Source organism: Pleurodeles waltl, chromosome 5 (genome assembly GCF_031143425.1).
Source record: "Pleurodeles waltl isolate 20211129_DDA chromosome 5, aPleWal1.hap1.20221129, whole genome shotgun sequence".
Classification (NCBI taxonomy): Eukaryota; Metazoa; Chordata; class Amphibia; order Caudata; family Salamandridae; genus Pleurodeles; species Pleurodeles waltl.
The window spans coordinates 1,075,865,851-1,075,937,939 of NC_090444.1; positions in this window are offsets into that span (position 1 = coordinate 1,075,865,851).

Here is a 72,089-nt window from a genome sequence, read left to right on the forward strand (position 1 = left end):
CAGGGAATCACTTAGAGCAAAGAGAAACTGTAGTAGTTTGCAGGGTTTTGAGAGGGAACAAGAGACTATGGTTCAAAGGTTCAGATCTAGGGGATACTCAAACAGAATCATCAAGAATGCTTGCCGCAAGGTAGAGGAAGTTCAGAGGGCATCCTTGCTAGTCTAAAAATAGAAGGGGACTGATACGAATTCCCCGAGATTTGTTACTACTTTTAATGCATATTCGTTGGAGGTTAAAAAGATTATGAATAAATATTGGCATTTGATCAAGGCTGACAAGGTGATTGGCCAGTCAGTCAGTTCTCTTCCAATGATAACTTATAAGAAAAGCAGTTCCTTTGGAGATATTTTGGTACACAGTTACACATGTAAAAGGACAGGAACCTTTTTGGATAAACAACAAGGTTTCTATAGATGTGCCAAATGCAAAGCATGTAGACATAGTATAAATCGTAAAGATTATGTGCTACCTACCCGGAAAAAAGAGAGCATTAAGAAATTTCTGAGTTGCACCTCAGATTTTGCTATCTATGTTATTGAGTGCCCATGTGGGCTACAGTATGTGGGGAGTACAATTTTTCCCCTCAAAAAACGAATTCTTGAACATTGGAGAGCAATTGTAAAAAAGGATTCGACATACCCGGTAGCTCGCCCTTGCAATATGGCACATGGAGGGATGGTAGAAAAAATTACATTTTTTGGAATTGATAGAGTGTTGGGCACTCCGATGGGGGGCGATAGAGAAAGGCAATTAAGAAAGTTGGAATCTGAATACATCATTCGACTTAACAGATGACATCCTTGGGGACTGAACAAGGATGAGGAACTTTTTGTTCACATTGGTTAGGTAGGTAGAAGATATATGGCAGAGTTTAGTTTGTTTGGGGCTCTCTTTAAGATTATCTTCAATTTTAATTTGACAGTATTGTCCAAGTGGCCATCCAATTAGCTAAATTAGCAATGCTGTGGGCAGGTTGGTATTAAATTGTTGGCGGAATAGATGAGAAATATGGAGGGACAGCAGATAGTAAGAATGGAAGGAAGGAAGGAAGACAAGAATAATTAGTTGGATATAAAGAGACAAAGGAAGAAAGTTAGGAAAATGAAGGAGAGAGAATAAGAATGGTAAAAGGGAGAGCAAGAGAGAGAAAAAGAAAGAAGGAGGAGAGAATTCCTGTGGGAAAGCACACCATGCCCCTGTGGCCTTTTCGTTCCGGAACCTCCTCGCCATCCTCTTGTACCCGCCATTCCCAACCAAAATGTGATGGTATCTCTCTGCCCTTTTGTGGAATGCATGTCGTTCCTCAGGTGTCATATTGGTAGCTGAAAAAAATGAGGAGAATAAAACATTAAATACAGCATTGGGAGGAGGTAGAACAGACATAAAATGTACACTGCATCCTCAGATGACACATGCAGTCCACAACACATTCCTCAACAATGATTTACTCCTAATCTATGACTATTTCCTACCAGCCATCTAAGGTATCATGTACATGTCACTGGGATGACGGCTATCCATTGTTGACCATCAAAGCCCAGAGGTGAGTGGACTAATGCGTTCTTGCTCAACATTTCTGTTAACAAACTTGTAAGGAACACGTGGCTCAACAAGTCTAGATTTCCTGTGTCCTTGTCAATATGGGGGCTTTGTATGCAATCTACCACTTTGACACCCCTGGTGCTACATCAAGGCTTGCCCCGGCATCAAGGATGCAAACTGGGGGTCATCTGTTAGGGAGGCTGGAAACTACCCACTGGCTATTCTAAGGTTTGGTAAAGTTTAATTCATGTGACCGTTGCTTATGATGTGCCCACATGTACAAATAATGCAATGTCCCCATAAGGTTTGGCCAAACCCTGACCAGCACATCAAAGTTGTCTACAGATAATGGCCCTCATTACAACATTGGCGGTATTGACCGCCTACCGTCATGGCGATGGCCGCCAACATACCGCCACCGTGGCTATCAGCAGGCAACGCGTATTATGACCGCCGACGGTATTCCACCTGAAATCTGGCGGAACACCGCCAACGGTCATGGCGGCGGTAAGGCGGTGCTGCTGACAGCAGCACCGCCACGCCAGCAAAACACCGCCGACCGTATCATGAGCAATGATACGGCCTGGCGGTGTTTTGCTGGCGGACGCTGCTGCTGACAGCAGTGCCGCGGACCGTCTCCAGCCAGAGGACCCCCTGCAAGCAGGTAAGTCGGGTTCTCCGAGCGGAGAGGGGGTGGGGGGTGTTGTGTCTATGTGTGGGGGGGTGTGTGTGTATGTTTTGGGATGCTTGCATGCCGGTGTGAGTCGCGTTGGATGTGTGCGTGAATGAGTGATACATTCATGGCCCACGCATCATGCTCACAGTGTACTCACCTGTTTGTCTGGAGGACCATAGAGTAAAGTGTACAGGGGAAGGACCCCATCCCCTAGTCTCTCTAACTCCTTGGAAGTGAAGGCAGGGGCCCTTTCCCCAGACACTCGAGCCATTGTTGCTTCTAGACACAGGTCACAGCAGCACTTGCAGTGTAGCTCCTGTCCTGTTGAAGGTCAGGTTGCTTGTGAGTGCACAGATAGAAAATGGCGGTCACATCTGCGGTGGTGCGTACCATCACTGCCGGCGTACATCGCCATTGGCTTCTGGAACCCATAGGGCCCAATGATAACCAATGCGATGTTGTGCGGCGGCCGTCGACCGCTGACCGCAACGGCACACAACACCAGCAGAATTACCTCATTTCCACTTGTCACTCCTCACAGGTCAGGCAGCTGCCATTTCAGGGGGGCACAGCCATGGCACCTAACTGCGTCACAGCAGACATTAGCACATCAACTGACTTACGAGTTTGCATACTGTTTCTGTAAAGGAAGAATTTAATAATAATTATGACGTGTGAATATGACCTTCTGCTCACCGTTTTTCACCCTAGAGTCCAACCGCTGCAGATAAATAGGAGATGGAGACATCCCCCGTGTACAGACCCCTGGTGGGCCTGGCGACAATGGAGGACAGGCACATTATCCTGACCTACAGACTTGATAGGGCCACATTCCAAGAACTTTGTGCCCAATTGGAGCCAGACCTAATTTCAGCTATCCGCCACCCCACAGGTATCCCCCCTCTAGTGCAGGTCCTGTCAGTGCTCCATTTCCTGGCAAGTGGTTCCTTCCAAGCGACAGTGGCCATGGCATCAGGGATATCACAGCCTATGTTCTCAAAAGTGCTGACCAAAGTGTTGTCTGCACTGCTGAAACACATGCACAGCTACATCATATTCCCCCAGGTGGAGGATTTGGCCACAGTGAAGGCTGACTTCTATGCACTGGGACATATCCCCAACATCATTGGTGCCATTGATGGTATACATATTGCATTTGTCCCCCCCTGGAGAAATGAACAAGTGTTCAGAAATAGGAAAAGCTTTCACTCTCTGAATGTGAAGATGGTGTGTTTGGCGGACCAGTACATCTCCCATGTCAATGCCAAGTATCCTGGCTCTGTGCATGATGCCTTTATCTTGAGGAATAGCAGCATCCCCTATGTGATGTCTCAACTCCAGAGGCACCGGGTGTGGCTAAAAGGTGAGCCCATGGTCCCCACCCAGTTAATGTAGGTATGTGGGTGTGAGTTTGGCCCTAATGGTGAGTGTGTGGGTAACAGGTATCCCTCGAATATTTACAGGTGACTCTGGTTACCCCAACCTCTCATGGCTACTGACACCAGTGAGGAATGCCAGGACAAGGGCAGAGGAACGTTACAATGAGGCACATGGGCGAACAAGGAGGATCATTGAGAGAACCTTTGGACTCCTGAAGGCCAGATTCCGGTGCCTCCATCTGACAGGTGGATCCTTCTACTACTCACCAAAGAAGGTGTGCCAGATCATCGCTGCATGTTGCACAACCTGGCCTTGAGACAACAGGTGCCTTTTATGCAGGAGGATGAGCCTGGTGATGGTCGTGTGGCAACGGTGGAGCCTGTGCACAGTGACGAAGAGGAAGCTGAGGAAGATGTGGACAACAGAAGTACACTAATTCAACAGTATTTCCAGTGACACACAGGTAGGACAACACTGTAACTTCACCTTCCATTGCAGTTTTGTGTTTGACATTGAACATGGCAGCCTGATTTCCCTATTTCTATGGCCACTTATTGGACCCTTTGGCATCTCTATTTTCAGATCTGTGTGTCCCACTCTGGCTCCTGGTGTGTTTACTGCTGCCCACTACAGGTCATACCTATGTAAATATTACAGTACGTTTGAATTGCAATGTTTACAGTTTGTGAAACTAATACATTTGTCAAAGAATTGACAGACTTCACATTTTATTTTGTTCCAAAGGTGTTTTTTCTGTGATAATAAGTGGAGGGGGTATTGCAATGGGCTGGGTTGCTGATGGAGGGAAGTCTAGGGTAGAGTCAAATCTATTTGTATCACAGGTGCATTGTCCAAGGGGGCTTAGGAGGGGGAGCAATGGCAGTTCAAGGTGGACAGGGTGACAGAGTGGGACAGAAGGGTGACAATCAGGAGAGTCTTATTTCCTGGCAGGGGTCTTGGCAATGTTCTCTGGCTTCTCCCTGGATCGCAGGGACCATTTGCGGGGTGGTTCTCCTTCTGCAGGGGGTGGGGTGCTGGTGGCCTGTTGGTCCTGTGGCGGGGCCTCCTGTCCACTAGCGCCGGCAGAGGTGGAGGGCTGTTCTTCGGTTTGGCTAGTGTCATGGGCCTGTTGGTGTGCCACTGCCTCCCTCATGGTGTTGGCCATGTCTGCCAGCACCCCTGCAATGGTGCCCAGGGTGGTGTGGATGTCCCTCAGGTCCTCCCTGATCCCCAGGTACTGTCCCTTCTGCAGCCGCTGGGTCTCCTGCAGCTTGGCCAGTATCTGGCCCATGGTCTTCTGGGAATGGTGGTATGCTCCCAGGATGCTGGTGAGTGCCTTGTGGAGAGTCGGTTCCCTGGGCCTGTCTTCCCCCTGTCGCACAGCAGTCCTCCCAGCTTCCCTGTTGTCCTGTGCATCTATCCCCTGAGCAATGTGCCCACTGACCCCAGGTCCCTGATCGTTCTGTGTTTGTGGGGTTGCCTGGGGTCCCTGTAGGTGATGGACACACTGCTGATTGATATGTTCTTGGGACTGAGGGATGGGCCCACTGTGTGGGTGCTGTGCTGGTGTTTCCTGAGGGGGGAGGATCTGTGGTGGGTTGGGACTGTGGCTGGGTCACCAACTGTCCAGAGGTCCCTGATGGGCGAGGTTGGTCATCGTGATCCAGGCGTGCAGAGCTGCTGTCATCACTGTGGGCCTCTTCAGGGGGGACTGGATGTGGCTGGCACCTCCTCTCCGGTGACGTTGAGTGGGGGTCCTGTGGGGATGTAAATGCAGTGTTATTGTATCTGCGTGTGCTATCTTGGGCATGGATATGTTTCCCTCTATGGTTGTTATTAGCAAGGCAGCTTTGGCTTGTGTGAGTTGTGCTTGGTTTGGCTAAGTGATTGTCACTAATGTGCATGCTGTGGTGATGAGTGTCCATGCAGGTCTGTGATGGGGGTCCATGCATTGGTGTTGCATGCAGGGCTTGGTATTGGGATGGGTGGGTTGTGATGGTGGGGTATATGTGAGGTGGTGGGGTGATGGGGGTGAGGGTACAGGTTGTTGTTTGTGATGGCATGCAGGTAGGGTGGGGGATAAAGTATTAATGATTTGACTTACCAGAGTCCAGTCCTCTACTTACTCCTGCGAGGCCCTCAGGATGCATGATCGCCAAGACTTAGGGCCTGATTACAACTTTGGAGGACGTGTTAATCCGTCCCAAAAGTGACGGATATACCACCAGACGTATTACGAGTTCCATAGGATATAATGGACTCGTAATACGGCTGGTGGTATATCCGTCACTTTACCGTCACTTTTGGGACGGATTAACACCTCCTCCAAAGTCGTAATCAGGCCCTTAGTCCTCCCATGTAGTTAGTTGTGGGGGAGGAGGTAGGGGTCCACCGCCAGTCCTCTGTACTGCTATCTGGTGCCTTGCTACCACGGAACGTACCTTCCTCTGTAGGTCGTTTCACCTCTTCTTGATGTCATCCCTTGTTCTTCTGTGCTGTCCCACGGCGTTGACCCTGTCCACGACTCTCCGCCATAGCTCCATCTTCCTTGCAATAGATGTCTGCTGCACCTGTGATCCAAATAGCTGTGGCTCTACCCGGATGATTTCCTCCACCATTACCCTTAGCTCCTCCTCAGAGAATCTGGGGTGTTGTTGTGGTGCCATGGGTGTAGTGTGAGTGGTGTGTGTGAGGAGGTGTGGGGTGATGTGTTGGGGTGTGTGCTGTGAGGTGTGTGGATGTTGTATGGGTGATGGTGTTTTGTGGCTCAGATTCAGTGGGTGCTCCTGGCTTGTCTCTCTCTCACTTGCCAAAATATTTGGCTCATAAATGGATGTGGGTATTGTGGGTGTGTGTTTGATAGTGTTGTGGGTGTGGTGTGTGTATGTGTGTCAGGTGTGTGAAGTTTGAATTGTCCAATGTGGTGTTGTTTTGTTAGTGTGTGTGTATTTTTAGCGTGGCGGTCTGTACCGCCATTGGTTTACAGCAGTTGAATGACCACTGCAGTGATTCGTGGGTCATGATGCTTTGGGCGTATTTCTGTTGGCGTAAAGGTGTGGGTTTTGGTACTGCCATTTTATCACTGACCTTTGGTCTGGCGGACTTGTGTGGGTGTCTGTATAATGGCGGATTTCTATTTGTGGGTCATAATACCCGTAGCGGTATACCGCCGCAGTCACGGTATGTTGGCGGCAGTCAGCATGGCGGTAAGTGGCACTTATTGCCAATATCGTAATGAGGGCCTATATGTCCAGCTTTGACAAAACATGCTGCACTCAACCTTATTGCAAAAAGAACAGTTTACGGATGGAAGGTAGACCAAATGAAACATTCAGTCCCAGTCACTGATTTGGGTTTAATCTATCAGTTTTTTTGCTCAACCATGCCATTCCAGTTTGGACCCAGCCATATGCAAATCAGTCTTGATGGCGTTCCCCAGGGGAACAGTCCGGCCCAAACTGCCAGGCCAGGTCCTCCCTGGACCAGAACCAAGCATCCTGGAACCAGGTTCGGGGTATCACCCCTCTTCAGCCAGGCTAGCTTGAATCTGGTGGCATAGTGAGCACGAGACCCACGTCTGGGCATACCCTTCCCACTTGGGGCGACAATTGCAAAAAGAACAGTTGATGGATGGAATGTAGACCAAATCAAGCATTCACCCCCAGTCACTGATCTGGGTTTAATCCATCAGTTCTTTTGCTCACCATGTCTTTTCAGTTTGGACCCAGCAATATGCAAATCAGTCTTGACCCTGTTGCCCATGGGAAGATTCCAGCCCGAATTGCCAGGCCAGGTCCTCCCTGGACCAGAAACAAGCATCCTGGGACCAGTTTCGGGGTATCACCCCTCTTCAGCCAGGCTAGCTTGAATCTGGTGCCATAGCGAGCACTCAACCTTATCAGCACCTGTCATGCACATGCAAATAATGGTGTTGCTATGAAAATGGGATACTTGCCAACTGCTCCACCAATTTCAATGCCCAGGTAATCTAATAGATCTTGCTCCCTTGAGATCAGGTCAGCCCAACGGTGTTTGTTTTGGTGGTCATTGCATCCGGTGCTAAATATTTGTGTCAGTTGGTGGAGCACCTTGCCCCACCACAGCTTCCTGTCCTCTGTGGGGTAGCCCTAGATACCGTGGCCACCAAATACAAACATCATTGGCAGGTAATGCTGCATACCCCAAATAAAGACCCCCTGCTCATCTGCCAACATCTTTGACATCCTTCCTTTCCCTGACATCATGTAGTGTATATATAATGCAAATGCAATTGTAGGGAAAACAAAAAAATGTAAAACTACCCCAACCACCCAAGTAACTTTCCTACCCCTAGACAAACATCCCACAATACAATGACACATACAGAACAAATACACTCCAAAAGACTGACTAAAAGACAAAAAAGATACCACAGCTACAGGACAAAGCACAAAAACACTCCAAAAACTCTAATCTACCAACACCAGCTCCACACACCCTCACGCGGTCACAGACAATAAGACTGTGATGTGAAAGTGAAAGTGAACACACTGTACCATGTATGCAGGCAGGATGTCCTGTTTCATCACTTCCTGGGGCTTTGTCTCACGTTTTCATTTATGTGTAAAAAAAATGTATACGCATGACGGTCATACGCCGATTTTGTCCCATTGTGCATGACAAGGCCTGTGGATTTGTGATAGACACTCAGGGGCCAGGCGTCTTTTTGCTGCATAGAAAAGTATGAAGTTTAGTCATTTGCGTCTACATTTTTGACGCATGACGGTCATGCATCGATTTTCTCTGATTGTGCGCGAAAAGGTCCGTGGACTTGCGCTAGCTGCTTAGGCATCATTTTTCTGACATTGCGGAGTATGGAATTGAGCCGTTTGCATAAAAAAAGTTTGACGAACGATGGGAATGCGTGGAAATTTGCTATGTAGGCCTAGAGTGCACCCAGATTAACATACCATGTCACAGGGGCTATGCAATAATGTTGTCATTTTGGTATGGCTACATGTGTGTGCCTATCCAGTCATATCTTGATGGTGACATTGGTATGTTCAACCTGTATGTTTGTTTATGTGTGTGATGTATGCAATGACTTATACCTTGTGCATGTGTGCATGTATAGCTACACTGTGTCCACATACATGTTAGCACATGTGTACTATGAGTGTACATATGTGTTATAACACATGTTTGTGGGTGTATCACATTATATTGTCTGATATACAAACGTAGACATACCAACACAATAGATATGATGGGCTATGTCCAATACATGGTAAGGCATGTGATAGCCATGACTACTGATTCACATAGGATGCAGTGGACTACAGCTCCGTTGAAATCACGTTACCCCTGGCAATTTGTGTGTGCTTGTGTGTCCACTCTGTGGTGTGTTGTTCCTTTAGCCTTCATGAAGCTCTTCTACACGTGTGACATATAGTTCCCCATGTATCTTAGTTGCAGGAGATGGTGTTCACACATGTGTCAATGAAGGTTGCTATATGCTGTGTGTGTGTTTAGTGTCATTTCAGTAACATATGACCACAGTGGTGTGTTCATGGGATATGAAACCTCACATATCTATCTTCCTGCATGGACAAATGTTGGACTTTGACAAATGGTGTATAGTCATATCAGTGCCATCTATGTTTCCGTATGTCGGAACACATGGAAAGGTCCGTTATTTCTGTAAATGATCTTGTGATACATATGCACTTACATTTGTGGGAAGTTGCCTTTTGTTCAGACTACAATACCAGGCCAGTGCCATTTTATGTCGTACATGTGTGCTAAGTTATGTGGTGTATATATGTGCATGCCACTAACTAGGCACTCACAATCATCCACATCATGTTTGTTACGACTGTCATACACAATAGCATACCACTCTGTAGCAGTGTTGCAGTCTGGCATAGATGGCAGCCTACTCTTCAGCACTACTGTGAGAGTTTTTATGCCAACAGAGACCCATGGTTGCATGTGAAGGGGCAGGTTTACGGAGCTCCAGACTACTCAATCCACTGTGCACATGCATCAGGCACCTGACAATGTCAAAAATCTAGGTAGCCAGAGCAGTTGTGTTAAGGTGTTTTGGGTGGGGAACTAGCCTCTTCATGATTGCTAGTCAGCAGAGCACTGCACAGTAAACTGCAGACAGACACATAGATAATTGCGATCAAACGGATTGGGATATAAATTTTTCCTCTAGGTACTTGATGTCAGCTTTCCCCTATCATGTACAGAGGACTGGCTACTTGCACATGTAGGACATGTCTCATCATTTGATGTCCTTAGTAATTTCCATGGGCAGCTTGGTTAGTGGTTGTATCTCTGTTGTGACTTCTATTTTGGGAACGTGCCAGGGCACAGATGGTGTTATCTGTCACTGCCTCCTGTCATGTTGACATGCAATGGGCACCTACCAGGTTATAGTAGTGGCAAACATGACTGGGTTATGTACTGACCTAGCCACCCTCTCTGTACATATGTTGGGTGATCACCTGTAGACACTGATGTGTTGCACAGTCAGTATTGTCTATGTGTGTTCCTTCTCCAAGTTTTACCACATTACTTGTAAGGAATATTTTGTGTTCTACATTGCTGCCATTCTTTAGGCTGCTTACACTTTGTACACATCTTCTACATCAACTTTGTCTGGTCATACATGGACAGGATGCAACGTGTGACTTGTGTAAATTGTAGATGAACACATCTTGTACAACTGGCTACATGATAGTTACCCCCCAATTGCTGGACTTTGTGAATTTAAGACACACATGACATTACACCTGCCACAGCACTTGTGTTGTCTCCAAGTGACCTCCCATGTTGTATTTCCAAGTATCTGAGGGTATCTCTCAGCTGTCCATCCACATCCTCTGTTGAACATGGGTACGCATTAATTCCTGCATTTCACAACCTATGCAACGCTTACTATAACTGTGTGATGTTGATGTGTGAAATCATCTCAGTGCTGCTTTTTTTCATTAGCCAAATGCAACATATCTGTCTACTTCTACTCCCATTAATTTTTTGAATGGGTGTCTAACATGTTTGATCATTGCTGGACATACTTGCACATCCCACACCTGATTGGCATGTTGGAGACCAAAACATATTTGGGAAATTTGTCACTGTTGGTACCGTGCTTTTGGTCTGGCATGTGAGTGGCTAGAAGTGGTATGTATTGCTATGTGCTGTGTGATGTTGTTATACCGAGCATACTTGCACTTGGTACTTGCAGACCCTTTGCTACCTAGGCCATACACCTGTACATCAGTCTTCACATGTATATCTGGATTTTCTGTAGGCATGTGCCAAGACAGCAGATTTGTGTGACAAGTGTGTATATAATGTACATAGAGAGCTGAGCACACTCTGCCTACATTCCACCCAGACAATAATTTGGTGGTGCATTGTTCCATTTTATTCTTACATCCAGACAATGGGTCATATGTTTAGATAGTGATTCATCACCCATTGCTGCATCATTTGTCTGGCAATACATAGCGCACTCCACAGCTAACGTGTGTGTGCCATAAGTGAGGTACAGCGCACCATGTGTCAGGGTTGTGCCCAATGGCAGTGCCAGGACATAAGCCCATGGATACACAGTGCAGCTCTGCCTCTAAAATTGGTAACAAACCCTGTACAGTTACACAAGGTCCATAATTACCCATGATGTCCCTCCCTTGTCACAAATGCACAGTGCTGGCGAAGCAGCAATCCCCCTGAGATGTGACACTGTTCTGTTCCTACATTACTTAAACACCATTTGATAAAAGCCCCTACATTATGTATGCCCCCCATATATCCTGGCAAGCGTGGTGATGATGTGGGAAAAGGGCTAGGAATTAGCACATTGCCCACTTGATGGCACGTTATATGTAGTGGTGCATGGATCTAGGTGTTCAAGAGTCACATGCCCGTAGGTTACGTGACACTAATGTGTGACATGGAGGCACTAGACCCTCTTACATCACAAACTATGTTGCTACCATACTTGTAACTGTTGTGTTTCTTACCTGCTCTCTGAGGTTAGAGTTACATTCCAGTGGTATATGTAGTGGAGAATGGGTAGACCAAGGAGATTCAGGTGTAAAGTGTTTTATTGGTGATATTTACAAAGTGATAATAATTGTAAAGTGACTATGGGGGTCATTACAACATTGGCGGTAAAAGCCGCTTACCGCCGTGCAGAAGACCGCCAACTCACCACCGCGACGCAGATTTCCGCCACAGCTATTATGACCCACAGCTCGGAATCCGACAAAATTCAGACACCCACACAACTCCACCACACCAAAGGTCAGTGATAAACTGGCGAAAACAAAACTTCCACCGTCACGCCAACAGAAATACGCCCATACTATCACGACCCACGAATCCACGTGGCGGGCTTTCAACCGCGGTATTCCATTGGCGGTACACACGCTGCGCTCAAAATACACACACTTCTACAAAACACCGCCACATTGGACAATTCGAAATACACACACCTGATACACATACACACACCACTCCCACACACCCAATACAATATAAAACACACACCCACATCACCCACAAACCCCTACGACAAAAAATTCCAAAAGAAGGCCAGAGGGAGAGCACCAGCAAGAACAACAGCATCCACAGGCACACAACACCATCACCCACACAACTTCAACGCACAAAACACCACACACCACTACATATCACCACACTTATCACCACACACTCCACCCCACACATCACCCACACCACCCCATGGCACGGCAAAGACACCCCAGGTTCTCGGAGGAGGAGCTCAGGGTCATGGTGGAGGAAATCGTCCGGGTAGAGCCACAGCTATTTGGAGCACAGGTGCAGCACACCTCAATTGCAAGGAAGATGGAGCTATGGCGAAGAATAGTCGACAGGGTCAACGCAGTGGGACAACACCCAAGAAATCGGGATGATATCAGGAAGAGGTGGAACGACCTACGGGGGAAGGTGCGTTCCGTGGTCTCAAGACACCACCAGGCGGTCCAGCGGACTGGCAGCGGACCCCCACCTCCTCCCCCACAACTAACAACATGGGAGGAGCAGGTCTTGGAGATTCTGCATCCTGAGGGCCTCGCAGGAGTCGGTGGAGGAATGGACTCTGGTAAGAAAAATCTTAACTATTACATCCCCCACCCTACCTGCATGACAGCACATACCCCCACCCTCACCCTCACCCCCATCACTCCTACTCCTCACAAATGCCCCACTATCACAACCCACCCATCCCAACACCAAGCCCTGCATGCAAAAACAAAGCATGGACACCCATCACTAAAGCATGCCCACTGCACATACCCATACAACCCCCTAAACCATCATCACACAAGCCCCCACACAGGAATGCCAGCACTGAGGTACACGGTCACCCACCCATTGCACACCATGACACACACAGATGCAATAATCATGCTTTTCCACCCCTGCAGGACCACTACCCAACGTCACCAGACAGGAGGGTCCAGACATCTCCACCCCAACCACAGAAGAGGCCCACAGTGATGACAGCAGCTCTGTCCACCTGGATCTAGATGACCAGCCCGGACCATCGTGGGCCTCGGGACAGTCGGTTCCCCTCACACTGGCACAGGCCACCACAGACCTTCCACCCTCTGGTAACACCAGCACAGCACCCACCCAGCGGGCCCATACCTCCGTCACCAGGACACGTCAATCAGCTGTGTGTCCACCACTACAGGGAACCCAGGATAACCCACCACCCCAACAACAACAGGGACCTGGGGGCAGTGGTAGTGGGCACACGATCCAGGGGACGGAGGCACAGGAACACAGGGGAACTGGGAGGGCTGCTGTGCGACAGGGGGCGGACAGGCCCAGGGAACCCACTCTCCACGAGGCCCTCTCCTCCATCATGGGAGCATACCACCACTCCCAGGAGACGATGGCAACGGTCCTGGACAAGTTTCAGGAGACCCAGCGCATGCAGGAGGAACAGTATTTGGGGTTCAGGGAGGAACCATCAGCTCCGCCCTGGGCACCATCGTAGGGGTGCTGAAGGAAATACTCAACACCAGGAGGGACACTGTGGCACTCCAAGGGGCCCCTGACACCAGCCTGGACGATGAACTGCCCACCACCTCCGCCGGTGCTAGTGGACAGGAGGCGCCGCCACAGGACCACCACACCAGCACCCCACCCCCTGCAGATGGAGAACCACCCCACAAGCGGTCCCTGAGATCCAGGAACAAGACAGAGCACGATGCCAAGACCCCCGCCAAGAAATGAGACCACCCTGATTGTCAACCCATTGTCCCACTTTGTCACCCTGTCCATATTTAAACCGCCCCAGCTCCACTTCCTATGCCCATATGGGCAATGCACCTATGAGACAAATAGACTGGACTCTGCCATGGACACTCCTCCGCCATCACCCCTCACCATTTAACTTCCCCCTCCAATAATTTTTATGTAAATAAACACACCTAAAACACCAAAAGATCAGGAGTCTGTCTGTGATTTCGAAATAGTGTATTTGCAATTACAGTGACAAAATTTCCAGGAAATAGTAATGTCAACATACCGTTGTGACACAGCTCTAGTCCATGAGGAATCTAAGCAGATGACACACAGTGGGACCCACACCTGTGAAACCGTAAGGGAAAGTGACAACTCAGTGACCATACACTGGGTGAAATCGACAGACAGGAGAGAGGTAGAAGTGTAAAAGTACTTGTAGTAGGCAGGAATGTATTCTCACCTGTGTCTCACTGGAAATATTGCTGGATGACTGAGTCCCTGTTGTCAATGTCTTCTTCCTCTGCTTCCTCCTCATCACTGTCCACAGGCTCCACAGCTGCCACAACACCGCCATCTGGACCATCCTCCTGCAGAAATGGCACCTGTCGTCGCAAAGCCAAGTTATGAAGCATACAGCAGGCCATGATGATCTGGCACACCTTCTTTGGTGAGTAGAATAGGGATCCACCTGTCATATGGAGGCACCTAAACCTGGCCTTCAGGAGGCCGAAGGTGCGTTCGATCACCCTCCTAGTTCGCCCATGGGCCTCATTGTAGCGTTCCTCTGCCCTAGTCCTGGGATTCCTCACTGGGGTCAGTAGCCATGACAGGTTGGGGTAACCAGAGTCACCTAATAGCCACGCCCGGTGCCTCTGGAGTTGACCCATCACATAAGGGATGCTGCTATTCCGCATGATGTAGGCGTCATGCACTGAGCTAGGGAACATGGCATTCACATGGGAGATGTACTGGTCTGCCAAACACACCATCTGTACAATCATGGAATGATAACTCTTCCGGTTCCTGTACACCTGTTCACTCCTGTGGGGGGGGGAGCAAAGCCACATGGGTCCCAACAATAGCACCTATGATTTTGGGGATATGTCCAAGGGCATAGAAATCACCTTTCACTGTAGGCAAGTCCCTCCACCTGAGGGAAAACGATGTAGCTCCGCATGTGTGTCAGCAGGGCAGACAACACTCTGGACAACACGTTGGAAAACATAAGCTGTGACATTCCTGATGCCATGGCCACAGTTGTTTGAAATGACCCACTTTCAAGGAAATGGAGCACTGACAGCACCTGCACTTGAGGGGGGATTCCTGTGGGATGGCGGATTGCTGACATCAGGTCTGGCTCCAACTGGGTGCACAGTTCCTGGATTGTGGCACGGTCAAACCTGTAGGTGATGATCAAATTTCTTTCCTCCATTGTCGACAGGTCCACCAGCGGTCGGTACACCGGAGGATTCCGCCATCTCCTCACATGGCCCAGCGGACGGTGCCTATGAAGGACAACAGCGACCACAGAGTCAAACAACTCAGAGGTATGTACCCACAGTCTAGACAGAACACGATTCATACACAAATTCAGGCCTGTATGTGTGTTGAGAGTAGGCCTAGGTATGTGTGACGCAGTTGGTAACTAGGCCATGTGGGCCCCTGAAATGGCGGCTGCCTGACCTCTAAAGTGGGACAATGGGATGTGAGGTAACAGCGCTGGCGTTGTACACAGTTGCGGTAGGCGGTCGAAGACCGCGGCGCAATGCTGCATTGGCTAACATTGGACCCTATGGGTCCCAGGAGCCAATGACGCCAGCGGTGATGGTATGCACCGCCGCGGACGTGACCGCCATTTTCTATCACTTCAATCACTCGATAGTGTAGAGGACCTACACTGCAAGTGCTGCTGTGACCTCAGTCTGGAAGAGACAATGGCTTGTGCGTCTGGGGAAAGGGCCCCTGCCTTCACTGCGGAGGAGTTGGAGAAGCTCGTGGATGGGGTCCTCCCCCAGTACACGCTACTCTACGGTCCTCCAGACCAACAGGTAAGTACACAGGGAGCATGCTGTATGGGCTATGCGTGTGTGGAGAGGGCTGGTTGTAAGAAGGAAGGGGCCGAGTTCTGCGTGCATGAAAGACGGTGGGTGCATGTGCCACATGGCAAGGGTAGGGATGGGGGCCACTCACTTTGACGGCCCAGTTGGTAATGACTTCTCTTCTTCCCCTGTACATTTCATGTAGGTCAGCGCCCACCAGAAGAAGGATATTTGGCGTGCCATCACCAAGGACATCCGGACCCTGGGGGTCCACCACAGACGGAGCACCCACTGCCGGAAGAGATGGGAGGACATTCACCGCTGGAGCAAGAAGATGGCGGAGGCTCAGCTGGGGATGGCCTCCCAACGTGGGAGGGGTGCCCGTCGAACCATGACCCCCCCTTATGTTCCGGATCCTGGCGGTGGCCTAACCTGAGTTGGATGGGCGCTTGAGGGCATTACAGCAGACACAAGGGGGTGAGTACACTCTCATTCTGCTGACATTGCGCGCAGTGGAGGGGTCTGGGTGGGGGAGGAGGGCTGTGGGTTTCCCTAGGCCAGGGCAAGTTCCGTAGGCTAGGCCCCTTCGTAAGGCATGGCCCTGTGGCCCCCCCACCCCACCTCTGTAGAGTGCCAAGTACAGGTATTCATGCCCCTGTGTCATCTATGTGTGCAGATGTCGTACATAGCCTTGTAGGCCATTTCCCAGGAATTGCAGTGTAGAGCCCAACAGCGCGACGTAGTGCAGGGGGCTGCTGTGTCTGTTTTGTCCGCCAACGGTAGCGGTAATCCATGCACTCAACATGTCTTTCTTCTGTTTCCCCCCATTTTTTTTGTGGTCTCCCTGTTCTTGTGTGCATTAGCATCATCAGGCGGAGGTGCAGTGGCACCGGAGCACGAGGGAGCTGCATCCCACATGGGCATGGAGGCCCATACTACGGACTCAGAATACACCAGTGGGACGGAGGGCGAGGGGAGCACCACGGCGGTCACAGGATCTGCAAACAGCGACACGGACTCGTCCTCCGATGGGAGCTCCCTTGTGGTGGCGGCAACATCTGTGCCCCCCACTTCAACGGGTACAGCCGCCACCCGCCCTACCAGCACCGCCCTCCCAGCAGCCCCTCAGCCTTCGCCCCGTGCCCGCTCACCCAGGAGGGTGGGCATCACCTTCGCCCCAGGCACCTCAGCCTCTGCCCCTGTCACCTCTGCTGCCCTCAGTGAGGAGGCCATTGACCTCCTCAGGTCCCTCACTGTTGGGCAGTCTACCATTTTGAATGCCATCCAGGGTGTAGAAAGGGAGTTGCAACACACAAATGCATTCCTGGAGGGCATTCATTCTGGTCAGGCTGCCCTTCATCGAACCGTTCAGACTCTGGCCCACCCAGACCCAATCCCCTGTACCTCTGCCTATCCCAAGCACACCATCAGACCTGCCTGCACACACCTCAACACACAAGGGAAGCTCTGGCAAACATAAGCACCACACATCCCACAGGCACTCATGCAAGCATCACACACATACAGACACACCAACATCCACTGCCTCCACTGTGTCCCCTTCCTCGTCGTCTCCCTCCTCCCTCCCAGTCTCGTCTACACTCACACCTGCATGCACTACCTCTACAGCCACTATGTCCCGCACCTGCACACCCAGCAGCACACCCCGCTCACATGCAGTCACCACCCCCACTACCATTCACACGTCCCCTGTGTCCTCTCCCAGTGTCTGTGACGCCCCTCCCAAGATACACAAACGCAGGCACACACCCACCCAACATACACCCACCTCACGACAGCCTCCAGCGCATGCACCTGCACCCAAAGCCACAAAAGTTACACCTCCTACAACCACCTCCTCTTCCTCCACTCCCAAACCCCCTCCAGCTACCCGTCCCAGTGTCTCCAAACAACTTTTCCTGTCCACCCTTAACCTATTTCCCACCACCCCCCGTCCAACTCATAGGTCCCGTACTAGCACCTCAGCCACAAAATCACCGAGACCAGTGGTGCCTGGAGTGCACCGGCCACCAGGCCAGCCAGTCTATCACGGAGCCAGAGCACAGCCAGTCCCCCCCCCTGTGAAGCACCAGAAGTTGGCCAGTGCCCGGCGGGAGAGGGGGAAGACTCCAGCCACTCAAGCCGATCACAGGGGTCCCGGGGGTAGTGTGGACTCTGCTGTGACTCCTCCCAAGGTGGGGAAGTGGCAGAAGAAACCCTCAAAGTCTGGTAGGAGCAGCACGGCGGAAAAGACCGCCATCATCCCCGCTGCCCAGGAGGGCCCTGGCAGCCCCATCGTCGCTGCCCAGGAGGGCCCCCCCAGCCACAGCCCAGCTGCCCATGAGGGCCCCGCCAGCCACAGCCCAGCTGCCCAGGAGGGCCCCGCAGCCCCATCGTCGCTGCCCAGGAGGGCCCCGCCAGCCACAGCCCAGCTGCCCAGGAGGGCCCCACCAGCCACAGCCCAGCTGCCCAGGAGGGCCCCGCCAGCCACAGCCCAGCTGATCAGGAGGGCCCCGCCAGCCACAGCCCAGCTGGGCAATGAAGGACCGCCAGCCCCAGCCCCGCTGGGCAATGAAGGACCACCAGCCCCAGCCCCGCTGGGCAATGAAGGACCGCCAATGCAAGCACCGCTGAACAGGGCAAGCACTGCTGACCAGGGCAAGGACCGCTGAACAGGGCAAGGACCGCCAAGGCAAGCACCGCTGAACAGGGCAAGGACCGCTGAACAGGGCAAGGACTGCCAAGGCAAGCACCTCTGAACAGGGCAAGCACCGCTGAACAGGGCAAGGACCGCCAATGCAAGCACCGCTGAACAGAGCAAGCACCGACCGCCAAGCCAAGCACCGCTGAACAGGGCAAGCACCGCTGAACAGGGCAAGGACCGCCAACTCAAGCACCGCTAGCCCAATAGCGACAGGGGCAGTGACGCAACAGGGAACGTCACGGGGTGAGTGAAGCACTCTGGGCACCAGTCCCCCTCCAGAACCAGTGGAGACCTGCATCCACTCCGTCTGTCCTGCACAGGATGAAGCACTCTGGGCACCAGTCCCCCTCCAGAACCAGTGGAGACCTGCATCCACTACCTCAGTCCTTGGCAGGATGAAGCACTCTGGGCACCAGTCCCCCTCCAGAACCAGTGGAGACATGCATCCACTACCTCAGTCCTTGGCAGGATGAAGCACTCTGGGCACCAGTCCCCCTCCAGAACCAGTGGAGACCTGCATCCACTCCGTCTGTCCTGCACAGGATGAAGCACTCTGGGCACCAGTCCCCCTCCAGAACCAGTGGAGACCTGCATCCACTCCGTCTGTCCTGCACAGGATGAAGCACTCTAGGCACCAGTCCCCCTCCAGAACCAGTGGAGACCTGCATCCACTACCTCAGTCCTTGGCAGGATGAAGCACTCTGGGCACCAGTCCCCCTCCAGAACCAGTGGAGACATGCATCCACTACCTCAGTCCTTGGCAGGATGAAGCACTCTAGGCACCAGTCCCCCTCCATAACCAGTGGAGGCCTGCATCCACTCCGTCTGTCCTGCACAGGATGAAGCACTCTGGGCACCAGTCCCCCTCCAGAACCAGTGGAGACCTGCATCCACTCCGTCTGTCCTGCACAGGATGAAGCACTCTGGGCACCAGTCCCCCTCCAGAACCAGTGGAGACCTGCATCCACTACCTCAGTCCTTGGCAGGATGAAGCACTCTGGGCACCAGTCCCCCTCCAGAACCAGTGGAGACCTGCATCCACTCCGTCTGTCCTGCACAGGATGAAGCACTCTGGGCACCAGTCCTCCTCCAGAACCAGTGGAGACCTGCATCCACTCCGTCTGTCCTGCACAGGATGAAGCACTCTGGGCACCATTCCCGCTCCAGAATCAGTGGAGACCTGCATCCATTACCTCAGTCCTTGGCAGGATGAAGCACTCTGGGCACCAGTCCCCCTCCAGAACCAGTGGAGACATGCATCCACTAAATCAGTCCTTGGCAGGATGAAGCACTCTGGGCACCAGTCCCCCTCCAGAACCAGTGGAGACCTGCATCCACTCCGTCTGTCCTGCATAGGATGAAGCAAGCAGGGCACCAGTCCCCCTCCAGAACCAGTGGAGACTGTTATCCACTTGAGAGACTGTGGCTTTGCACTCCCCAGGATGGTACAGTGGGCAACACACCCACTGGAGAGACTTGAGAGACTGTGGCTTTGCACTCCCCAGGATGGTACAGTGGGCAACCCACCCACTGGAGAGACTTGAGAGACTGTGGCTTTGCACTCCCCAGGATGGTACAGTGGGCAACCCACCCACTGGAGAGACTTGAGAGACTGTGGCTTTGCACTCCCCAGGATGGTACAGTGGGCAACCCACCCACTAGAGAGACTTGAGAGACTGTGGCTTTGCACTCCCCAGGATGCAGCAGTGGGCAACCCACCCACTGTATAGACTTGAGAGACTGTGGCTTTGCACTCCCCAGGATGGTACAGTGGGCAACCCACCCACTGGAGAGACTTGAGAGACTGTGGCTTTGCACTCCCCAGGATACATCAATGGGCATGGAGCCCCCTCGTGGATCTGGCGTTGTGCACTCATCCAGCTGAGGTGCCCCCCTTCCATTCCCCCTGAGGTGCCTGTTGTATTTCTATCTGATGCCCCTGCAGTGTTCTCTCCGTCATGTTCGGGTATCTTGTGTGGGCCTCGCCCATGCATTTTGGGCCCAGTGGTCCACGGACTATGAACATTGCAATACCTGGACTACTATTCGTGGTGTATATTTTGTTAATAGTGTATATATGTATATATTTTCTTACTCTATTTTGATATATTACAATGGTTCCACTCATGTTCTTTTGTCTTTGCATTCTTCCGGAGGGTTTGGGGGGGTGTTACTGTAATGTTTGGATATGCATTGGTGTGTGTGTTGTAGTGGGTGAGGGTGGGGGTGGGGGTGTTGCGTGTGTGTGTCCCTGTTTTTTCCCTCCCCCCCCTGTGTCGTAGGTGCAGTACTCACCGTGGTCTTCACCACCGGCGTTGGTGCTCCTGGTACAGGAGCAGGAAGACTAGTGCAGGAAGAATATGGAGTTCCGGCTCCATGGTGTCGTCGTTCCTTGTGGAGTGTGTAGAGGTGAGCGTTTTCCCTTTGAAATGGCTGTTTCCGCCGTGTTTTTATCCGCGGTGAATCCGCCCCGGAAAAGGTGGCGGATTGGCCTGTCATAATAGTGTGGGCGGTACATTGTTTTCCGCCTATCTGTTGGCGGTGACCGCCGCGCTGTTTGTTTGTACCGCCGTGGCGGTCTGAGTGTTAAAGTGGCTGTCTTTGTTGGCGGTTTCCGCCACGGTCGTAATTGCAAAAATTTTACCGCCGGCCTGTTGGCGGTCTTACCGCCGCTTTAACACCGTTTGCCAGGGTTGTAATGACCACCTATGTGTAAAAGTTCTGTACAATTTGTAGTCTCCTGCGAACTCCTGCAGCAGTGTTATGTAGTTCCCCCTCCAAATGTGCTGCACCATTGTCATCCTCCTCCTCGTTGGGGACATCTACATGTGCATCCCAGGGAACATTGGTCCATATATATATATTGTGCAGGATTGCACATACTAGTATGATCTTACATACCAATGGTGGAGCATACAACAGGGTTCCTCCAGTCAGGGCCAGGCACGTGAACCTTGACTTCAGAAGCCCAAATGTCCTCTCCACCACACTGCATGTTCTTCTGTGCCCTTCATTATATGCACGCTCTTCCACCTTTGTGGGATTCACAAATGGAGTCATGACCAATGGCTGTATGCTGTAATCTTGGTCGGCTGCAAAGGAATGAGAGAAGATGTATTTGTAAACCTTGATAGTGGTTTGGTATATACCATGGCAGTTGTTAGTTTTAGCTGGAGAGGTGACTCAGACTTGCTTCTTGTATAGTGTATGTTCCTGTTTTGTGAAATAGTTTAATATGTCCATGTTGATGGACATTAAAATCTTGGGTTGTGTCTCAGGGACCTGTGGATTGTAATATTCTATCCAAACAGATGGTTCTATCCTTGCAAAAATGTGTTGTGTTGTCCATATTGTGCCAGTGTCCTATTATTGGTGGATCCTTACACCTCCTTGCGCCACAGTGGTGTCATATGTAGAGACACCATGGTAGCCCTACAAAGCCAAACTCTGGTCTCCATGTTACCATGTGGCACTATTCATGCAGTCAAACACATAGGCCCTCATTCCGACCCTGGCGGTCATAGACCGCCAGGGCCGCGGGTGACGGAAGCACCGCCAACAGGCTGGCGGTGCTTCCTGGGCCATTCTGACCGCGGCGGTAAAGCCGCGGTCAGAAAACCGGGTCCGCCAGGAACAGGATGGCGGGAACGGGTGTCCTGGGGCCCCCTAACAGGGCCCCAGCCTGCTTTTCACTGTCTGCCTAGCAGACAGTGAAAAGCGCGACGGGTGCTACTGCACCCGTCGCACACCTGCAACACCGCCGGCTCCATTCGGAGCCGGCTTCAGTGTTGCAGGCCCCTTTCCCGCTGGGCCGGCGGGCGCTAACTTGGCTAGCGCCCGCCGGCCCGGCAGGAAAGTTGAAATGGCCCCAGCGGTCTTTTGACCGCGGAGCGGCCATATGGCGGTTACCGCATGACGGGCGGCTACCGCCGCCCGCCGCGGTTAGAATGAGGGCCATAGTGACCCTTTGTGGCAGGTGATGAGTGTGCCAGCCATCAAGTGTACCAGTGTGTGAATCACACATTTGTTGGATAATCAAAACTTGGCACAGTGGAATCTCCAAAATTCCTAACATGATTTATCACAGACACTTTCAACACATGCACAGTGCAGGTGTTGGGAGGGGGCACATCATTCTTTTACATGGGTCCCTATGCACAGTGCATGAAAGGTCAGATACCTCCACTATACTCCTACAGAGTAATACAATAGCATCCATGATATTTGCGGTATTGCACAAACTCTGTGCCATGGTGGACTGTTTCTTGTATACGGCACACACATGGCGGCATTAGGAGTCGCTAAGAGGCACATGTGAGGTGGTACTGGGCTAGGAGCTGAATGACTTCTGGTCATTCTACCCCATGGTTTTTAATGGCAGGTAACGTTGAATTCCTATGTGTGTGTTACAATGCAGCAGACAGGTGAATGTGCACACTACAGGTATGTGAGGTATGTATAGGTGATATTTAGTTGGTCATGCCAACAGTTGGGTGGCATTTGATATTATTGCCACCAGATGCTTGTACCACATGACTGATGTGGGGCTGTGGCTATGTGTGACTTTGTTTACATTGACATGGTCTATGCAATTCACATTGCTGAGCTAAACATTGTTAGGTGTAATGTGTGTGGGATCTGTATTTAGTTGTCAAACAGTGGACACTTGTCGTAGTTTGTGCCCAGCTTCTGTATGCAAAGGGGACAGAGCTCCACCTGCCCTCAGGTGGTGTGCCAGTCAGGTTTTGGCTGTATTATGTACATGTGGATGTACATGTGTGTGTGATGTGCAATGATTGTGGTGTAGTGTGGCATGTGGCATATGTGTTGTTGTCTGTACATCTGTGTTCCCCTGCCCATGTGTGTTTAGTGTGGTGTATGTCATGTTTGTCCGACATAGTAGGTGTGTTGTCTGTGTACTGTTTGGTATGGTGGCTTACCTGTGAGTAGGCCACTGCCTTATTGGCCATCCTGGAACTGCTCGTTGATGGTGGAATGCCAGGATAGGTAGGCATCATGTATGCTGCCAGGGTATTTTGCAAGGATGTTTGTGAAGAGCTTACGGTGGTCCACAATTGCCTACACATTTATGGAAAGTGTGTGCTTGTGGTTCCTGTATAGGTGTCCGGTTGCTGCAGGTGGCACCAGTTGGACATGGGTGCAGTCCATTGCACCCAGCACATGCGAGAACCCAGCAATTAGATAGAAACCCATGGTCTCCTGCTGCAGGTGCTGGGTGTTTGGGAAGCAGATTTGGTGGGGTGTGAGGCATATGATTGTGTCCAGAACCTTTAGAAGGAAGACTGAGAAAGATGGCTGGGAGATACCAGACACTTGTGAGCCCATTGTCTGAAAAGATCCAGACGCTAGCATATGGAGGAGAGCGAGGAGTTTGTTAATGGGTGTTATGTTTGCTGGATTTGCCACCCTTGCAGTGATGTCTGGTGCAATGTGGTGCAGCAGGCGTACAATTGACTCCTGGTTCAGATGGTAAGTCCTGATGACATCTTGTTCCCTTAACCCAAGGATGGTTGTACACTGTCGAAAGATCCTCTCCAGCCTTCTGCTCAGCCTTTGTGGCTGCTGTGTTGGTGTTTGGGATTGCTGCGGGGGTGGTGGAGGGACCTGTTGTCATTGCTGACATCTGCGGGGTGTGCCAAGCTGGAGCAGTAACACTTCCATGTTTTCCAGGAGGTTGCAAATTTTCCTTCTGTGTGTTTTCCTTAAGTGGTGGTGTGTGGCCTCTTTTAAATGCCTGGTCTGATCAGGTGTTAAAATTTGACGCGAATTGGCCTTTGGGTCATTTTTGGGGTCCGCTTCCTTACTGTGCATCGTTTTTGCTTCGGGAGGTAAATATGGCGCTGGAGGGCTAGCGTCATTTTTTGCAAGGGAACGCCTACCTTGCATATCATTGTCGCAATACGACGCAAGGTGGGTTGACGATCCCAAAAATTATGCTAACTCAGATATATTTACACTAGAGGGGTCTAGCGTCAAAATATGAATATAGAGTTAAGTTAGCACAGTTTTGTGTGTCAAACAAATGATGCAAAGGCGGCACAAACTTTTCAGAAATATGGGCTTTTGTTTCTAGATTGTTGTGGTTGTTATTACTCTTCATCGCAACTTTTTACGACTAAATCTACTGAGATATTTCAGCTTACCAGTAGTATTGCTGTAGTTTTTCAATTTATTTCTGGTATGCCTATATACTAGATTGATTAATAGTCTGAAATAAATCCCTGTTAACTACATTTGGCGATTCCTGATCCTTATTGTGGATTCACATTGGGTTCCCAAGTCTGACATGAATTGTTAATGCCTACTCTTTTTCAGACCTTCACGTCAACCAACAAAGGTCTACATGACCAATGGGAAATATCTTTGACAAATTCCCTAAGAGATTGTGATATGCTTCCCTGCGCACTCTCAATATATTTAAAATTTGTTTTTAAAGTTGAAGAATTTCTTGATGCGATTGAACAAAAAACTAAATAAATATCTCCTGAAAAAGGGCTATACATTGAACAGTGGCGGCTCACTCCCCTCCCCCGCCAGCAGCAGAAGCTGCAAACCTTTCACAATGAAGTGATAACAAACTATGGCCCTCATTACAACCCTGGCGGTCCAAGACCGCTGGGGCTGTTCCGGAGGAAGCACCGCCAATAGGCTGGCGGTGCTTCACAGGGCATTACGACCGTTGCGAAAGCGCCGCAGTTTTAATCCGCCAGGGCAGCGCTGCTGGCAGCGCTGCCCAGGGGATTACGAGTCCCCCTACCGCCAGCCTTTTCCTGGTGGTTTGAACCGCCAGGAAAAGGCTGGCGGTACGGGGAAACACGGGGCCCCTGGGGGCCCCTGCACTGGCCATGCCACTGGCATGGGCAGTGCAGGGGCCTCCTGACACGGGCCCGTGCAGCTTTTCACTGTCTACTATGCAGCCCACGCTGCTGCTAGCGTGTTCGAGGCCCTCCTCCACCCGCAGGCATCCTCCTGCGCCTCATCCCTGGTGTCTAGTGGGCTCTGGTAAGCTTCGCTAGACCCGTGTGCTCTCTGCCACTTTTCGCCGTATCTGTAAGTGTTTTTCCACTTTTCAGCGCCTTGCCTCCTTGCACTCTTGCCCCCATTTGTGCCCCTTCTGATTGCTGTATTCCGATTGTATTTTGTGCCATTTATCATATTTTGTGACTGTTTTTGACTTGTGCCTTACTTTTGTCATTGTGCCTTATTTTTCCTGGTTTTCGCCCCTTGGGCGCTCCCCCTTGCCGTTTTCTCCCTGCCGCTGCCTCCCAGCGGCCCCGCCCCCCTCGAGCCCCCATTCGCCGCTCCCTCCCGCCTCCGCCTCCCAGCTGCTCCTCCCTCCCCCCTCCCTTCTTAATGGCTGGCGCTGCGCGTCGTGAGTGAGCGACCTCTGACCTGTTTTTGGTCTAGAGCTCGCCCCCCACGTCCGCAGCACCACCTTGCTGTCTCGTGCCCCTGACCCCCGCCCACGCTGCTGCTAGCGTGTTCGAGGCCCTCCTCCACCCGCAGGCATCCTCCTGCGCCTCAACCCTGGTGTCTAGTGGGCTCTGGTAAGCTTCGCTAGACCCGTGTGCTCTCTGCCGCTTTTCGCCGTATCTGTAAGTGTTTTTCCACTTTTCAGTGCCTTGCCTCCTTGCGCTCTTGCCCCCATTTCTGCCCCTTCTGATTGCTGTATTCCGATTGTATTTTGTGCCATTTATCGTATTTTGTGACTGTTTTTGACTTGTGCCTTACTTTTGTCATTGTGCCTTGTTTTTCCTGGTTTTCGCCCCTTGGGCGCTCCCCCTTGCTGTTTTCTCCCTGCCGCTGCCTCCCCGCGGCCCCGCCACCCTCGCGCCCCCATTCGCCGCTCCCTCCCACCTCCCGCCTCCCAGCTGCTCCTGCCTCCCCCCTCCCCCCTCCCCCTCCTCTCTCCCTACTTAATGGCTGGCGCTGCTCGTCCACCCAGCGGGCGCGCCACTGGCGCGCCAGAGGCAAGCCCGTCTGCGCCCGTCCACGCCTGGACCGCGCCCAGAGCCACCCCCCCTGGGACGCACGCCCCCCGCACCACCAGCCTTCGCTACTCGGCCAGCGAACTCCTCGCCCTTAACCCTGGCTCCTCCGCAGCCTGCTTCCAGGCCACTCCGAAGCACACCAAAGGACCCTTCTCCTGCCTGAAACAGAACAACGAAGCCTGCAACAACCAACACCAACCACCTCCACTGCATCCTCCTCAACACACGCTCCGCACGAAAGCACGCCATTGAGCTCTGGGACCTGCTCAACACCACCGCCCCAGACGTAGCCTTCCTGACCGAAACCTGGTGGAACGACTCCTCGGCCCCAGACATCGCTATCGCCATCCCTGACGGCTACAAGATCACCAGAAGAGACCGCACCAACGGAATCGGTGGAGGAATAGCCATCGTCCACAAATCCAAACTCAAGATCCACACCCACACGGACGACACCCTCAAGACAGCTGAACACCTTCACTTCCAGATCCACACGGACCCCAACACTACCCTCAGAGGAACTCTCATATACCGACCTCCAGGACCAAGACCCCCCTTCAGTGACACCATTTCCGACCTCGCAGGAACCCACGCCCTCGCCTCAACAGACTACATCCTCCTTGGAGACCTCAATTTCCACCTGGAGAACAACAACGACGCCAACACCGCATCACTGACCACCAACCTCTCCAACCTCGGACTCAGACAACTGGTCAACTCACCCACCCACATCGCTGGTCACACCCTAGACCCACTCTTCACTGCAAGCAACCACATCTCCTTCAGCCACACCACCGAACTCCACTGGACCGACCACCACTGCGTCCACTTCACATTCAAGAAAAACACTGAACACCACCGCACCCCATTACCGCCGCACCGCCGCTGGGGCAAAGTCACCGAAGACCAACTAACCAGCACCCTCGCCAAGAACCCGCCGATCGACCCCACCGACCCGGACTCCGCCACCATCAACCTCCAACAGTGGATCCTCAACTGCGCCAACACCCTCGCACCACTCAAGAGGCCCACCGTCAACCAAGAAAAGAAAAAAGCAGCCTGGTTCACAGACGAACTGATCACCTCCAAACGCACCTGCCTGAAACTCAAGAAAAAATGGCTTCTCGAGTGCACACCCGACAGCCTAGCAACCCACAAGGAAGCCACCCGCAAGCACCACCAACTTATCCGACTCGCCAAACGCTCCCACTTCACAGAACGCCTAAACAACAACGCACACGACAGCAAGGAGCTCTTCTGCATCGTGAAAGAGCTCTCCAACCCCAGCGCCAACGTCAATGACGTCCCACCATCCCAGAAACTCTGCGACGCACTCTCCACCTTTTTCTACGAGAAAATCGCCGCCATCCACGACAGCCTCAACACCACACCTCCGCCAGACCCCACCCCAGACAACTCCTCCTACGCCGACCGCCTCACCACCTGGACCCACGTAGATGACGCCGAAACCCAAAAGACCATGAACTCCATCCACTCAGGATCCCCCTCAGACCCCTGCCCACACCACGTCTACAACAAAGCCGACTCCACCATCGCCCCCCAACTTCGTAAGATCATCAACCTATCCTTTGACACTGCAACCTTTCCGGACAGCTGGAAGCACGCCGATATCCAAGCCCTCCTCAAGAAACCCAAGGCTGACCTCAAGGACCTCAAAAACTTCTGCCCGATCTCCCTCCTCCCCTTCCCAGCAAAGGTCATCGAGAAGATCGTCAACGCCCAGCTCACCCACTACCTCGAAGACAACTCCATCCTAGACCCCTCCCAATCCGGATTCAGACGCAATCACAGCACCGAGACTGCGCTCCTCGCCGCCACAGAAGACATCAGACAGCAAATGGACAACAGCGATACTTCAGCCCTCATCCTCCTAGACCTATCCGCGGCCTTCGATACGGTCTGCCATCGCACCCTACTATCTCGTCTCCACGAAGCCGGAATACAAGACAAAGCCCTCAACTGGATCTCCTCTTTTCTCTCCGGCAGAACCCAGAGAGTCTGACTCTCACCCTTCCGCTCCGAAGCCACCAACCTCATCTGCGGCGTCCCCCAAGGCTCCTCGCTAAGCCCAACGCTGTTCAACGTCTACATGGTACCCCTCGCACAACTGGCCCGTCAGCACAACCTCAGCATCCTCTCCGATGCCAACGACACCCAGCTCATCCTCTCCCTTACTAAAGATCCACACACCGCCAAAGCCAACCTCCACGAGGGACTTAAATCCATCGCCGAATGGATGAGAAACAGCCGCCTGAAATTAAAGTCCGATAAGACGGAAGTCCTCATCCTCGGACGCTCCCCCTCGGCCTGGGACGACTCCTGGTGGCCCACCGTGCTGGGACCCCCACCTACTCCAGCCAACCACGCACGCAACCTCGGCTTCATCCTCGACTCCGCTCTCACCATGTCCAAACAGGTCAACGCAGTCTCCTCCTCCTGCTTCAACACCCTCTGCATGCTCCGTAGAATCTACAAGTGGATCCCGACGGAAACCAGAAAAACGGTGACCCAGGCCCTCGTCAGTAGCAGACTAGACTACGGCAACGCACTCTACACAGGCATCCCAGCAAAAGACATCCAACGACTCCAACGCATCCAGAACGCATCCGCCCGTCTGATCCTCGACATACCCCGCCGATGCCACATCTCCCACCACCTGAAGGACCTCCAATGGCTCCCCGTGGACAAGAGGATCACCTTTAAACTTCTCACCCACGCGAACAAAGCACTACACAACGCCGGACCCGCCTACCTGAACAACAGACTAAACTTCTACGTCCCCTCCCGCCAACTCCGCTCTGCCAACCTCTCCCTCGCCATTGTTCCCCGAATTCAACGCAAGAACCGGCGGCAGATCCTTCTCTTACCTCGCCGCCAAGACCTGGAACTCACTCCCGACCTCCCTGCGCCAGACCCAGGACCTCCTCACCTTCAGGAGACTCCTCAAGACATGGCTCTTTGACCGATAGCAGCTGCCCCCCCTCCCCCTCAGCGCCTCGAAACTCTAACGGGTACATAGCGCGCTTTATAAATTTAATGATTGATTGATTGATTGATTGGTGCAACTGCTCCATTTGGAGCCGGCTCCTGTGTTGCGGCCGAGATCCCCGCCGGCCCAGCGGGGATCTCCTGATGGCCGCGGCGGGAGTGTGGCCGGCCGGCGGTCCGATCTTGGCGGGCGGCTTCAGCCGCCCTCCAAGGTCGTAATGAGGGCCTTTTTTTATTATCCTTTCGTTGTGAAAAGGGCGGGCCATGGGAGTGCTCTGTGCACTCCCCTCAGTGCACATGTATGTTTGGCCGGCCGTCTTGGGTCGGCCAAACATATACGTGCAGTAGGCTCTCTCTAGTAATTAAATATTGTGCATCCCTGCGTTGTGAAAATGACAGAGTGTGGTGCTGCCAGTTTTAGTGTAGCTAGGGCACTCTCAGGCACACTGGGAGCCTGTGCAGGCTTTCTCCAACCTGGCAACACAGTTGCCGGGTTGGAGACAGCCTATTGCGCATGTGTGTTTGGCCAGCCCGAGACGGCCGGCCAAACACACATGTGCTCTGAGGGGAGTGCACAATGCACTCTCCTCCTCCAGGTCACCCCACAAGGCCCTGCCTCTTTCACAAGGAAAGATTAATAAACATGGTGCAAAAAAATAAAAAAACGATTAAACAATAAAACGAGTTCCCTGTCTAACAAAGGAAGTAATCCCTTAGAAGACATTGATATATTATTTGAAGCGGTAGAAGCTATTTTGAGAAGCAATTCACCATCCACAAAATGCGGTACTTCTGCTACTTCTGGCAAAAAGATTCCTGACATATTTAAGAAAAAGTCACAGCTGTCCAATCCCCCCATAGAGGATGAACCAAACTTGGCACCTCAAGTTGTAAGACCTAATTCTCCATCTATGCTAGGCACCACCTTGCGCAGTGATTTGGTTATTCCATCCTGTGCCACAGGTGGTTCTCCTATGGGATATAAGGCTCCCCGTCCTCCATTAAGTCCTGAGGTCTTGGTGACTCCCAATATTCTGTGTTTTAATCAGTATGGGCCTCTGGCGGAAAATGGGGGGGTCCTATGACTGCGACACATATTTACATTCAGGAGCTTGTGTCGAAGATAATGCTGTGGCCAACTTGCCCCTGGATATGGGCAGTCTGTCACTGTTATGCAGGAAACCCAACCTGACCTCCATTCTTCAGAAATTGGATGAAGTTAAGAGCTTTGTACTATTGATGATGAACAATCTTATGGGGGAATTGGCACAGAAGTGTGCGTGCAAATGTATGAGGGTAAACAGGGGTGGGCTATTGCCTGCTCCAGGGGGCTTGTCCACTGTCTCTACTGCCCATGAACCTAGGCCTCGAATAGATAATCATCCCCTGGGGCTAGTTACTACCTCCCCTTCTGAAAGTTTATTTGTACCCCGTGCTGAGGGACCTCAGGCTGCGCCTGCAACAGCAAGGCGGAAGCACATTACTGCTATCAAGGACAGGAATACATGTGGGCCAAAGAGGCCTGTCAAAGTCCAGTCTGCTGAACGTATCAAGGGCTTCTGGGTGGTTGCTGGCACCCAGGTGCCTGTTGGAACAGCTACCTCCGCAACTCTTTTCACAAAGTCCTCTGATGATGCCTTACAAGTGGATGGAACGAGTCGATCAGTCTTTAAGAAACAGGGTCGAGGTTTGTGGAGCAAAGGAGGCACTATATATATGGTTGAGGTACCGAAGTTGCCCTCTGGCTCTCTGGAAACCCAGGATTCTTTTATAAATAAGGTTATCTATTGGTTGCGAGTCCAGCGACATTGCCTTTCTGTTATCCGTGCAGATATTCTTGAGGCAGGCAAACATAGTCAGTTTGGCTCAAACTTTGATTTAATTTCTATTCATTTTGCAGATAGGTTGCTTGTGGAAAATCTTATTGAGTTTGAACTACGCACATGCTATCTCAGGAATCCAAGAGGGGCGGGTATTAGACTTAAACTATCCCCGCCTACTGGTAGTCCACCTATATCTTGTGATGGTCCAGTGGGCGGGAGGTGCGATCCTAGCCAGAAGTGTGCTCTGGTTCCGACAGCAAATTACCTTCATACACTATCAGAAGCCGACTGACTACATACTGATCCTCACTTAATATCTCCAACTGTGATTTCTGACGGCCAAATTTGAAGTGTCAGATGGGATTGAAAATCATAGGGAAGCCCAGCGCCCCAAGCCTAGCATTTTGACAACTACCACGGAACATTCTATCATGTCTTGGAATTTGGCTGGGCTAAATAGGAAACTGGAAGATCCCAAGTGGGTAGACTATATAAATAAGCAGGACATATGCCTATTCTAGGAGACATGGGTTGAGGACCCGGTTTTCCTGGATGGGATTCCGTCATATTATGTCGCAGCCCATCCAGCAGAGGGGGGCATCAGCCGCGCCAAAGGGGGTTTACTGATACTGCTAAATAAGAAATTACAGTGTGATCATTTTGCATTAGAAATAGACTCCCCTGATATATTGGGTGTCCAGCTTGTATTTGACCACAATTTTAAGGTGATTATAATCAACGTATATGCCAGGTCTGTCCCACAGGGATCAGAGTCTCAGACTCTGGCTCAGCTGTCCGAATATATGGACACCCTGCATTCTTCGACCAAATTAGTGGTTGCTGGGGATATGAATTGCACCTTTGAACCTCTCTACTTAAGTAGCGATTTGACGGCCGAAGAGGATGAATTTTGGGGAATTCCACAACTGATGAATAAGCCACAGTGTATTCGATCGTGTGTTGCCTCACAGTTGACATCCTTGTGTTTTAAATATGGACTTAGGGCCTGTAACGGCCGCACACGCTCTGATCTGAACACCGCGCCAACTTTTACGTGAGGTCTGTCCTTCAGTGTTATCGATTACTTCTTAGTGGATGTCAGGCTATGGCCATTATTAAAAGACATGAAGGTGGATTTTCGTCACGAGAGTGACCACAGTCCCCTGCTTCTCACCTTATAATGTGATGTATTCAGGAGATCGCAGAATATCCATCTCACTGTGGTCCCAGAGCCACATTTGGTTAAAAACTATACTCGTGTCAGTTGGCCAAAAGTTATGTCTAACCCTTATTTGATTAAGAAAATTTACCAACTGTTTATTGATGTCATGGCTCATTACGAGGAGCGTGAGGTCAGTGACATTCCAATCCTCAGCAAACATGAAGTAATGATGAGGAAATTACAGGATTTTTTCTATGGGAAGACTGCTACTTGTTGAAAAGTAAAAAACCAGTGAGTGGTTTAATAAGGACTGTTCTACTGCCAAATCAGCTCTAAAATCAGCTGTTACGTCTTGCTCACTGGGAGCGATTAGAACAGCTAGACTCGCCTATAATAAAACCTTAACACAGGCAACAGAAAGTTGGGAAGACATAGCCTGGCAGGGATTGCTTTATGCAATTAAACACAATGACAATGGGACATTTTGGAAGCTATTGTCCAATAGACATAGAGGGGGTAAGGGCACTTATGTTCAACCTGAAAGTTGGGTGGAATATTTTTCTAAACTTTATGCTCCACCTAGCAATTCCGTGATTCATGGACCCCCCCCTCAGCAGATGGCCAAAACGTGCTTTCTCCCTGATGGTCCAGGAATGGACACTCCCAACCATGATGATCCTATTGTTTTCACATTGGAGGAAACCACAGCTGCTATTAACTCCATAAAATCTGCTAAAGCACCAAGGCCCTGATAAGATACCAGGGGATCTTTTCAAATCTGAACTTGTAATTTGGTCCTGGTATATAAACATGATATCAAATGCCATAGCAGCAGGAGCCCCAATTCCCAGTACTTGGAAAGGGGCCAAAATAATCCCCATTCACATAAAGGGTGATGTGAGCTCTCCTGTTAACTACAGACCAATCAGTCTTATTGACAATCTCCAGAAAATGTTTGCCAAACAGCTTTTGGACAGGCTATTGGACTAGGCACAAGATCACCAGGTGCTATCCCCACTCCAGGTGGGCATTCGCCCGAAAACCAGTACCGTGGATCAGGTTTTTAGGCTGACCCTCCAATACTGGAAATATGTAGCTCTTGCGAAGCAAAACTTATATGTCATTTTTGTAGATCTTCGGTCTGCCTTTGATATGGTCCCCAGAGAAAAGTTATGGCATGTCCTGTACAGAATGGGTACTCCTGCCAGCATAATTTATTTACTACAACAGCTACATGAGAATACATGTGCCCAGGTGAAATGGGGCAATCAGGGAGAATTAACCGATCATATAGCTATTCAGCGGGGGTTTGTCAAGGGTGTGTTCTTGCACCAACTCTTTTCACCTTATTTATAAATGAGGTGGTGCAAACTGTGTCCGTTTGTCAAACTGACACCCCCTTCCTAAATACGCAGAAAATCCCTATATTACTTTTTGCAGACGACTCCCTCCTCATCCCTAAGACCCCAATGGGTCTCCAGATTCTTGTTGACAGGTGTAAGGCTTTCTGTGCAGACTATGGCTGGGAACTAAATGCTAGTAAAACCAAATTGATGGTGCTTAGTTCAGGACCAGCTAGGAGATGTACCATTACCCTAGATGGGGCCCCCTCAAGTAAGGTTATTTCAATAGACTATTTGGGAGTGAGGATTGCAAATAACTTACATTGGGAGGACCAGATCAGCAAAAGTGTGTCACTCCTCCAACATAGGTCAGGCGCAATTCTGCTCTTTTATAAAAGTATTGCCACGAAAGCCGTTTCTCCGGCTATTAAGATCTATTTGGCAAAAGCGCAAAGTGCTGCTGCCCATGGCGCTGAGGTGTAGGGATTTTGTAATACTAACAAATTGTCTGTGGGAGAAAATGATCTTGCCAGAGCTTTACTCGCATGTCCACGTAGCACACCCCTGATTCCGGTATTTTTGGACCTCAGGCTTAATCGTATTTCTGACGTGATAGCTCTGAGCCCCCTACTTTTCTGGGTGAGGATCTGGACCACACCAAAGCTCACCACTTACAGGGACTCCCTTCTTGACATTCTAAAAAGACCTAATGCAGCTTCCATTCCATGGCTTAGGTATGTGTCAAAATGGTTTCGCACCCTGGGCCTTGGGAATTATTGGGAGAATCCACAGAATTTAGGGAAGGCCTAGAAGCAATTTTTGAAATCTGTCTATTGGTCCTATGTTAGAAACAACTATCTCCTTTGTACATCCTGTGGACAATTGACTATTCATTTCCTTGATTTTAAGTGGTATCCCCAGTTTGAATCTTACCTACATCTTATCCCTGATTTATTGGGTAAGAGCTTGTACGCCCTTTTCCGTTTCGGGTGTTTACCTCTTATGTCCTTAACTAGTAGCTGGAGACCATCATTAACATCTGATTCATGCTCTGGCTGTAATGATGTTTTTGAATCTGTCGAACATTTTTGTTTTTTTGTTCAGCGTATGCCCTTCCCCAGCGTAAATTTATTCATCCAGTTTGCCGGAATATGGGCATTAGACAATATGGTATCGCCCTAAGGATTTTGAAGAGCAACACTTCACCTGTTTTAATCTATGCTGTTAGTAAGTTTCTTGTGGCCGCGTGGCATACACATACTTGTTTTTTTTTAAATATAGTAATTTGTAATTATGCATGCTGTAGGATATGAAATGTGAGTTTTTTATCTTTTTTTAAATTTCTGATTGATGTTTTTTAACCCTTCTAATTTATATCTTTTCCTACTCAATATGTAATCTTGGATTATTGTGGCTTTTATGTTTTGATGGTTAATTATGACCGAATAAAGTTTGTGTTGATTTGAGTGACGTGCTCCCTCAGGCCAAGCTTTTTATTTGAATTCTGGGACTTGCAGTCTTGTTTTTTCCATTATAAAATGAGACTATAATTCCCAACATTCAAGGGAAAAAAGCTGAATGGGGCAGCACATCATGCATGGACCTGGGAAACTTGGAAGTTATTTAAAGTCAAAATAAAAGAAGGGATCAACAAACCTACCGCCCCATCAGTAATGTTCTGGTTCAGGAACCTATTGGAAGCTGTTGGATCCAAGCGTGAAGAGCATTGCTGAAGAAACGTGCTTCCTCTTGAGGACACCAGCAGCAAGTCCTTCACCGACTGGTGGTTGGTTCAGGGTGGGGCTTTCTTTTATAGTGAAACCTCAACCAAGATGGCCGCTGTCAAACAGGATTTCACAAGATTTTGTTAGACCTTCATTCCAAGGTCTTTCGGAAACATTTAACTCCACTGTATGAGGCCCAGAAATGGCTATGGCCACAATGGCAACTGGAACAAAAGAGTATTGAGTTGTGAAGGCTCAAGGTCACTAATGTTGAGCATGCTTAGCATACAGTACAAAGACCCAGAAACACAAATGTGTGGCTCCTGGGGCAAGATTCTTCTTTCAGTGGCAGTGTTGTTATGAAGGGGCCATGCGGGGTAATGAAGGGTAGGTGACACATCGAACCCGGGCTTTGCTCTAATTTCTTAGTTGTCAAAGAGGTTTGCCACCATTGTGGTTCTTGCTAAAGCCTGGCCTACCCTTAACAATACTGTGTCCATTTTGCCTAGTTTTTTTTGTAGACATGTGCCCAATTGTTGAGACCAACCTTGCCATGGTCACTGAAACACTCCTTGTCTGAGCTTTCTCATGCTGCCCACCCTCTCCAGCTCATTCAGTGATCTTCCCATCTGATGCTACCATGTCTGTCCTTTACAATAGCAGTGTTTCAACTGAGCAAATTTCATTGTGAGCAATACTGTCCACCTCACATGTTGTGGTATCAGCAATGGCACATAAACTGCCTCATCTCTCCATTTTACATCTTGACCACGTGACCTCTTATTTGATTCCACTATTTGTTGTACACAGCCTCTCGTACTCTGGTTAGGGTGGGCAGATTTTCAAGCCAAATACCAGAACAGACCCTAGACACAGAAGTAGGACTATATGCAGTAATTTATAGACACAGCTGGACTACAGCTACATTAATCATTGACAAAGGAGAAGGACAACACATCCCATGTTCCTATCAAACTTATTACAGACAAAATGGGTAATCAGAGGCAGTGTACTTTGTTCCTTGAGATAGCAAGTTGTCCCATGTAACAGGATTGTCAAATCCAGTCTAGTTTGCTTTGAATCCTAGGACTTGTAATCTTTCATTTACATTGATGAATTCGCTAGTGCCAAAAAACACAAAAAATTATACAACAAAGACCAAAAAGCAAACATCTGAGTTTCTATGTAACTTTGGTGGTGGAGAGATGCACATAGCTCTGAAATGTGAATTATTTTCATTTCCTACTCATATAACTAAAATAAAACATCCAGGGACCCTTTTTAAATATCAATTCAGTTACTAGAATTGTGGTAAGTTTGCTTAAAGAGTTTTAGACCAATCGAAAAATATATATTTTAGTTTAAATAACACCTCAACACTTTCCCGTCACCTATGTTACAGTGAAGAGCAAAGAAAGGCTTTGTCCCTGGCTTTTGGCTGAGGGTCTCCGCCTTCGCTCCTTCACTCCTTCACTCCTCTTTAATACCTGTGTGCTGGAATATGAGGAGACTCACTCCGTCAGCAATTAACATCTGTGTGTTGCATACTGAGCAACCAGGTCGGTAGAAAAGTCAGCGTTCACAATGTAAAAATGCTGTGGATGCTCACACATCTACTAACCCTCTCTTGTTGAATCACACAATAGAAGTTAATTCTGCTGACGCGCTGTGTGAGTTCATTAGTACAACAAATATAAAAGAGATGGGAATAACTTTGCCCATTATATATGTAGGGACAGCCTCCGAAAAACCAGGACTGTCCTAAGAAATCTGGGATGTCTGATTACCCTAACTCTGTGTATTACCCCCGTTCTGATTGGAGACTCTCTGTCCCCCTCACCTCGGTGGCCACAGGATGATATCACCATTCTTTATCTGCTGCCCCTTATAACCAAAGTGTTCCTATCTTCTCATGTGGAGAAGTGTGGCTCAATGGTTAGAGCAGCAGACCCTGATGCAGAAATCTGGCTGGGACCAGGGTTCAATTCCTGCATCGGCAGGTCTTGGGCTCAATTTCCTCCAACCTGATAATTCTCGCCTTGGTGCCTAATCTAATTCACGGGTCCCACTCTGTAACTCTGGGCAATAGCTTACTTAATTGCCCCAACAGCAATGGGATGCCTGGCTTCACCTTGGAGGTTGCCAAGGAGTTGGCACCTCACAGGGAAAAGCCAGGAGGGGTTCCACAGCAGTATGCATACAGCACCTTGACACCCTAACAGGTGAGTAGTGCACTATACAAGTACAAAGTTTATGTGTATGTTCAAGCACAAGCCTGCTCACATGACATTGACCCACTTGCTCAGAACTCTGTGAAGCATGTGCCAAGGCCATACCATTATGCTCTTATTGGTCGTGACTGCTTAAAAGAAGGTGCCACACTGGCCTCTCTTTTCCCAACCGCCTGTGTGTTCGTCTCGTTTGTTTTTGCATATATGTTCTCATGATGGTGATAATAAGGTGGTAATCCCTCTATTCTCTGCACAGTACCACTCTAGCTCTGGAGCCAACCTGTGTCTTTCAAATCACAGTTTTTGCCAGGTAGAGCAACGTTTGTGTATAGATAGATACCCTTTCCCAGATTATTACTGCACAAGTTCACTGCAAGCTTCTGGCACTCCTTGGCACTTCTGGTGAAGATCCCACACCCCTCATCTGTTTGTTCTTGCACGTTCTACCCACTAAGTAGTCTGACGCCTATCCTGACCTCCCATGCCTTGGATGTCCAAATCCCTCTTGATTATTATTCTGCATAGCGTATGGTATCTCCTGCTATGTACACATCTTCCCAAAACCCTCTCATCTGAATACTCCTGCACACCTTTAGTCGCATGCTGGTGGCACCTCTGCTCTCTGCACATTTGTTCCAGATCTCTATTGTCTTTCACATTGGTTGTTCTTCCACTGTTCTGGGCATGTCTGCCCATCTGATGATACCCCATGTCCAGTACATTATGCCGGGGACTCTCATGTCCTCACACCATCTTGGGGTTCAGTTTTGTTTATAAGGTAAAGTTCTTGCTGTGTGCTCTGAATGTTGTACTCAGTACACAAGCTTGTAGTGCTTTTTTAGGCTTATTCATGGGACATTGCATTGCTTCGTAGTAGCAGAATCATAGTTGTGCTTACTTTTTGCCATGCTCAAGTTGACTTTGCTTTTTCTTTTTCTGTCAGTGCCACAAAGTTGCACAGCGAGCTACCTCTCCCACCTCAAGGGTATTTTTTCTAAAAGAACCAAGTGAAGAGTTACTACAACAAGGGTTTACACAGACCCTGGTCCTGATGAAGGCCCATGAATCAGTCCCATGAGTTGAGACGCACCGTGTAGACCACTCTACACTGGATGAGCACCCCTTTATATAATATGCCAAATGGCATTCAAAGATGAAAGAAATGAAAGAAAATATCCAAGATAGTGTTCAGAGGTCTCCAGCACAGACTGTGCCATAATGACAGCATGTTTATAACGCCTTGCAAAGGTGTTGTTTCAACCATTGCGTTTTTGTTTCTTTAAAGTTATATTTATTCATCTAAAAAAAAACCTTGTATATAAATCACACACAATATGCCAAAGTAACTCAGGGGCATATTTATACTCCATTTGTGCTGAATTTGCATCATTTCTTTTCACGCAAATTCGGCGCATAATAAACTCCATATTTATATTTTGATGTTAAAACCCGTCTAACGTCAAAATATTGGAGTTTGCACCATTTTTTAGATGCATGAACCTACCTTAGGTCAATGAGATGCAAGGTAGGCGTTCCCATCTAAAAAATGGTGCTAACGCCATAGCCCCATATTTATTCCTCCCATGCTAAAATGAGGCATGGGTGGGAAGAGGGGCTAAATAATGGTGCAAAGCCTACTTTGCACTATTATTTAACACCTGGGTCAGACCAGGTGATAGGGGACCTGTGGACCCATGGAATGGAATGAGTCCACAGGTGTGCTTTTCAAGCCCAGGAACTCCCCCACCCACACTAGAATGACACTGAAGGAAGGGGGACCCCATCCCAGGTAAGTAGGATAGTATAGGTAAGTAGTTTGATTTTTAATAAAGTGCCATCAGGGGCCCAACTTGGGGCCCCCTGCCTGGCACAGGGTGCAATGGCTATGCCCAGGGGACACTGGTCCCCTGTGCTGGCCACTGGGGTGGTGGGCATGACTCCTGTATTTTGTAAGACAGGAGTCATGTGGTATGGATGGTTTTGTGTCAGAAAATGACGCTAGGCTGGTTAGAGGCATTTTTGTTGCCTCTAACCAGCCTAACGTCATTTTTTGGTGCAAAGACCCATTCCCCCATACCGCCACCCCCACCCGGCTAACATCATTTGTTTTTACGCTAGCCCACCCTTTGCACCAGCTTGCACCATTCCATAAATATGGTGGCCGGCTGGCAACCATGAGGGCTGACTGAAGAAGAGCATCAATTTGATCCACCCTAGCTGAAATAAGCCAATTGTATTGCATTTAAGGCAGCAGTTATATAGGGCTTACTACCACTATGTGAAGCACTAAAGTTTGTCTACGTAAGTAGAATGCTACAGCATTTAGGGTGTGTGGTTGGAAGAGTGCTGTATTTGTTTTGATCCTACGTGGGAAGTGTTTCCCTTTTGGGCAAGATGACCACTGAGGTGTGTTTGATGACTGCAGGGCGTAGTTGTGTGGTGAATGATTAAGTGTAAGCGATAGACCAACTGTTTTATGGTTTTCAGTGTGCTATTAGCTTAGAACAGCCCTTCAGTTCCCTTTAAGGTATTTCATATGATATAGTGTGCTTAGCTGGTTACAGCACTGGGCTGTCCGATCTGAGATTTTGTATATATTTATGGCCCTGAGCTTAGCTAGCATGGTTAGAGGGAGAGAGAAGTGGATATATTTGTAGGGATGGGCATTTTCCATCCCATATCTGAGTGTCTGTGTGAGATGTAAAAAACAAAAGGCAGTTTGTATTGATATTTGGGACCTGCAGTGAGTGGACTATATTGGAGTCCTACAGAACTGTCCAGAAATGTGTGACAGATCTCTTCAGTTATTCCATGCCTGTTCTCTTAGTAATGCTTGGTTTTTGGGCTGTACGGTACTGGTGATGGCCAACCCTCATAGCAGATATGTATTATGTGAATTTAAAAGGTGTAAGTCACGATTTGTGTTGCTGACCGCTGGGTATTAAGGTTCTAGTATTATTAACAGTTATCTGTGGAAGTACACAACTATATAATGCCACAGTGACCTGTTATGCTTACCTGCATAATGAATGCAGTTTTTAGGTTGAATTTGTGGCTTGTAAGATGATGATTGCGCTTGAGGGTATGACTGTTTTCTGGGCTCAGTTGCATGACTGCTGGGGGTGCACTTATCTAGGAAACATCCAGGTTACCAACTGTCTTCAGGATTGTATATTCTCCTTGGTGCTTCTAATAATGGATGGAAGTGAGGTCCAGGGCTTGGTAACTCTTGTACTGAGAAAGCAGTGCCTTCTACAGATTTCTTATAGTAAGGCGGCACGATGATAAGTGGTGCAAGCCTGGAGTGCAGTGTTCTGTTTGGTTTGTATTGCCTGAATTTAACTTGTAGATATAGCCTTCCTTTCTCTGGAAGACTCTGTGGACAAAGGAGAGTGTCTTGAACATTGCCCTTCTAGCTAAAGGTAGCTAGTGGAATGATTGCAGTACTGGGGTCATGTGTTCTCCTGAGTGAATATGGAGAAAAAGCTTTGCAGAAGCATTTTGGATGAGTTGTATTTTGTGTATAATGAATGTGAGTGTGCAAAGCTATAGGCTGTTGGCATAGTCAAGCATGGAGATTACGAGCATGAGGATGACTTGCAGTTTATGCTGGTATGCAAGGTATGGGAAGGTGCAACATAACATTTTCATTGTGTAGAAGGCACTCTTTGTGATGCTCTTAGCACGAGGTATCAAGGATGTATATGTCCATATTTACTTCTAGGTTTCTACCTTCTCTTAACTTTGTCAGAAGGTCTTCAAATTACTTAATCCATATATTGGTAAACTGGTAGTTTTGCCATTGTCCGCATGTCATAACCTCTGTCTTTGCAGTGAGGAGCTTTAAATGGTTCTTCATAATCTATGTGTTTATGGTTTGAAGGCAGGCAAGTTTTGAATTGTGAAGGTTTTTGGGGCCATCCATTTTCAAAATGATTTGGATGTCATCTGCATAATTGTAAGATTTAATTAGACTTGATACGTGAGTTATATAGATGTTGAAAAATCGATGGGATAAGATAGATCCCTGAGAGATGCCACAGTGTTGTGTGTGATGAAGTGAAGTGGTGATGTGAAATGGGGTAGGTAAACTACACTTTGCCTGATAAGAAGCAATATTTTAAACCATTTTTACTGATTCCAGTGTTGTGAAGTATTTGCAGTAGGTTGTGGTGATGGACAGTGTCAAACACAGCTGATATATCCAGATGTAAAAAGGCAGCTACTCTACTTTTGTCGACTGTGAGTTTTAGATCATCCCAGATGGATATAATGGCTCACCATGAGCCTCTACCTGGTCTGAAACCAGACTGGTGGTCTGACAGTAAGCCATACGGTTCAGAATTTTAGAGAATTAAATAAACACTGCTCTCTAAAATCTTTTTCCTAAGAATAGTCAATTTGATATGCATCAGTAATTTGCAGGATTAGATGGGTCAAGGTTTTTCTTTTTGAAAAGAGGTGTGATGTAGGAGGTTTTGACCTCAGGTGGCAATGAAACTTGTTCCAGGGACTTGTTGAGTAGCACCTGCCTACCTCTCCTGCCCAGGTTGCGCAAATGATATCTCTAAAGATTCTTGGTTGTTCTGGGTATGATGGTGGTCCTGATGGTCTGGTTGCAATTACAATTTCAAGAATTGTTCTTGTGATAGAATACTGAAGGCATGCATTGATGGATGGTTATTGTTGTCTCTGTCTGTGGTGGTTAGATACCTTTGATGTGGCATTATCTGATTTCTTCTTTAGGTAATCTTCAATCTTTATTATTTTTTAGATCAAATCATTGGAGATTTTCTTACAGAAGTCCTGTGAGCATGGCGTTTCTGTGTTTAGACACTTTGGATTGCAGAATTCTTTTAGAATTTTCTGGAGTTCTTTGAAAGGGGCAGTCAGCTTCATTCACGACTGGGAATAGTGATGTCTTTTTGTGGGTCTGATAGTTCTTTTGTAGGCTGATTGATAGTGCCATAGTGTGCTTTTGTCTGGTTCATCCAGGGTTGGAATAGGACAAAAAAATGCTTGGGCATTCAAACAGAAGTGGCCACTATAAGCCAACCAGATAGCTGAAAAAGTGGCCCACATTTACAAATCAGGCCAGTTGTAACCAGTTAAGGCTTGCTGTATGGGTATTTTGCAAGGGATGGGACACTATGCATTTGTGTGTGCTACAGCCAGTGCTTGTGGCAATATCAATGAAATCAACAGGAAAAACGGCCCACCTGGCAATTAAACTGGCCCACAAGCCTCTAAAAAACGGCCCCCACACTTTGAGACCAGCCCATCGGGCACACCCTGATTACCCTATAAGCCTGTACTACCATGGTTTCTTCTCTTAATTTTTATGAGTTAACAGTTTTCTCTCCTTTGTGACGTGATAGTCCTGCACAGGACACTGCTGTGCTAAAAGGACATCACCCAGCTTCAAGGAGTTTTACAGCATGTAGTATGTCTGTCTCAACACGAAAAACAAAACAAAAACAATGTAAAATATCAAACCATTGTGTTTAATAAATGATGCAATAGCAGAAACAGTTTATTGTGGCAAATAAATCGCAAGTAAATGAGCAGTTCGACCTTAGTGAGGTCTTGGGGCTCCTAAACGAGTTTTTGTGATGAACCTCAGCAGATAAGTTTAAACTGAGCACTGGACATGTCCCTCTAGATGCCGCACGCCTCCAGCCACCTGCTTTGTTTGTTGCTCGGGAACAACATTACATCTGTTTAAAATCATTAGGCATGCACATGGAAGCAAAGAAGAGAAGAGTGATCCCTGTCTTGTACAGCTGCAACAACATGGCAAGGAGAGGATTATGCAATTTGGAGACCTGCTATATCTCGATAGAAATTTACCAACAAGCACTGTCGGAATAGTTTTTTTTGTTTTTATGTTATCGTTTGTACCAGGCGCGGCTCCTCCATTTGGGCGGAGGAGTGTCGTCCCCCACCAGCAGCAGCAACCGCTGAAAATTCTTTCACAAGGAAAGGATAGCAAACTCTGATTATTATCCTTTCCTTGTGAAAGGGGCGGGGCATTGGGGGTGACGAGCAGTGGGGAGTACACTGTGCACACTCCTCAGAGTGCATGTGTGTTTGGTCAGCCGTCTCGGGCCAGCCAAACACACATGCGCACTGGGCTCTCTCCAGTCCAGCAACACAGTTGGACTGAAGAGAGCCTGCACAGACTCCCAGTATGCCCTGGCTGGGCGCTCCCAGCTAATCCTGCTGCTGCTCTGAGGAGCGTCAGGATTGGCCGCAGGCTGTGAGCCTGTTCCTGCAGCAGCGGCAGGAGAGGAGCGGCGCCGGAGTGGAACAGGTAAGTGATTTTTAAAAAATGTTTTAATTCATTTTCTCCTGCACCCCTCACCCCACCCCGCGCGGACCCCGCCCCATCTCGACAAAGCTCTGTAAGCCGCTCCTGGTTCCTGCTGATGAAAGACTAGAGACAATGCATACACCATGCCAAAAATAGGATCCACAATCTTTTCGGAAAGTTGATGCAACTTTGTCCGAAACCGGTCCACTTCTTCACACAGAAATCACAAAGTTAGCAAAGACCATTCAACTGCACATTTTAATCAACTGCCAACAACGGCAAAGTGCCATTGGCCTACTCGTCTAACATAAATTTGAATTAAATCTTGCTGCAGTAGTATTTAAACTCTTTTGGCCTCATTTTCTTTTGACGCAGAGCGGCGGTAGTAATGCACTACATTGCTCCATATTTACAAACTGAGCATTGGGACCAATGTGTCAGTTTGTAAAGCCCTGCGTCACATTATACCTGCACCAGGGTAGGCATGCCCACAGAAAAAGCCATGCAGAACTGACTCAGTGAAATTTACTGCATCACTCTACAACTTCACTGCATCAAAATGTTACTGCCTGCTCAGACCAGGAGTAAAATTGACTCAGGGCTTTTTACAATGGGACTGTCCTTGCATTGCTGGAGTTCGTCAGTTTAACGACGAAACTCTAGCAATGAGTCACTTTAGCGCCAACAGATGCATCAGAAAATCTGACGGATCTATGAAAATGTGCACCACGGAGCTCTGTATTGTACATCCAGTGCAACCATGGTGTTGTTAGGGGATTTGCAGCAGGCGCAAGAATTCTAACGCATCGATGACAATGCATCAAGGATAGGAACTGTAATTTCATACTACTGCCATTATTTTCCAATAGCTACACAAATACTGCTAGAAGAAAAGAATATCACCATCCAGAGATAATGCACAAACTACAGGGAGTAGTGCAGCGTAGTATGAAAAAAGCCTCAGTATTTATATGAGGGCAGGATTCACAACGGTTTTGCTACGATAGGTATGACTTACTCTTATTATAATCCTGGCTAATTTTTAGAAACTCATAAGTAAGTTGATCAGGACCCAAGTATTTGGCACCACAGGTGACCTACACCTTAAGTACGGGCATCTAGTAGTTATAGTTGTATTTGAGATCAGCCCAGGGTTTATGTCAATGTGAGGCCTCAGCGGTTGGTGCTATGTCTTAGTGTAGTGTAAACAATGCAGTTTCTGCCACTATTGATGCATTTACTGCTGTCGTTAACGTTAAAGCACACAATGAGACATTGAAGTGGATCTTACAGACAGATGATTTTTATTCTCCTTCTGCAATAAACAATAATTTACTTCTAGTGATAATTACAATATACCTCAAGCGGCATTCACAATCAGGCTACCTAATGAGACCTATTGGATTTTTTGTTTGACACTTCGTGCACTGAAAAATGCCCTCTAGAGTAAAGGCATCTTAAACTGCAAGTTGTTTAATTAAATCAGCTCTCCATTACACCCAGACCTTTGAACACTTCTGGATATACACTATTTGCACAATCTTTGTTTGCTCCAAAGAAATCGCACAGTGGATGATTTAAACTATTTGCATAAGGAAACACATGTTTATTTGAAAGTCTCCATGATTTTCATTTCTCCTGGAGATGTATTGGTGTATTGGTCTAGTGGTTTTATTGTTGACTGTGGAATTAGCTAAACTGCATTTTAATCTTGAATTCCTTACTCGCCTTAGGTGTGTGATCCTGTGCAAACCAATTTATCTCCCTTTGCTTTCTCTAATCTAACCTCTGAGAATATTTTCTAAACTTTGTAATACATAACAAGCAAACTTTTGTGGCTGTGTGATGAAATGCTGATCTGTGCTGTTTGCTGTTGTTTTACGGTTTTACCAATTAGGCAGACAAACTGTTGTAATTTGCGTTTGAAAAATTTGCACATGATTTACTTTTGAATTAATACGTGTATGTCACTTGCGGATTCAAAAGTAAAACCTTTGCATGCAAACGTTGCCAACGTAAATTACCACCGGCTTCTTGTGGCCGATTTGTAATATGATAAAAAAACAAGAGCACACTCAGCACCAAGACTGCCAAAAGGGTTAATGCAACCTAGTTCTAAATGTCCTCAGCATGTTTGCTATCTCTTTCCCACTGTTGAAAGTACTGAATATCAGACGTACCCTTATCCACAAAAGTGAAAGAAATTCTATAGTATAATGTGCAGGCTTGCCCCACCCAAAGCAGAGCCTCTAACAACATGTGGGTACTCACATTAATAAGCACATTCGACATCAGATTTCTGACCTCATCACTTCAGGCAGGTGCCAATTATAGCATTACAAATGAGAAAACCTCTCACAGTCTATGCTTCTGTCCCCAGAGCCAAAACAATAATCAGAGGAAAGCGCAGGCCAAAGCAAAAGGTAAATGTCGAATGCAGGCAGGCATGTCATCACATTTCTGAACTGCTTACTTCAAGACCCACAAGTTGAAGAGAAAGGGACATTTACAGGGGCCATCCACTAAAGGATGTTAAAATAGATCTCAAAACCTCAAAGCACCTTCAAAGCAGCACTCTGGAATGCTTATTGGTTAGTAAAGACTGATATTTTTCTTTACACTGATGCCCACTTTAAGTGAGAAGCATGCACTGATAAGAAGAAATTGATGCATCAGGTACATGGTATCCTGATTGCCAGCACCGAGGGCCTATGAAAGTTTGTAGGGGAGCGTGCATGGAAGTTATGCAGCTTTTAAGACATGGAAACCCAGCGTCATTGGGAAATGATTATGTGTAGGGCTGGAATAAATAAGGTCTGCCAATGCCATACAGAAGAACGGGCACATCAGTTCTGGGCCAGCTTTAGAGTAGACCAACGGATAATCCATTCGCTGATAAATCAACCCTCCTGCCCCGACAGAGTGGATCATCCCAACTCACCCAAATGCCAGGATCATATTTACCTGTGAATGAAGAACTATCCCTGTCTCACAGCCTCAGAGTATAAATAGATTTGGCTGTTTCAGAAGCCCAAATTCCTACATCAGACCCTCAAACATGCGGCCATTACTACTGTGAAAGATCAATACTCCTGCAAAGAAGTGTTAGGGGCCTATTTACAAGCCCCATGCACCTCCTTGCACTGTCCTAGTGTCATTTTTTTTTATACTGAGGAGGCCCCCACCGTGCGCTATATTTATAAGTGGTGCAATGCATGTATTGCGCCACTTTGTAACCTCTTGCGCCACATTATACTTGTTCCAGGTATTATATATGCAAGGGGGCATTCCCACGCAGGGAGGCCCAAAAAATGGTTCCGCAAAATTGATAAGATTTCACTGTGCCATTTTTCCCGTAACTTTAACGCCTGGTTATGACAGGTGTTAAAGTGATGCTCCCTTAGTAGCCTATGGGCCTCCCTGTGTTTTGCTGGACTAGCATCATAATTTATGGCACTAATCTAGCAAAGTGTCACAATAGAATCATAAATTATGATGCTATTGTACTAACGTGCGCCACAGTGCTGAATAGTATATATAGCACTACCATGGTGATGTTAGGGGGGTACAGGGTGATGCAAGAAAAGTGGCACATCAGAGCTGATGCGCCACTTTCTTGTAAATATGCCCCCTTAGAGTGGAGTTGAGAAGAACCTTGATCATTGGTATCCACCTTATGTAGAAAATAATTATATGTATGGTTGGACTGAAATAGAAGGAGGGAAAAAGGTATGCTCGTGATCAGCCTACTTGGGCAAGCCATACCTTCGATGGATAAACCCTACCACCAAACCAAGGTTAGATCACTGCCCACCAACCCTTTGGGGTGGAGCACATATAAAATATCTCACTTGGTAGATGTTCAGCTAATCATGTTTTATGAAAAATCTTGCTGTGCAGCCGCAGAGGATTAAAATGTGCATTGGGAAAAATTCTATTTGGTGGAGAAGTATTGGAGCAAGACCCCAGATTCTCAATCATTTTAAACAAAATATCTTTATTAATCCTTGTGCAATTACAAAACTAAAAACTGTGAAGAAACCAACCAACACTTACAAAGGCCAGGTAGTTATTTATCTCTTTCCATGATTAAAGATTTATATTATCTGGAATAAATATTTTCTCAGACATGCTCAGTATCTAGTTTTTCTGTTGACTTCTCTTGATGTATTTATTTTCCTTGGTTCTCCTGATGGTAAAAGGCCCACCTACTCACACCCAGACCATTGTGTAGAGGACACAAGTGACCATTAGGCCCATTCCACTATCAAGAATGAACAGCAGGTGGGAGGTGGGAGGTGGGATTTGAAAGCCCAAGATGGCAGATTTGAGTCTCTGAAGTTCTGAGACTCGTAGTGTGAAAAGATTAACAATTTAGTGGCTGGGGTTGCAATCCTAGCCCCCTATTTCTGTGGTTCTTCCCATGATCCCTGGGGATAGGGCTGCACTGACAGGGAGCTTGTGAACCCTTTGCAGGAAGTAACAGGGACAGCGGAGCACCAGTGAGACCAGCCAGGTGAGGAGCAGTCCTGCATAGAGACGTGGTCCGTACTTGAATTTACCCACTGGTGGCACTGACAACGGGGACCCAGGAGCCACAAACTGAGAGCCAGGTGGACCCAGATCCAGGCCTGCAACTCCTGGGGACATCCCAGGAGCCTAAAGGAGGCAGCCACGCAGAGGGCCACGGGCTGGAAAAGGACTAACGGGCTTGGAAAAGGACTAACCATCCGGAAAGAAGTACACGCCAGGGAGACAAGCCTGGTGAGGTGTGATTGCTTTGAGACCACCACATTTCCCTCAGACTGGAAGTACGCCAAAATCAGCCTGCTACTCAAGAAACCCACTGCCGACCCTAGGGAGCTGAAGAACTACAGACCCATCTCTCTGCTCCCTTCCCCAGCCAAGGTAACGGAGAAGGCCGCCAACCAGGAACTCACCGAATTCCTCGAGACACACTGCATCCTAGACCCACCTCAGTCCGGATTCAGAAGCAACCACAGCACTGAAACTGCACTCTTAGCTTCCACTGACGACATGTGCATCATACTGGACCACAGAGACACAGCCGCACTCATCCTCCTTGACCTCTCCACCGCATTTAACACTGTTTACCATTCCACCCTCTGCGACAGACTCCATGATGCCGGCATCCGAGACAAAGCTCTGAACTGGATCAGGTTCTTCCTCCCTGTAAGAACACAGAGTGTCAGACTACCACAGTTCAGATCAGAACCTAAAGACACTTGCTGCAGGGTGCCCCAAGGATCTTCACTCAGCCCGACGCTTTGCAACATGTACATGGCCCCGCTTGCCAAGATCATCAAACAACATGGGCTAAACATAATCTCCTGCACCGACGACACCCAACTGATCCTCTCCCTGTCTGAGGACTCTGCTCAAGCCAAGAGGAATTTCCCCAACGGGGGTTGAGAACAGTCACCGCCTGGATGGAGGCCAGCTGCCTCAAGTTCAACTTGGACAAGACAGAGATCTTCGTGATCGGCTCAATTCCTTCTGCCTGGAACGATTCCTGGTGACCCACCGCTCTGGGTAATGCCCCCACCCCCACAGAGTGCAACCTGGGCATCATCCTGGACTCCTCTCTATCGATGACCTGCCAAGTTAATGCCGTCTCTTCATCATGCTTTCACACCCTCTGACTCCTGCAGAAGATTTTCAAGTGGATTCCCCCGACACAAGGAAGATAGTCACCCACTCACTCATCACTAGCAAACTGGACTACGTCAATGCACTATGGGGGTCATTTAGACCTCGGCGGTCTTTTGACAAGACTGCTGAGGGACTGCCATGCTGAAGACCGCCAGTGGTGGCGGTTTTCCGCTCCGCGTATTATGACTGCTGGCAGCCCTCCGTCTTTTTCCGGACGGAGAGCCGCCATCAGCCATACTGGTGGGCGGCGGGGAAGTGGAGGTTGCTCCACCGCCACGTCAACAGAACACCGCCCACCGAATCATGTTCTGTGATTCGGCGTGGCAGTGTTCTGTTCACGGTGTGGTGGCGGCGGAGCAGCCCCCATGGATCCCGTCCCCTCCCGGAAGATCAACGGACAAGGTAAGTTGATCGTCCGTTAGGGGAGGGGGGTGGGCGGGTGTTGTGTGATGTGTGGGTACATGGGGGTGTGCGTGTGAGTATGTAGAGGGGGTGTGTGAGTGCGTGTAAGAATGTGGGGTGTAGTGTGAATGGAAATGTGCGCGTGTCTGTCTGTATGTATGTCTGTATGGATGTGTGCGTGTATGTCTGAATGAGGGTGTGCGTATATGCCTGTGTGTGTGTCTGTTGGCATGTTTGTTCGTGTGTGTGCGGTAATGTGTGTTGGTGATGCCTGCATGCGTGTCGGGTGTGTGTCTGTGTTGTGATGTCGGGGGTAGGGGTGGGGAGGGGTCTCCTGCCACCTTTGGGGGGTGGCAGGGGGGTGGGGGGTGTCGGGGACGGACTCGGGGGAGGGTGTGGGGGTGGCGGAGACGCCTATCAGTGCCAGAGAAGGAATTCCCTGGCACTGATAGTGCTTACCGCCATGAATTTCATGGGGGTTCCAAACCCCATGAAATCCATGGTGGTAAGCCGGGTCATGATACCACCGGCGGTCTTGTGACGGCCTCCGGGCTGGAGACCCAAGTCTCCAGCCCAGCGGTTGTCTCCGCCATGGCGGTCTGATCGGAGAAGTGGCGGATGACCATGGCGGTAACCGCCATGGTCATAATTCCAACTTTTTTACCGCCAGCCTGTTGGCGGTTAAACCGCCACTTCTCCGTCAACCGCCAGGGTCGTAATGACCCCCTACATGCCGGCATCACCAAGAAACTTACATCAAGACTGCAAAGAAAACATAATGCAGCAGCCAGACTCACCCTGGACATCCCCCAACACAGGTGCATCTCCTCCCAACTGAGATACCTACACTGGATCCCAGTCAACAAGAGCATCACATGCAAACTCCTGATCCACACCTACAAGGCACTGCACAACCACCACCTCACCTTCTACGTACCCAACAGACGTATCCATTCCTCTCAGCTCACCCTTGTAGCCATCTCCAAGATCCAGAAAAGTACAGCAGGAGGATGATCCTTCTCCTACCTTGCAGCCTGAACATGGAACGTGCTACCTCTCAAGCTCAGACAGACCACATCAGTGAAGCAGTTCAGGAAGGACCTCAAGACCTGGCTCTTTGACTGAGCAGCACACCCACATACAGCACCTTCTGACCCTATGGGTGATTAGCCACGCTCTTCAAATCCTTGATTGATTGATTGATCCCAAGTGGAGATGAGGCCCATGCTTGAGCCTCCCCACATAATGCCACTGATGATGAGGGACTCATAGCCTGGGCAGTGGTTTGCAGAGACCTCCTGCCAACAAGAAGAAGCCTGATGGGAACTGTGGTACAGCAAGACGTAGGCTGGGCTGGCCTGGGACCTACCCCTGCTTCTCCAGGACATTGCTGCCACAGCCCAACAGATGAAGTGAGGGCCTTGATGAGATTGCAAAAAGTAGGGCCTGATGACCTTGCAGGGACTGGTCACCTGGGATTCCCTACAGTGGAGGAGATCAAAGACAGCCCAGAAATGATGGAGCCCTACTCTGAAGGTGTGTGAAGGAGAGGGAGTCACGCGGTCGACAAAACACATATGACCTGCAAGGCTGGACTTGCAGGGGGAAGGGGATGTGGGCACCCAGATGGGGAACAGTCAGGGAGTGTCCCACAGGATCCTCTACGCTCCCTGGGCATTGGGCCTCCCCTTTGACTAACTTTGGTCCACTACAGAGCGCAACCCCTGCGCATCTATGGGGATTGAGGTAAATACCACATATCCTTTTCTTCTTACTTAGATATCAGTGGGATTAAGGGCACTCCTGAACAGACACACTAAGATGACTTGCCACTGCCTGAGCTGTCTCTGTCCCAAATCAACCTCTATGGCCACTAGACGGATGACAATGGGCAAGGATAAGTCCCAGGCTCCTCCAGTCCAAGGAAAGATAGACTTTCCTTGGACTGGAGGAGTCCAGGGGTTGACAATGACCACATGGACCCCAATGGGGACTGGGGGGAGCCACCATCCTGTCCTTATGCCAGAAGTGATTAAGGATTCTAATTGTCACTGGAGGACAAGATTCGGGGGTGGTGGTTGAGGTCCCACTGCTCTGCCAGGACCTGTGGAAGCTCACCGAATGTACAATAAAGGTTGAGAACCGAGGCTCCACTGTAGAAGACAATATTACCTCCCTTATTAAGCAGGTCAGACAGTTGCAGTGTTCACATCAGGACTGGAAAAGAGGATGGAAGATGCAGAAGGCTGTTCTTGGAGAAATAACCTTCAGTTGGTGGGGGTCCCAGAAGGAGCTGAGGGTACCATGTCTGAGCAATTCTTTACTACTGAAGGAAGCCTTTCATCGAAGGAAGCCTTTCATCGTGTTTTGTTCTGTTGGGGGTCCATATATCCTTGGCACCCTGCCCTCTGCCTGGCCCCCTCTGTGCCTCATTATCATGCAAGTCCTCAACTATGCTAACAGAGGCTTCATTCTTCATTCTGCTAGACAGTAGAAAGAACTGACATGTGAATTCGCTAAAGTCCTATTGTTCCCTGATTATACTATCAAAGTTTAGCAACAGCACAGATTCCTTGTGGAGGTCAAGCAGAAACTCAGGGCTATGCACATTCCCTACATGCTGAATTCCCTCTGCCTGGTTGAAGGTGATACTTGTATGGAAGTCACTATTTTGTGACACTCTGGAGGCGCTGTGGGAGTAGATAGGGGAGTTGAGACCTCTTCAGCAGCAAATGAGTTGAGACCTCTCCAGACTGACCATCGCGAGAGGTGGTGCTAGGAGGAACAACCCCAGTGGACTACTATGAACCCCTAAAGACAGGGGGGCAGCATCGAAGGGGGCAACAAATGTCAACAGGGGCTTGGGGTACCTCTTCCTCTCTGGAAGCAAGTACCAACATTAGCCCAGTCAGTGAGGGCTCTACCAATGGACTGTCATCTCTTACCGGCTCCACGGACTACACACCGCAAAATGCTCTCATTCTGCATTTGCTAGCCACTGACTGATCCTTAACAATATATGCATGAAGAGAATAGCATGCAGAAGCTTATTCTCAGTTAATTCTATACCAGTTTGTTGAATGGGTGAATGATGCATAATTTCTCAGCATAGGGGGTGAGGGGATGTTGAGGAAGTTTGCAGGTTTTGTTTGTTGAATTGCAGCTTGTTCATGAGGCTGCACCACCCCCTTCTTCTGTCAATTCTCACCTGCCGCTAGAGAGGTGAATCTTACTAAGTATAAGGTTCCCAGGGAATGTAAATGGATTGAATATTAAAATAAAGAGGGGGGCTGTACTATGCAAGCCACGAAATGGGTACCAGCAATGCTACTGCTGCAGGAAACATACCTTAGAGGCATGTGGTGTCAGATTCCGGGGGTGTTATGATCCTTCTTCGCCACACCTTTCCCCTTGAGGAAGCACAGATTTCTCATGACTCCCTGGGATGCTGGGTACTTATCACTGGCGAACTGGAGGACAGAACATGGACAATAGCCAGCGTATACATCCCATCCATGATGATTGAAAACACTCTTGAAGACTTACTAACTGTAATACATAATGCACCCATGGGTACAGCATTATTGGGTGGAGACCTCACTTCAGTTGTAGGCACTAGACTCAACTTCACTATGGGCACCTGGTTGCAAGTAGTCAGTCTCTGTGAAGTGTGATGACTCATGCCCCCACAAACCTGCATGTATACCTACTATTTCTATAGTCACCAAACTCAATCCATACTGGATTATATTTTGGCCCCAGCAGGAATACTCCATGAGGTAGTGGACTAGAGAATCCTCCCAAGGTGCCTATCTGATCATTCTCAAGTCGAGCTAATCATCACCTCCTATTGAGGGGGAAGGATAATAGGTGGCCTGGCGTATGCTAACCTGGCTCATGACAGAAGTAATGTTCCAGGAGGAGGTACAAGAGGCAATAGAATGCTTTCTGGACCTTAACAAAGGATCCATTCTCTAAGATGTGACTCCATCGGAAGCACTTAAGGTGGTTACTGCAGGGCATTATCTCCTACACCACCCAACAGAGGGCCCAGATGCATGCAGAAATCCAAGCATTAGAGCGAGACGTCAAGCAGTTAGAGAAAATGGTGTCCCAGTCACTGGGACCAGCAGCGCTCCATAAACTGGATATGGTAATGGAAACACTGAAAACTAGGCTTTGGGTCCAGGCTAAAATGGAAATTCTTGCCCCAAAATATAGAATGCATGAACCCAGGGACAAGGCCAGTTAACTGATTTACTGGCTGGCAAATTTGGAGGCTGAAACGAGATTCGTCCCTGGCATCCACGGAGTGGAGCACAGCTGAGTCACAGATCCTATCGGAATAGCTTTAGCTTTTGCAACATACTACAGGATGTTATAGGAGACACGGGAGCAACCAATCACGGCAATAAATTAACCAATTGTCAAGGACCTGTCCCTTGGAGGCTTTTGCTTGGAGAGAGATTAAACCAGAAGATACCAGAAGAAGACATCTTGAGTGCAAAAATTAGGATGGTTCCTGCAATCCCCAACAGATTCCCATTGGAATTCTTTAAAAGATGCACTTCTCAACCAATCCTGCAGTTGTCCCTGCTATATCAGGGGGCTCTGAGGACAGGACCCTGCCATATGACCTTTGCAGTGCCCATGTACTTGTCATCCGTAAAAAATGCAAACCTCTTACCAAGTGTGCCTCCTACCGGCCGATCTCATTGATCACTACTGAATCCAAAATCCTCACAAAGTAATAGCTTACCGCCTTTGCACAATGATAGATGGAACCACAGGCAATAATTTCATTCAACTTTGAGAAGGCATTCAATACAATCGAATGGTCTTTCGTCTTGGCAGTCCAGGAAAAAATGAATGTCAGCCCAAGATTTTGTGCTTTCGTCAAAGTCCTATATGAATTCTCTCTGGGGCAGTGGTGTGTGTGAATGGGGCTATATCTCCCCCCATTTCCGATATGGTATGGCACACGACAGTGATGCCACCCCCCCTCCTGTTTGCGTTGGCCATCGAGCCACTGGCAGAATGGTGGCACCTTGATGCCCAGATACGAGAAATGCATGGACACTGGAATTTTGAAGACTGCAGAAGGCTCTATGAGGACGTCACTCTAAGATATGTTAGACAGCTGGAACATAATTGCTTGCTTTACATAGATTTTAAACATATATGGGAAAGACTCAGGCTTTGGGATCGACTGAGATAAATTGATGGTGCTTCCCATAAATTGTCCATTTGATAAAAGGTGGAGGCCTTTAGCCCTCTACGGAGGACCTCTACCTTCAAATGCCTGTGGATCCATGTCACTCCGGACCCTGTACATAGCTGAGAACTCAATATAGACCGAATGCTCAGCCACCTTCTCTCCCAGCTTGATGCTTGGAGTATACTTTCTCTTTCGATAATGTGCCATGGTGCCCTTTTTTAAATTATTGCTGTGCTCCAATTATATATCCCCCAGAACTACCCACATGCCCTCTCCAGGGCTTTCAAATAACCTTTCAAACTTCTATTACCAACTACTTATGGGGTAGAAGGTCCCCTAAAGTGGCATTTAACAAATGTGTGCAAACCACTTTTGATGGTCGGCTGGGGCTTGTGGCCATCCAACTATACTATCAAGCCTCATAGCTATTACCTATAGATAACTGGTTACACACAGCTAGGGCGAATTTTACTGTTAGGCTGGAGGTCACTTGGGCAACTCTGCCTGTGCTAATCCCTCAATGATATGGCTATTGGGTGTTCCGAGATCTGCCTGGAGTCACACAGAAAATGATCGCTTGCTGGCACAGAGCACTGCAAGATTTTAAGTATAATGGGAGGTTCACTAAGCAAATGCCTCTTTGGCAAGTAACATGGCTGCCGGAGGTTTCTCAGCTAGGCTTATTTGCTGGATGAGACAAAATTGGAATTTCCTTATGAGGACACCTATGGAAGAATTCACATATGAAATCCATCAGACAGCTACAGCAAGAATATGCACTCCATAAGAAGCAGTTCTTTTGATACCTTTAGGTCTTGCACACTCTGGAAAAGTCAGCTGGATATCTCCAGGAAGTCCCCCAATTTAACCTATTGGAATTGATACTGCTGATGGAACAACAAGAGAAGACGGCCATCTTCTCTATAACCAGGAGTTAGGAATTGGGTATCTAGTTGGCAGAGGTATGCACCCTGTCCAAGTAGGGACCACAATCCTACTCAAGGTAAGTGAGATGAAAAACCTAAATTAACCTGTATTCACCCTCTCGTAGTTTGGCACAGAACAGTCAATGTGTAAAGTATGTGTGCACTACAGTAGTTACAGTAACACATTGAAAACACCACACAAAGACTCCACACTAGTTTAGGAAAATAGAGAATATTTATCTGAGTTTAATATGACCAAAACAACAAAAATCCAATAATTACTGATCAACATAAAAATATTTAACGAATGTAGCTTACTGTAGTCTTAGAAGCGCCTGTGCACTCTTAATAAGGTAGTTACAGCCCTGCTGGGGGTTTGGTAATCTTCTCAAAAGTAGAGCTGTCTCCAAGCAATGTTTTTAGGAAATTGTTGTGGATTCTATACAGCGGCTGCGAGAAGCGCAGCACAGCTGGCAGAGACCCCTCGCTCCATTAGGAAGCAAAAGGTACCTTCACCTAAAGCAACGAGATTGGGGCAAGTTTTTGGCCGTGTTGTCCTCTAGTCACAGGCTCCAGCTGTAGCGGTGTGGTCACAGTGAGTCATGCCGCATGGCTGAGAGCGGTTGGGGTGGTGCTGATGCTGTCGCTGTTTCTGGCATTCTCGTTGTCCTGGCAACAGGTAGGGAAGGGTGCCTAAAGCTCAGGAGAGGCACGCTCGTCTGGATCTGTACTCCGCTCAGCATAGTCACTGCTTCAGTTAATCAGCACTCTGCCGTCACTTGAGGAAAGAGGGCGGCCTCTGGGGAGCATTAGAGCTCTGAATGGCAGGCTTCTCTGTAGATCGGGAATGGGCAAGCATGGGCCTAGGTGCAAAGAGCACTGAGCTCCGCTAGTAGACTAGTTAGAGCGGGCTGCCCTCGGGGATGAAGCGCCGATTGATGCAGGGCACAACTGCTGGACTTACGGATGCAAAGTCTGGCAGCTGTGGAAATGTTGAAGAAGTCTTTGATATCCCTGTGCCTTTGTGAACAGAGGGCAAGCCAACAAGCCCTTGGAGTTACTTACGTTCCTTCTTTAGGTTGTTGAGATAAGATCCAGTCTTTCTCACTGCAAGAGGCAGCAGCCCAGCACAGCAGAGCAAGGTGTAAAGTGGCAGCCCCTCCTGGAAGCACAGCAATCAACAGACAGCAGGGCAACACAGTGGAGCAGTTACCAAAGTGGCAGTCCCTCCTGAAAGTGCAGCTCCTCTTCTTAGCAGAGTTTCTTCAACACTCAAAGGTGAACTGATTTTGTGGGGGTTGGGGTCCAGTACTTATACCAAAAATTGTTGTCTGTCAAGTGGGGGGACTTAGAGGAGGCCTTTGAAGATCACAGGGTCCCTTTTCTTCCTTCCCTGGCTCCAGACACTCTACAGAGGGTATGTAGCCCTTTGTATGAGGAGAGGCAGAACCCTATTGAGGTGTAGGTGTCAGCTCCTCCTTCCCATCTACCCCAGAAAGACCCATCAGCCTGGTGATGGGCCATCAGGATGCAAATGTCACACCCAAGTTCTTTTTGTGTGTGACTCTGTAGAGGGAATGCACAAAGTCCATCTGTCATCTACCCAAGATGTGTATTCAGAGACAGACAGAGGCACAGAATGGTTAAAGTAAGAATATTCCAACTTTTTAAAAGTGCCATTTTTAGACTTACAGTTTACATTTTAATTTCACCATAACTTGTGATTTTAAATTGTGAGTCCAGAGAAACCAAGCTCCATATTTCTATCTTCTCTCATTTGGAAGTTACACTTAAAGGCTGCTTCAAGGTAACCCCAATGTTAATCAAAGGGAGAGATAGGTCTTGCAGTAGTGAAAACCATATTTAGTCATTCTTTACTACCTGGATAGGTCATTCTTAAAAGTACATGTCCAACTTTTTAAATATACTGCACCCTGCCCTTGGGGCCAACCAGGGCCTACCTTAGGGGTGTCATATGTATTAAATAAGGAAGGTTTGGTCCTGGCAAGTGGGTACACTTGCCAGGTCAAAATGGCAGTTTACAACTGCTCATACAGGCTCTGCTGTGGCAGGCCTGCAACATGTTTCACTGATCCGGTATTTGGGGAGCACCCACTATACTTATTATAAAAAGTAATTATAATACTTGAATAAAACAATACTTTTGTAAGTACTTTCAACTCTAGGTTTAAAATGTTTTTTGGTGTCAAATAAGGATTTCAAACTGTACCGTGGTAGTCAAGGGTTACACTTCCCCCTTGATGCTACTTATTTCTCTTATAAATTCATATACCCGGGAACTGGGGATACTGGGTTTACCTCATTGCTTTTTCCGTATTTAAAATACAGTGCACCATGGTACAGGGTAGGAGGCAATAGTTTCATTTTTTATGGGCCATTGATGTACTTTGCAGGTGTAGCCCTAAAATATTGGTGCTACTCCTGCAGAGTAAATAGGGGCCCATTCTAAAGAATGGAAGCCCCCTTTTAACACCTGCTCCTGAGCAGGTGTTAACAGTGCCATAAAAAACGGCACAAGGAAATCTCATAGATTTCCTTCCGCCATTTTTTACACTCCCCTAACGGGGGAACACCCCCTTTGCATAAAATATGCCTGGCGCATGCATTGTGCCACTCTGTAAATACGGCACAGGGATTTTGGCCTCCTTAGGCCACATTAACATCAAAATAAATGATGTTAATGTGGCACAAGGGGGCACTAGGGGCCTGTAAATATGCCCCTTGGTCGCCATAGTGGAATACGATGAGGTAGCTGAAGGATTTGATTGCTGATGTGGGAGGAGGGGTAAGGTGGATAAAGGGAGACAAATGTCCTATGTACATCAGGGGGGGTGTGGGGTTGAGAAGATATCTTGAGTGGCAAGCTGCAATGTTGTTTTCCGCATGCTGTTGTACATGCAATGTTTATCTGAGGAAAATCAAACAAAAAAGAGTTTAAAAAAAAAAGAATGAACAACAGATGTTCCTTCTATAAGTTAATCGTTTTTTAATCATAATACAATAATAGTGATAAAAAGAGAATTATATTTAAGGATTGCAACCTGTGGTAAAATAATCTCTCTCATGCATATGCCATATTATGTCACTACAATTTACCACCTATGACAAACACATCCATTGACTTCCTTTTCAGTTCTTCTTTATCTATAAACCAGTAAGGCCCAGTGCACAGACCTGCATGTGGTGATTTTGACACAGTACAATTTAAGTGTCACGCATCCTTCCATTATTTAAGTAACAATAGATTATTTTCTAGATTCATTAAAACATTTGCTTACAGATTGTAATGCGTAATGATGGACAACTTTGATAATCTTAAAGTTCAGTGCATTATGTGAAGGTGAGTTTACTTCTTTGAGCTCAAATCTTTCTTCTTACTATTGCAAATGTAATCAAATAGCACTCTTACAACTCTAGACATACACCAAGAACACAAACATTCACGTGAACCTCGATTCGATTTGCCAAGTCAAACTCACAGCACCAAATATCGAAACCCTTATGAATCATTTAATGAAAGGTAACTACTGTCATGTTCATCCTAAAATAAAAAATCTAGTTCTGGTTGGTGCAGAATCACTGAGGACGCCATTTGGTTTTCCCATAAACCTAAACCTTGCCATCAGCAACAGACAGTAAAGAAAATGAAAATAATATAGAGCTTGTGTCGCTACCATCTTATCTTTAGTTCATTGCAGAGCACAAAGCCTCAGCTTGCTCCATGTTGAGTCTACCATCAAAATTGAAGTACCTTTTACTTTGCACAACATATATTGGAATGAGATATCCAGAATATCTTAAGAAACGTCTGCCCTGCTTATCATTCAGTCAGCAGACACACAAAATATGATCCCAGTCTTTGGAAAACCCATAGCACGATCTTGACAGCATGGCCAAAACCTCTTTGTATCAGAAATTTCCTTAGAAGACATTCTGTTTAGACTTGTCCTTCAATAATGACTGACATCTCAGTGTTGGAATATTGGAAAAGTGAACTGGCCTGATACTGAACAGGTTTTAAGTTGCTTAATCCAACGTCCTTATCCTTTCTACATGCTTCACTTCCTGCCCACAACTGAGCACACTGGCCATGTTTCTTTCTGTCTAACACTGGTTCTATGATGAAATAGTGGGGACAACAATATTAGCAAATAAAATTCAAGGACACAAATATTGACTTTACATACCCAGTATGTAAAATAAAAAGCAACAACAAAAATATACAAGATCACAAGATTGTCATAAATAGGTAAGCATATTAAATTTTAAACTATCAATTTTGAACTATTATACACTATAGTAACTTCAAAACATACATTGACTTGACAGAAGAAAATCTCCTCATTCAAAAATCTTTTGCAAAATGTATAGCTTACAAACAAAAAATAAAAATATATAAATTGTACAGAATAATACATATATCATTTACTATTTCAAACAATCATTGGCAAAGCCAATAGGTCTCACCCTTCGGAGCTGTTATCTTTGGCTATGTTTTGTAGCCATGCTCTTAGCAACGCATCTGCCTTGCAGCATGACTAAAACAATTAAAAAGAAATATATATGACATGGCTAGGGCGAATGTGACTGGGCCTTGAATGCATTTACTGTGACTGGTAGAAAATGTGAGTCTGTCCTAGACACTAGACTTGGCAATAATCACATGGATATGAACACTGCTCGTGAAGCTTGACAACATAGATGATGAAGTGGGTCTTTGAGCTCCAAATTCTGATACAGAGAAAAGCAGATGTCATGCCCAAGATGTTAAAAAAACAATAGGTGGTTGTGTTTTCATAAAAAAATTGTTGATTTGCCTACTGACCCTTTTATGTATCTTCAGTAGGTGAGCTGAAGAAGATCAGAGGGCTCTCCCAGGGAGAAATGGAGAGGCTTAACATCTTAACAAAGAGGGGCCCTTATTGTTGATTGCACTGTGCAAGATGCAGAGGGACTTAAACTGCACTTTGCGTTCCACAGGAAGCCATTGTAGGTCTCACAGAGCCTTGGGGGCCAAATGATGTGTAGGGATGTTCATCAGGAGATGTGCGGCAGCATTCTGCACAGTCTGAAGCTGCCTGACAACATACCAGGGTGAGCCTAAAAATAGGGCATTCCCATATCAAGACGGGATAACATAAGGGCCTGAATAATCACTCTTCTGGTGGTGAAGGGAAGGTGGTTAAAAACCTTCTGCAGCAATCTCAGAATATCGCAGCAACTGGTGGTGAGTTTTTTTGGCATGATTGTCCAAAGTAAGGCCAGAAGTGAGAAAAATCCCAAGACTCTTTATTGAATTTTTGGGACAGGGCAGTTTAATGTGACAATCTTGCAGAGGACACAAAACAGAATTGCTGAGATTGTAGCCCAACAGCATAACTTCTCTTTTGTCTTCAATGAGGTTTTATTTGCAGCCAACCATCCATCAGGCTACTTTCTGAAAAAAAAGGAGTCAGTGATAGATGGCCATAACTTGGGTCAGGGGAGACTGACATGACCAGCTTGGTCTCATCAACTATTAATGCTATTATGAGTAAAATACCGACCAAACGGGAGGAAATCCCATTTTGGATTGCATAAAAAGCAAATCAGCTTGAGGCAGTGATTCCCCATACGGGATCCCACGATAAATGTATCTTCCACATGGTATGGTTCCCCCTGCTGAAGATTGCACTACATGGGATACTGTCTTGGCTGCCGTATAGACCATAATACACGGTACCTCATCAATTGCTGTTTTGCCTGAAGTGCTAAAGCAAATTCAAAATGAACATAAGGCGGCCCCTCTCATGGATTTGGAAATGAAATTAATTGGCAATTTCACCACAGTATCCTCAATGATTTTAAGTAATATTAAAGGAGAGGCAGCATCTTTGGCAATATTCCAACCTCTTGCTTCAGTTCCCGCTGTGGATCAGGAACGCAAGCAACCTAAAATTATTTCTGACACATATGCATCTATAGATCATGATAATCTGGGAACTAGGACTGGTAAGGCACAACTTAAAACAAAATCACATACTGATACCACCAAGTAAGCACATGAGTCTTCTAACATTTTTTTGATAAAAATAATAAAAAAGATAAAACACAGAGTTTATCTCCACTGACAAATTTTACAATGTACGTAACTGTGATACAATTAAACATGTTGTTAATGATAGATATCCTTATTATGATACACATACTGCTCGTTCCTTTGAGGACTCTTCAGACAGGAAGCCAGAGAGAGTAGGACGAGGTGAAGTTTTCAATAGGTTTTATTCACAGGACTGCAATCTCCTGTAAGTTGCATGGGCTGCAATGCTTAGGATAATGAACAATGCAAGAAACAGCATTGTAAAAACAAGAGTCATGAATACAAAGACCCCACCGTCTTGCAATAACATGAGATGTGAAATAAGCTCTAATACCGTAGCATGATGAACCTAATGTCTAACCTGAAGAGAGCTAGGTGTGTTAAACTAATCTGCCAATACCACGTCCATGGGAAGAGCCCTCCAACCCTTGTTACCTTGGTATGAGGTCTCTAGATCAGACTCCGTGGGGACACGAAGGCTAGGTCTGCATCAAGTCGACATGTACCATAGATAATGTTGATGACATCTGGTAGGAATGCCTCTGATAACCATGTCAGTGTGAGATGTATTTATACAGATCTGGTAGGACCCCTAACGCAGGTATGCTCCCAAACAATAGATAAGAAGGCAAGCTTGGAACGGTAATTATGTAAACAATTCCCTGAAAAGTACATTATGTTACTGTCACTTGTAAGTGGGAAAGTACATGATGTGAATATCTACGTATATCACTTGCCTTTGATGCTGACAGTGACGCCTTCACAGAATGGCACTGATAACGTAACATCAAAATATTTTCCTAACTATACATGTAGTAGTCATTTTGGAAGTCTCACATTCTCTTCCGCTGATAAAGACCTCTGTTTCACCACTCAGACATTTATATTCAAGGGCAACTCCTACTCCTCTTTAATATAGTTATCCCCCAGCCGCTCGTATCTGCCCACAGCAAGATGTTTCAAGCATTTCGGAAAACAAAAGGTGGAAATGGGCAGATTTATAGTACCAAACACAAGCCATGCTGTCAATGAACGTTCTGCAACTGTGAAAGGCAACTTTTCTAACTTCTCTATATGACGCATGGTGAAACTTTCTTCCCTTTTAGCCATTGTCAGTTGTTCCCTGGATAAATTAAAAGCAGCAAACAGGTCACTACTGTTAATGTATTTCCATGAAACGCAGCCATTAGTATCCAACCTATATGAATATGAATGATGTCAATCGCAGATGGCACTACATTATTAAGGGAATATAGCCTGTTTGACAGAGTATTCATGCCGCTATTGACAACAACTAAAGCTTTTTCCAATTTTTTTAAATCTATCTGCCTTAAATGTGCACCTGCTTTCTTTTGAGAAAGCTTCCAGATCTCATTGTATTTGGCATAAATGAATCTTTTAGAGCGTGGTTTTCTGGGACCAAACAATAAATCTTGTAAGTCTATGTCTTCAGATAGCGTATTAAGATGTTCTTTAACTGCTGCTAAGGTATTAGTCTGCAACCATTGTTGGCACAGTTTACCCACACTGTATGTAGTAACTATACCCGAGTGTTGACCCGAGACAAAGGGACTGTCCGGCCAGCTAATCTTGAAACCCCCTGAGGAATTAACAAAACGTGCCTGACCCCTATTTGTGTCTATTGGCCACAATAATCATCCGCCGGGACTGGAAAGTGAAGAATTATAGGTTCCAGCTTAAACATTTGCATCTAGTTCTTCCTCTGTGACATTCAGGAAGGACTGCCAATTGGTGGATTTTGCTGGTTTAGGGATACTGGGCTCATTAATTTCCTTCATTTTTGCTAACCCTAGACAAGATGTCTGTTGAATTGTGTAATTTAAAAAGATCATTTGAACAGGAATAAGGCCTCCCTACCCTGAATTTGCCAATCTCGTTTTCTCCATACACTCTTTACATCAATCGTGTTCTTCCAGTATATATATCCTTCAAATGCAAGTCTGGAAACAAAGGAATCTAAATAGATCAATTTAGTATTTGTTAGCAAAATTCTCCTAATTATGGAAGGTGGTAACTTAAAGTAGTAATGTATCGTGTGGGTGGAATATACCATCCTTCATCACTCCGCTCACTGTTCCACAAGCGGCTGAGTACTGATGTTTAGTACCTACAGCTGGTTGTGGTGAATCATCAGTGTAAATGACAGTATGGTATCTGTCAAGCGGCATGATGTCTAGAGGTGCGGGGTACTCCTGTTCGTATTGGAGAAATTCTTGTGTTTGAAGTTTTGGATCAAAGATGTAATCAACATTGGTGGCAGTCGGGGAGGTTGCCCATTGAATCCAACGTGGATGTAATACTTTGGCATTAGGAACGCTTGCTTTGGTGACGGCCTCCAAGGCTGGCACCGGGCTAACAACAATAATGCATTGCCCTGGGAAAGTGGCCTCTCTTTGACGACAGCCATCTGTACTGCAGTTAGAATCTTTTTCTGTAGGTGTAAAGCGTTGTTCTGCATTAGAATATAAATGTGATTTATATGCTATGGGCACCATGTCGCCTTCGTTAAAGGTGACATAAGTGAACCCATTGGCATCAGTAATTATTCTGATGACCAATTTTGTTTTGTTGTCACAGGAGTGTAAGTGTTTTGCTTCTAGCATGTCCTGTTGCAATCCTCTAAGGATGCGTGTCTGTTCTACTGCCCAGTATCTGCTAGAAAAATCAGGGCGTATTAAGTCATAAAGTGGCTCGATGCGTTTTGCATAATCAGGAATGTATGTTCTGCCAAAGTTAAAGAAACCTAGTAAAGACTGTAGTTTCTTTATAGTGTTCAGTGGCTGGAGTTAAGCTCATTTTTCTAAAAAGTGTGGGGCCAGGCTCTTGCCCTTGTTTGACAGCACATATCCCAGGAACAATACACTGAGAAAGGCTATTTTAGTTTTCCTAAAATTAAATTCGTAACCAAGGGCTGCGAATCCCAGAATGATCCAATCAACCGTGGCAAGATGAACGTGGAGGTCGTCATCTGTGAGATAGATATCATTCACATAAGCCAACACCTCAGGATAAATATGCAATATTGATGTTACATGGGCTGAGAACAGTCCTGGGCTGTACTTGCAGCCCTGGGGCAAATGACAAAAAACGTTTTTATGAGCTGAATAAGAATACACTCAGGTCCCAAGTTTCATGTGCTAAATTTTGGCAGAAAAAAACATTGGAGATATCTAATGTTGTTTTCTATTTTTTATACACTATGGGGGTCATTCTGACCCTGGCGGTCAGTGTAAAAGCGGCGGCCAACCTGCCAACAGGCTGGCGGCCTAAAAATATGAATTCTGACCCTGGCGGGAACCGCCAACACAGGCCGCCGCTTTAACACTCCGACCGCCACGGCGGTACAAACAAACAGCGCGGCGGTCACCGCCAACAGGCAGGCGGCAGACAATGTACCACCCACCCTATCACGACCCACCAATCCGCCACCTTTTCCGGGGCGGGAGCCCCGCCGATAAAAACACGGCGGAAACAGACATATCCAATGAAAAACGCTTACCTCGACACACTCCACGCGGAATCGGAACAGCATGGAACCCGAACTCCACATCCTCCCAGCCATTGCCTTCCTGCTCTTCTTCCAGGATCACGAACCTCGCCGCAGACGACAACGGTGAGTACTGCACCTACGACACAGGGGAGGGGGGAGGAAGAAAGGTTACGGGCACACACATACGCCACACACCCACCCCCACCCTCACCCCCACCGAAATACCTACACACCTATGCAGATAAAAAAGTCAGAGTGACACCCCCAACCCCCCCCCCAAAAAACAAAGACAAAAGGCAATGAATGTAAAAGTAGAACCATATTATTGCAACAATAAAGTATAGCGACCTTAGCAATATATGAAGAATGAATACACATCTAGAACTCTATCCGTACAAGTAGCAAAAGTCCGGCCCAGTCATTCAAAGTCCAAATGTCCGTGGGCCAATGTGCAGCAACACATGGGCAAAGCCCACACACGAGATCGAGTCCATTGGAGAGAACACTGCTGGGGCATCACTCAAATAAAAAGACAGGCACCTCAGGGGGAAGGGAAGGGGGGGCACCTCAGCCACATGAGTCCACGACGCCAGATCCATGAAGGGCCTCCATGCCCACTGTGCCATCCTGGGGAGTGCAAAGCCACAGTCTCACAAGTCTCTACAGTGGGTGGATTGCCCACTGTGCCATCCTGGGGAGTGCAAAGCCACAGTCTCACAAGTCTCTACAGTGGGTGGATTGCCCACTGTGGCATCCTGGGGAGTGCAAAGCCACAGTCTCACAAGTCTCTACAGTGGGTGGATTGCCCACTGTTACATCCTGGGGAGTGCAAAGCCACAGTCCATCAGGTGGATTACAGAGACCACTGGTCATGGAGGAGGCATGGTGGGCAGAGTGCGTCGTGAAGGCCTGCCCGACACAGAACCGGGACTGCCAATGGGCCAGCGGTGCTTGACAGGAAGGGCCCAGCGGAGCGGTGCTTGAGATGAAGGGCCCAGCGGAGCGGTGCTTGACAGGAAGGGCCCAGCGGAGCGGTGCTTGACAGGAAGGGCCCAGCGGAGCGGTGCTTGAGATGAAGGGCCCAGCGGAGCGGTGCTTCAGATGAAGGGCCCAGCGGAGCGGTGCTTGACAGGAAGGGCCCAGCGGAGCGGTGCAGAGACGGCGGTGCCCAGCGGAGCGGTGCTTGAGATGAAGGGCCCAGCGGAGCGGTGCTTGAGATGAAGGGCCCAGCGGAGCGGTGCTTGAGATGAAGGGCCCAGCGGAGCGGTGCTTGACAGGAAGGGCCCAGCGGAGCGGTGCTTGAGATGAAGGGCCCAGCGGAGCGGTGCTTGACAGGAAGGGCCCAGCGGAGCGGTGCTTGAGATGAAGGGCCCAGCGGAGCGGTGCTTGAGATGAAGGGCCCAGCGGAGCGGTGCTTGACAGGAAGGGCCCAGCGGAGCGGTGCTTGACAGGAAGGGCGGAGCGGTGCTTGAGATGAAGGGCCCAGCGGAGCGGTGCTTGACAGGAAGGGCCCAGCGGAGCGGTGCTTGAGATGAAGGGCCCAGCGGAGCGGTGCTTGACAGGAAGGGCCCTGTTCAGCGGTGCTCCTCACGGCGGGGCCCTGTTCAGCGGTGCCTGTCTTGTGTTTCCAGTGAACCACACCTGGCCAATACTTGCCGCTCAGTCTGCATCGGACCTTTCCGTTGCGGGACCCTCCTGTGATGGAGTCCTGGGGCAGTTCAGCAGTGCTTCTCACGGCGGGGCCCTGTTCAGCGGTGCTTCTCACGGCGGGGCCCTGTTCAGCGGTTCTGGTCACGGCGGGGCCCTGTTCAGCGGTGCTCCTCACGGCGGGGCCCTGTTCAGCGGTGCTTCTCACGGCGGGGCCCTGTTCAGCGGTTCTGGTCACGGCGGGGCCCTGTTCAGCGGTTCTGGTCATGGCGGGGCCCTGTTCAGCGGTGCTCCTCACGGCGGGGCCCTGTTCAGCGGTGCCTGTCTTGTGTTTCCAGTGAACCACACCTGGCCAATACTTGCCGCTCAGTCTGCATCGGACCTTTCCGTTGCGGGACCCTCCTGTGATGGAGTCCTGGGGCCCTGGCTCTCCTTCGATACCCCCGGAATGGGGCTGGTGGGGCCCTCATGGCCAGGTCGGCTGCTCCCTGCCTTTTGCTCCTTGCTGGCCTTGCCCTCCTTGGCAGACTGTCCGTGGCCCTTGGCTCCCTTACCCGATGTGGCAGGTGACGGTGCAAGGCTACCCTCCTTGGTGGCAGGCGTATCAGGCCTGTCGCGCCTGCCCTTCAGTTTTTTGGTCCTCTTCCCAGGGGGGGGGGGCTTGCTGTGCCTTTGCTGCTGGACGATGTCCCAGCCCAAGGAAAGGGCGGACTCCAAAAACCAGGCACAACGTTCTTTGGAGTTGCTGGGCTGGTGGTGGCTGAGGTGTTTGTGGAACTCTTACGGGATGGATGGGGTGGGTCAGGTGAGGAAAAGAGGTCCACTTTAGAGAGGAACATTTTCTTTGGAGCCATGGGAAGGGTGGCTGGAGTGGGTATGGGAGTGGAGGAAGAGGATGTGGTTGTAGGAGAGTCAAGTGTGCTGTCTTTGGGTGCAGGTGCTTGGGCAGGAGGCTGACGTGAGGTGGATGGCTGTTGTTTGGGTGCCTGCCTGCGTTTGTGTGGTTGGGAAGCGGGGGTGACAGACACACTGGGAGAGGACACAGGGGACGTGTACATGGCAGTGGGGGTGGTGACTGCACGTGTGCGGACTGGTGTGGAGGGTGTGCTGGTGATGGGTGCAATGGCTGATGGTGGTGTGCTTGCAGGTGTGTGTGGAGACGTCACAGGGATGGAGGAGGGAGACGAGGCGGTGGGGGACACAGAGGAGGTAGTGGCTGTTGGCATGTCTGCATCTGGATGTTGCTTGGGTGAATGCTTGTGTGTCCTGTGGTGCTTATGTCTGGATGAGCTGCCCTTGGGTGTTGAGGTGTGTGCAGGCTGGTCTGTAGGTGTGGATGGGATAGGCAGAGGAACAGGGGAGTGGGACTGGGTGGAGGGAGTAAGAAGAGGGAGGCTGGAGACAGGGACAATCGCTGACGTCAGTGCTGAGGCCAGAGCGTTGAACGATCGTTGATGGGCAGCCTGACCCGAATGAAGGCCCTCCAGGTATGCATTGCTTTGATGCACCTCCCTCTCCACACCCTGGATGGCATTCAAAAGGGTAGACTGCCCAACAATGATGGTCCTCAGGAGGTCAATGACCTCCTCACTGAGGGCAGCAGGGGTGACTGGGGCAGGGCCTGAGGTGCCTGGGGCGAAGGAGATGGCTGGCTTCCTGGCCTTGCGGGCACGGGCCGAAGGCCGAGGGGCTGCTGGGAGGGCGGAGCTGGTGCGCTGGGTGGCGGCTGTACCTGTAGGATCGGTGGGCACGGATGTTGCCGCCACCGCAAAGGAGCTCCCTTCCGAGGACGTGTTGGTGTCGCTGCCGTCTCCACGGGTCCCCGTGGTGGAGCCCCATCTCACTGGTCATGTCGGAGTCCGTTGCATGGCCCTCCGGGGCCATGTGAGATGCAGCTCCCTCTTGCGCCGATGCCACTTCTCCTCCGCCTGATGATGCTAATGCACACATTCACAGAAAAACAAAGAAAATAGGGGGGGGTGGAAAACATAAAGACAAGTTGAGTGCATGCATTGGGGACACCGTTGGCGGAGAGGACAGACACAGAAGCCCCCTGCACTACGCTGCGCACTTGAGGTACACTACTCATTCACTGGGACATGCCCTACAAGCCTATGGGCGACAACTGCCCACACAGTATACACTGGTCCATGAATCGCGTTACTAGGCACCCTACAGAGGTGGGGGGGGGGCACAGGACCATACCTCACGGACGGGCCTATCCTACAGAAATCGCCTTGGCCTAGGGATACCCACAGCCCTCCTCCCCCACCCAGGCACCTCCACTGCGCGCAAAATAGCTGAATGTGCTGGTACTCACCCCCTTGTGTCTGCTGTGATGTCCTCAAGCGCCCATCTAAATCGGGGTAGGCCACCGCCAGGATCCGGGACATCAGGGGGGTCAAGGTACGACTGGCACCCCTCCTAGGTTGGGAGGCCATCCCCAGCAGAGCCTCCGCGGTCTTCCTGCTCCCGAGGCGGATGTCCTCCCACCTCTTGCGGCAGTGGGTGCCCCTTCTGGTGTGGACCCCCAGGGCCCGGACGTCCTTGGCGATGGCACGCCAAATGTCAATCTTCTGATGGGCGCTGACCTATGTGACATGTACAGGGGGGGAAGAGAAACATCATCACTTTTCTGCATGCTCGATGTGAGTGGCCCCCCATCCCCAACCTTGCCATGTGGCACATGCTCTCATCTCTCGTGCCATGCATTCGTCATTCGCTGCCCTCCCCTCCATCGTACATCCTCCCCACTCAGCCCAGGCATTGGGCACTATGCATTGCCCCCCGTGTACTCACCTGCTGGTCTGGAGGCCCGTAGAGTAGCGCATACTGGGGGAGGACACCGTCCACGAGCTTCTCCAACTCCTCGGAACTGAAGGCGGGGGCCCTTTCCCCAGTCGCAGCAGCCATTGTCACTTCCAGATCGAGGTCACAGCAGCACTTGCAGTATAGGTCCTCTCCTGTGGATGCTCAGGTCTCGTGTGATCAAGCAGAGAGAAAATGGCGGTTACGGCCGCGGCGGTGCGTGCCGCGGCGGTGCGTGCTGCGGCGGTGCGTACCGCCACCGCCAGCGCTCACCGCCATTGGCTCCTGAAACCCATAGGGTTCAATGTTGTCCAATGCGGCTTTGCGCCGCGGACTGCGACCGCCTACCGCCACGGTGTGCCACGCTTGCGCAATGACCTCACTTCACATTGTCACACTTCACAGGTCAGGCAGCCGCCATTTCAAGGGCCCACATGGCTTCATTCCTACTGCGTCACACATGGCTAGGCCTTGCACCGACAATCATACTAGCCATTCAATCCCGAGAGATTCGTGTACTGGGCATGCTGTGGGCACTTACCTGTGGGTTGCTTGACTCTGTGCTCCATGTTGTCCTTCCTAGGCATCGTCCGCTGGGACTTGCGAGGAGACAGAGGAATCTTCCCGTGTACAGACCGCTGGTGGACCTGTCGACAATGGAAGAAAGACACGTCATACTCACCTACAGACTCAACCGTGCCACTATACAGGAACTGTGTGCCCAGCTGGAGCCAGACCTGATGTCACCCATCCGCCAACCCACAGGGATTCCGCCTCTAGTGCAGCTGCTGTCAGTACTGCATTTTTTGGCAAGTGGATCATTTCAAACTACCGTGGCCATTTCATCTGGGATGTCTCAGCCTATGTTTTCAAAGGTGTTGTCCAGAGTGTTGTCTGCCCTGATGAAATACATGCGGAGCTACATCATTTTCCCTGAGGTGGGTGACTTGCCTACAGTGAAGGGTGATTTCTATGCCCTTGGACACATTCCCAATATCATTGGTGCCACTGATGGTACCCATGTGGCTTTGGTTCCCCCAAAAGACGATGAGCAGGTGTACAGGAACCGTAAAAATTATCATTCGATGAATGTCCAGGTGGTCTGTTTGGCTGACCAGTACATCTCCCATTTAAATGCCAAGTTCCCAGGGTCAGTGCATGACGCGTACATCATGCGAAATAGCAGCATCCCTTATGTGATGGAACTGCTACAGAGACACCGTGTGTGGCTAATTGGTGACTCTGGTTACCCAAACCTGCCTTGGCTATTGACCCCAGTGAGGAATCCCAGGACCAGGGCAGAGGAACGGTACAATGAGGCCCATGGGCGTACCAGGAGGGTGATTGAGCGGACCTTCGGCCTCCTGAAGGCCAGGTTTAGGTGCCTGCATATGACTGGTGGATCCCTAATGTACTCACCAAGGAAGGTGTGTCATATCATCGTGGCCTGCTGCATGTTTAACAACCTGGCTTTGCGACGCCAGGTGCCTTTCCTGCAGGAGGATGGTCCAGATGGTGGTGTTGTGGCCGCTGTGGAGCCTGCGGAGAGTGAAGAGGAGGAAGACGAAGAGGA